General features: G+C 34.0%; 2 protein-coding genes across 3 annotated transcripts in view; both read left to right on the top strand.

Annotated features, from left to right (window-relative positions):
- Nucleotides 1-1857, top strand: part of TRDN (triadin) — a 284355-nt gene extending 282498 nt beyond the window's left edge. For both annotated transcript variants that reach the window (XM_058430587.1, XM_032158166.2), the window contains one exon: nucleotides 1-1857. This exon is cut by the window's left edge and continues 1256 nt beyond it. The gene's annotated coding sequence lies outside the window, so the exon portion shown is untranslated.
- Nucleotides 1858-13056: 11199 nt separating this feature from the next.
- Nucleotides 13057-69311, top strand: LOC131382920 (triadin-like). The gene is made up of 8 exons (XM_058435729.1): nucleotides 13057-13099; nucleotides 13856-13906; nucleotides 19597-19647; nucleotides 35007-35045; nucleotides 59538-59585; nucleotides 63277-63303; nucleotides 63925-63949; nucleotides 69269-69311. Exons 1-8 carry the CDS (start codon nucleotides 13057-13059, stop codon nucleotides 69309-69311), a joined length of 327 nt encoding a protein of 108 aa, XP_058291712.1.
- The last annotated feature ends 2778 nt before the right edge of the window (nucleotides 69312-72089 follow it).

Below are 72089 nucleotides of genomic sequence, written 5' to 3'. Positions count from 1 at the left end.
ACCCTGACTTGCCCATCTGACAAGATGTTGTATAGGGCAAACATGAAAATATATGTGAAAGGATGTGAAAATGTGTAAACTTCTAGATAAGCATATGACATATACTAAGGCATTTTTTCTTATAAAATCAATTTCAACACAGATGACATAAATTATCAAACTACTTTGATTTCATTGAGTTTTACAGCCTTCCCCCTCTAGTATAAAAGTGTTGATTACTCATGACATTCATAGGTTGTTTTCATAGCCACAGTATATCAAAAGAAGATTGACTAGAATATAAAACACCCACACTGATAATAGTACCGAACAGACAATTGATTTGAAAACAGATTGTTTCTTTCTTCTGATCATCACATTGGTGTCAGTTTCGTTAATTCTATAATGTCTCCTCTAGTGGACAAGAGACTGGAAATGGTTTTTAGAGATATGATCTTACTCCTTCAGATGATTTTATAATTTTGTTTACTAAAATCTTCTTTTATCTTATCAAAGTTTAGGCTCTTGGATTGTGTGAAAAAAATGAGGTTCTTTCAATGGCTATTTTTATATTGACTTAGTAAATCATTTCAATTTTAAATATTGTGTGACAATGGCCTCACATTTTTCAACCATAACAATCATAGGAAATAATATATTTGGATATTTTGCATATTTTTATGATAGTATATCTATTACTAATAACTGATATGAAAAATATATATTTTGTGTTTTTAATAAAGTAGTATGAGAAGTAATAAATAATGACATTCTATAAATTTTCTCATATTATTCTAATAGTTATGCATAATGCTTTAAGACATATACTTTGCTTTCTTATGTAGTTTTTAGTTATCTTCAGAAGTATAAATAATCTATTACTAGTTTATAATTCACTGAAATATAGTTAAATCCTCTTTAAATATTTATTTTTATTTGTTTAAACATGTGGACTTTATTTAGAAAAATTGCATGATTTTTGTAACTCTTAATAGAGTTTAAGTACACTTTGTGATCTGACTATAATTGTGCATATTGAATCTCTGGACTTAAATACTTATGGATATTCCAGTATCTCAAAATTAAGTTGAAAATTTTATTACAGAATAATGTAGCGTTCAGTTCTCTTAACAATTAAAAATCACTTCGACAGTCAGTTAAGTAGAAACACGACAAAAACATTTTTAGGAAATTAAATAAAATTTGTCTACTAACCATCAAGAATAAATTTTAACACAGTTAGTAAACATTTTATTAAGTATAAAGTTGGAGCGTGTTGATCATAAACGTATCAGAGTTCACTATAATAAAATATTCGATTTTGCCTTAAATTAAGGAATGTTTCAAAATTCATAAATGGGCTAATTTGTGTCCACTTGAAGAGTTTCTTTCTTTGCTTTTGATGCTATTCTGTAAACAATGGTTCCCTATATAATTGTAATAGTGTTTTACATTGTCACAACACCAGGCAAAACCTAAGTGCTATTGCAAGCTTTGTAAACCTGTCACTGTCCTCATCCACCTGATCAGATTCTTCTCTTCTTTGTGTATGCACTGGTCTTTTTGAAATCTGTGATGTGTACTGATTGTAGATTTATTCCATTCTTTCAAGTGAATGTTAATAATATCTAAGAGTAATGATTTCCCTGAGAAAACTTTATCCATTTGAATATAATGAATGTTCATATTTCTTGGTGTACCAAAGTTATAAAAAAAGACAGAAACAATTTTACATTTAAAATCAATGAAGTAAAACAGAAGATTTAGTTAACACAATTGTATTTAATTATTTGCTTAATATGTATTTATAAAATAACTTATTTGCATATGTTGACTAAGTCATGCTGTTGACCCTCAATAAATGTTAAATTATAATAACAATATTATAGATTCCTGTGAATTCTAAACTTTTTGACAATACTTTGTGCTTTGGTTGTTTAATATTTATTGAGCGCCCACAACTGGCTAGGCGCTGGGGAATGGGTGTGAGGGGCATAGCATGGGCTTCGGAGAGAAGATGGTCTATATGAAGGCAATGCATGAAAACGAGGATACTTTCCTTGTTCATGTTGTTTATATATTTTCAAGAGAACCATTAGCAACTCAGTTCTCCACTCCACTGCCTCACTTACTCACATAATACATTTTACTTCTTCTTACTCTTATTTTACTTAATATTATGAAAACAATTTATTCTTATATTTTATCTCATTAATGGGAAATTACTTTCTAGTCCCTTCTTTTCTAACTCTTTCTTCCCACTCACCCTATTCCTTTAATAAGAGACAGATCTAAATCCTACTTATCACAGCAGAATAATACATACTCAATGGAAGTTCATATTGTTATATTAATTTCTCATAGAGGTCTGCTTTCTGCCATGCAATATTTGATTTATGTGATTCAGACATTGGTAGGATTGCCATTCAACATTAAAGAGAATTTCACCCCAAAAAAATGGGCATGTGTGTCAATTATGTTTGTGAGGGAATAATCAACTTTATATGTCCCTTTGACATTCTAGACAAGATTATATAAAAGAAGTCAGAAATATAATGTTCACCATACGACACAGCAAGAAAACACTTTTTATGAGTTTAAGAAGATTATTGAGCTGCTAGTTTCATTTTTTTATCTATTAATATTTACTTTCACTCCTACTATTATGCTGAAGCCACAGTGGGTTGTATCTCTTTTTCCCTTAAGAATCTTTAATAGAAAGTATATTACAAGCTGCTACATTACAAAGCTGAGTGGTCAGAGCAAAGATTGTTTCCTGAGAAATTTTGTTTCCTTTTTATTTATTTTTTCTTTTATTTACAGATTAGCTTTCCACTAAAGGCCTATTGATGAAAAAAATGAATTGGTATACATTATCTTAAATAAAGTTCCTTATCATCAATTGCTTTTCCAGATTCTGGACTAAATTAATGAAATTTGTTTCATACTCTAAAATTAAATCACAGAAATAATCTGAAACCATCAGCCCTATGTAAAAATGCATTGTTACTGTATTCTCATTGTAAATTAAGTTACACATTTCAGGTCAAGTAATTTTAGTAATGAAAACGAACATTTTATCAATATTCTATACAACATTTACCTGCATCTTAGTGACTATTATTGTCCCAATTTTTATAGACCAGTGATATATTACAAGCTAGTTGTAAGGCAATGCTTTAAAAGTCAAAATTTCACTCAGATCTTGGAATGTCAAAGTAGTAGTTAAAAAGTTTTTCATCATTATGACCTGAAAAGTCTGGGTTTTACTTCACTTGATTTTTATACAGAAAAAAAAGGAAAAATTCTTTCCCAAACAAAGCATCTACATTCTCATTTCAAGCCTTTACATTACATTCCATGGTCAAAAATTCTTAACTTGGAGTTAGCACTTACAACTTTGGTCTTCAAGGAAGAAATAATTGATGATAGCCAGTGGCAATTATAAATGTTAACCTGCTTAAACTATAGAGCACCGAGCTGTCTCGAAATAAAACTTTGGGCTTAGTTTAGCTCTATCAATCATTTGTTCTGTGACTGGGCTACTTATTTGCCTTGCACTGCCTTTTTAAAATAAGCAAATATTATTGTATTAAGCCATCTCTAAAGGACCTTCCATCTCTGATATTGTTCAATTCTCACTTGTAAAACATGTTTTCCATGCTCAAGACATTTCCACATTGCCCCCAATGCTGAAGAACAAGCTGTCTTCTGATTGCAAGTGCAATCAATCAACAGGAAAGTCCAATTTAGATTATAAAATGAAAATATCTTAAAATAGTATTTAAATCTACTAAATGGAATGATAATATTTAAAGTTTTGCTGATATGTTACAGTACACTTAAATTTCAAAAACATCTCAGGAACAAGACATGCTATTGGGTGCCAAATTAAATGACATAAAATGCTTTAAGTAAGGTTGAAAGCATGAGAATTAGTAATAATGGCACACAGGATATAGAAATTATGCCCTTGATACACACACCAAAAAAAAACTATAAAAAATGGAACAGAAGCATATACTGTCTCTGGAGATAGGATAATGTAGATAACAACTGTGTGTGACTGGTGGTTTCTGATTGTTTCTACAACATGGCAATAATGACTTTGTACTGTCAGTCAGTTTTTCAGTACGTATTATATTCTCTTAGCAAAATTTTGCAAATTCATTGGTACAATGGCAGGAAAAATTTGGTTTTAGGATCTTTAAATCCTTATCACTGGAAGCATACATTTCAATTCCTTAGAGGGTACCACAAGTTCCTTTGCTACCAAGCCTCAGTGTGGCTTTCCAGCCGAGGCTCACTGCTTCTACCCCACTTTCTCCATTCAAGAACAACATGAGTTTTCACACTCCATGGTATTCTTATGCTTTTTTTTTTATGTTTTAAATGCCTTTCTAATTCTTCTTTCATTCCATATCTTATCAGTTTTTGAATCCATCACAAATGCCAGTGTTTCTGTGAAGTCTTCTTTCATTTTCTCAGGTCAAGTTTGCCAGTCTTTCTGCTATGCACCCAGAGTTCTGAGCCCTCTATCATCGTATTTAATTTGTCTATGTGGCTGCATCACAACACAGTTCGAACTCCACACAATATTCCTTATTTTTCTAGCTACCAGTAGAAAAGAGACACTCAACAAATATCTATTAAATGTAATATGGTTTATCTTTTAAAACACAAACTCGTGTCCTCCTTTTATAATATTTTCAAGAGAAAGGACTCAAGGGGTCCTGGACTTCTTTATCCACAGGGGAGGCACTCTGTCACTCTGGCAAGCACAACACAAAGAACAGTTTCTGGTTTGTTGAAATGGCATCGGCTTTTATTTTACTCCAACCAAACCCTTTTTGAGAGTCTTGGACCTCAGTTTTCTTTCTGTGTTCATGTCCATCACAAAGATTGCAATACAGTTAATGTGGAAATTTTTTTAAAATTTAATAAAAATCTAAAATATAAAAAATCAAATTCAACAATACATAAAAAGAATTATACATATTCCAGATATGCAAGTCTAGTTTGACATTTGAAAAGTGTTTAAGTAATCAATAACATCAACAGGCTAAAGAAGAAAAAAACACATGACCCTATGAATAGTAATGGTAAAAGCATTTGAGAAAATCTAGCACCCATTGATGGTTAAAAACTCTCAACAAACTAGGAATAGACAGAAAATTCTTAAACTTGGTAAATAATTCTTATAAAAATCCTACAGCTAACATTCTATTTAATGGTGTGAAATTAAAAGCTCTCTCTTGCTGAGGTCAGGAACACGGCAAGGATGTTTGCCTTCACACCCCTTCATCAACATTATACTAAAAGTTTTAGCAAATGCAACAATATAAGAAAAGGAAATAAATGGTATACAAGTTGGGAAAAAAAAATAAAACTGTATTTGTTCAAATATGACTTATTTAAGTAGAAAATTCCAAAAACTTCCTGGAACTAATCACAGAATATATAACAAGGTTTCAGGGCACAAAGTTAATATGCAAAAGTCAGTTACTCTCATATATCAGTAATGAAAAATTTAAATGAACAAGATTAAAAACACAACAATCACATTGGCACCAAAAACATAAACACTTAGGTATATTTTTAAAATTATGTATAAGACCTGTTGGAGGGAAACCACATAAAAGAAATAAACAGAAACTAAATAAATTGAGAGATACTCCATTGATAGAATGACTCAGTATTGTCAAGTTGCCAATTCTTCCTAAATTGAGCTACAGATTTAACACAATTCCAAAAAAATTCTAGCAAATTATCTTGTGGCTATTGACAAACTAATTCTTTTTTTTTTTTTTTTTTTTTTGAGGCGGAGTCTCGCTCTGCCGCCCAGGCTGGAGTGCAGTGGCGCGATCTCGGCTCACTGCAAGCTCCGCCTCCTGGGTTCACGCCATTCTCCTGCCTCAGCCTCTCCGAGTAGCTGGGACTACAGGCGCCCGCCACCACGCCCGGCTAATTTTTTGTATTTTTTAGTAGAGACGGGGTTTCACCGTGGTCTCAATCTCCTGACCTCGTGATCCGCCCGCCTCGGCCTCCCAAAGTGCTGGGATTACAAGCGTGAGCCACCGCGCCCGGCCGACAAACTAATTCTAAAGTTTATATGAAAAGGCAAGAGACCCAGAAGAGCCAACACAGCATTGGAAAATAAGAATTAAGTGGCAAACTGACACTACTGAACTTCACAACTTACTGTAAAAATACAGTAATCAGGACAGTATGATATTAGTGAAAGAATAGACAAATCAATGAAAGAGAATAGAGAACTCAGAAATGCACTCACAAAAATATAATCAGCTGATCTTTGACAAAAGAGAAAAAACAATTTACTGGAGAAAGGATAGACTTTTGAACAAATGGGTGTTGCAACAACTGGACATCCATAAACAAAAATAAAAAAACAAAAACCTTCAAAAATAGACTTTACATCCTCCACAAGAAAATTAACTCAAAGTGGATCATAGACCTAAATGTAAAACATAAAACTATAAAATTCCTGGGAAATAACATAGAAGATTTATGTGTCCTTGGGTTTGACAATGACATTTTAAATAAAACACCAAAGACAAAGTCCATGAAAGAAAAAAATTATAAGTTGGGCTTATAAGATATAAAGATGGGAATAAGCATATGAAAAGATGTTCAACATAACATGTCATTAGATTAAAACAATGAGATACCACTACACACCTATTAGAATAGCTAAAATCCAAAACACTGACAATACAAAATGCTAGGGAGGATGTAGAACAACAGAAACTCTCATTCTTTGCTTTTGGAAATGCAAAAAGACAATTTGGCAGTTTCTTAGAAAACTAACCTTACTCTCACGATGCAATCCAGCAATTATGCTCCTTGGTATTTATCCAAATAAGCTGAAAACTTATGTATATGCAAAAACCTGCACACTAATGTTTATATCAGCTTTATTTGTATTTCCTAAAACTAGGAAGCAACCAAGATGTCCTTCAATAGGTGAACAGATAAATAAATTCTGGTACATTAATACAATGAGATTTTTATTCAGTGTGGAAAATACATGAGCTGTCAAGCCATAAAAATACATAGAAGAACCTTAAATTATATTTCTAAGTGAAATATGCCAATGTGAAGAGTCAACATGTTGTATAATTACAACTGTATGACATTCTGGAAAAGGCAAAACTATGGAGAAAGTTAAAAACTCGGTGGTTACTAGAGTTTGGGGAGAAGAGAAGGGTGAATAGGTGGAGCATAGAGAATTTTTAGGGTAATGAAATTATTCTGAATGAAACTACAATGGCAGATATGTGTCATTATACTTTTGTCAAAATCTATAAGATGTATAAAACTAAGCGTGAACCCTAATGTAAACTATGGGCTTTGATTGATAATGATGTATCAGTATTGCTTCTTGGATGGTAATAAATGTACCACACTCTTGAGGGATACTGATAGTGATGAGTGTGCTTAAAGAGGGTGTATTAGTTTGGGCTGCTATAACAAACTGCCATAGACTGGGTGGCTTATAAACAACAAAACTTTATTTCTCACAGATCTGGAGGCTGGAAGCCTAAAATCAGGCTCCTAGAATGGTGCTGCGCTGTGAGAGCCCTCTTCTGGATTGCAAACTGCTGTCTTTTTGTATCCTGACATGCAGAAAGAGGGCAAGAGAGCTCTCTGGGGTTCCTTTTATTTTTCTAAGGCCGCTAGTTTGATTAATGAGGCTTCCATGCTGATGACCTAATTATCTGCCAGAGGTGCCATACCATAACATTGGGAGTAGGATTTCAACATACGAATTTTGAAGGGACACATTCAGTCTGTTACAGAAAGAATGTACAGGAACTTTGCACTTTCTGGTTAGTTTTGCTGTAATCATAAATCTACTCTAAAAATTAAGGTCTATTAATTTTTTTAAGTGCATGGAAATCTCGAAGAATTAGTCCAGTTCACTAAGTTAATTTTGAAGTATATTTTGAAATTCTATACCATGAGTAGCAGAAAGATATATTAAAAGCCTCCTTTATTTTGATTATGTTAATAATTATTCAGTTAACATTTTTTCTTATATTCAATTATATTTCTTCAATTTTTCAATATATATCATCTTATAAATTAAGTTTCAATTTGAACAGTTACACTATAATGAGAACTATTCTTGAGATCCCACATAAATGTGTTTTAGGACAGGATTTCCATTTTGAAAAGTTCAAAAGACAATATAGAATATAATGAATGACATTGTCATAGAAATAAAGAACGTATTATATTGTAAATGGATGATCAGAGGTTATTATAAAAAACAAATGGGCATAAACGTGTAATATATGTGTGTGAGAGTACTGAACTTTGGAAAGTCACTCAAAATTTCTTAGATAACAAAAAAAATAAAATGCGAGGTAAACATTAGATTTAAATATATGTAATTTTCTTTTTTGTCCAGGAAAACTATCAGGTATTGGCCATTTCATTTTACTTGACACTTTTGCCACACTAAGATTACAGATTGGAAAATGGCTAATCATGAAAGATGTTTATAATGATGATCAGGTTACTGTGTAAAGATTTGACAGTAAGTTTCCTGATAAAATGTGATCAGCACAAAATTTGGCAAATTTGTTAACTCATTCAACAGATAGTTGTGGAATTTCGAGTATGTGTTAGACTACCTAGTCCCTGCTTCAGACATATGCTTTGCAAGGCTGTGGCAGGCTGGCAGTTATGAAGAACGTTGATGTTATTTGGTGATTCAGATATGCACCCTGTTCACTTTTAGGAACAATTTGTGGTGATATCTACTTTATAATCCAGGATGCTCCCAGAGGCATAGTGTAGCAGTTTAACACTAACTTTGTCATCTCATAACCTGGGTTCAAATTTTCCATTCCAATTTGCTAACTGTAACCTTGGGCAAGTTACTTATCTCTTAGCTTCAGATATCACATCTATAAAATTATGGATAATACCTACCTCTTTGGAGACAGGTGAGAAGTTAAAGCAATCTTATGTTAAAACTGCCTAACTACACAAAATAATGCTTTATCATTGTACGTGGATACAGGAATTTCCTGGAGCCCTGCCCTCAAGGAAATTATAGTATTGTAATAAAGTTATTATCTTAATTTAAACATGGAAGCTTTGAGATCTTAAATTGATGTGACTACACTAGAAAAATTTCATGACTAATAAAAGTTTCTTTGAAAAAGTATGCTTTAGTGGTTCAGTAGCCAACCCTGTCCCTAAGATACCCTAGTTCATCTCATCTCCCCAACATTAAAATAGAAGTTAATAGAATGCATATCTAATTTCTTATCAAATAAAGGAGGGCTAATTTTATGTTTTTTTATCTTTACATATTGCTGATCTTTCTGAAAGAGCTAGACAGAGATGAACTAAAGCGCACCCTACTAATTTTGATTAGTAGCCAGATTATTAAGGCGCATAAGGATAAGAATATCAAAGTGTGTATATATGAATACTCCAATGCTTGCAGCCAAGCTACACAGCCTCAAAGCCAAGTAATTATGAAATTGAACCAGAATTTAGTCAAAGGAAAAGGTTATTTAGATTGTTTCAAGAGAAGCCCCTCAGCTAAGGTAATTTGAAGAACTATACTACCATAAGGAAGAGCTTATCAAAAAGACTAGAATACTGACACTACTGCATAAGACTGTTATTTCGCATTCTTATGCCATTCTATATGTCACTGTTTTAACACGCCAATACAGCCCAGCTTGTCTAGAATATACAAGTGTAATTGAAGGAAGCTCTTCAGAGAAGTATTTACAAAGTGTTATATAGTATTTTCTAGTTGATGCTTTTGGAATTCACTTATTCTCCGTCCCCCAAATATGTTAAATATATAACTAAAATTTGAGAGAATAGTCTAATTTCCCTTATTTACAATTTCTTGAGGAATATCTTCCCACAGTCTTCACGTACTGACAATATTGCTCAGATGTCATTCAAGAAAATTTTATATTATGCTTTTTAATTAGGTTGTCCAGTTAGAGATAGAGGATTGCATAGGTTGCAAAATTTTATTCTTTTTAAATAAAACATAAAGACTATGAAATACATAAAAATGAAAGTCCCAAGTTTAAAAAGATAGCAATGTATAGATATAATTCAACTGGAAATGCTGTAAAGATTTTAAAACACCTATTCAGGGAAAAAGTGTAAAATGTTAAAAAACTATGTTTACCGAGTTCTTTAGCCCATAGAATACAGAACAGTTAAATGTATCATTATGACAAAGAGGACGTTAAAGATGGTGTCCTGACCAAGTTATATTTAATTACAAAGTTAATGAACAGTGTCTACAGTAAAATTAGTCTGTTATATCTTTCAGAAGAATTCAAATTTACTGTTACATAAAGCACCAATATATTATTATTTCCTTCATGATAATTATAAACACAATATTTTAAATCATTTAGGCAACTTGAAAATTCTGTCTCTGTATTTACTTATAAATTTTATATGTTGGAGTTTATAGTAGATTGAAAATATTATAAAATATCTTTTCTAAAATATTCTGGATTATCAAAATTGCATTCGAATTAAAATAAAACAGACATTCATGTAAGGGATTCACATATTAACTATTAAAACAATTATGCAATTAATCACTATTAACTTTAGGAACAGTGCAGTATCATATTAGGAAGCAACCACAAGATGTTATGAGACAATTTTATTTTCCTTTTTGATGCTGTGTGATGATGTACATTATAAGTTACACTCTGGGAAATTATCAGATACTGTTGCACTTTCAGATAAAGCTCGCCAGGTGGTTCTTTACAATTATTCTTTCCATCAGAAGAAAAGTCCAAAAAGTTTGGCATGTTGGTATTATTCATTATGTTAGTGAAAAAATATCTCAGATCAGCGAGCATCTTATAACTACAAAAGAGAAAGAGAGAGACAGTTTTTGAAGTTATGTTTCTGAGCACTTCAGTAGAGCAAGCTGGGTAAGAAAGATTAAGAATTTTGAATTTGGTTCTTTACAGAACCAAGGGATCTTAACTGCCTGATAATTTTGTTAGAATCCTTTACACTTTCCAATTTCACTTTCTTATTTTGTTCTAGCTGTGTTCGATGTTGACACCAAGCCAGAAAGCTCCAACAAAATATTTTTATTAACATTCTCATTAAATGTCACTAATGATAAAACTGAATTTATACTTGATCATTCAGAGCAATGAATAATAAATAATAGGCAGATCAATGGTATTAATAATTACTGCTGTTTCCTTTAAACAGATGAATACTTGTAGTTTGGATTCAAAATGTTTATGCTTGTGTCAGGAAAGAACTCTAGGACTGATATCCTCTGTTATAAGACTTTCCATTATTTCAGTCTTTTGTCTTGTCTTTTTCATGAGCCTCTTTTTTCAGAGAATTCTTGTAGAAGGAAAAGGAAACACTATTGCCATATATACCTTTTATATTCTACAGTACAATTAAAAGTAAAAGCTCTTTGCTGTTTATTTTTGGTTAAATATACTCAGGCCCATAACTAAAACTGGAAAATTCCTGGATGCATTGCTATTGAGTATTATTTTCAAAATGAATAGTTTTTATCTCAGATTATTTAAAACTTGACTTCTATAGCTATTTTGATCATAATCTGTATTTTAAATTTTTAAAGGTCTGGCAATAGCACATCAAAATGTATAAAGTTAAGGCCATCACTACCAATATATAAATGATATATCAATACAGACAAATTATATGAGATTGGATTTGAAACATGCTGGTAAAAAGGACAGCTGAGAACACTAGTCTTAGTGTGTGGGTGTGTTTTCACCAGTCACATATTATTAAGAAAATAATTGTTCACTTTCTGGTTTATTTTGCTTTTATATAATTAGTTTACTTAAGTCAAGTCAATCTGCGTGAACAAAGCAAATAAGATTAATTTGGGGCCTTTAAAAAATGCTACTAGTTATATTGATAGTTTTCGTTTATAAGGAATACTGTAGGTTGCTTTGCAGCACCTGTAAGTGATCTGCACTTCACCTGTTTTTTCCAACTGCTTGCTGGACGTTTCCTTTTTGGGAGTCTTGTTGACATATGAAACACAATACATTCAAAACAGAAATAATATCTTCCTCCAAAGACCTCTCCTTTTTACATTTTGTATCTCAGGTGAGGGAAAATTATCCTACTGTAAACCAAGTAAGAACTCTAAGAACAATTATCAGCTTAAAAAACAAGAACAAAAACAAAAAACCCTAATACATGGCCAGACATGGTGGCTCATGCCTGTAATCCCAGCACTTTGGCAGACCGAGGTGGGCAGATCACTTGAGGTCAGGAGTTCGAGACCAGCCTGGCCAGCATGGTGAAAACCTTTCTCTACTAAAAATACAAAAATTAGCCTGGCATGCTGGTGGGTGCCTGTAATCCCAGCTACTTGGGAGGCTGAGGCAGGAGAATCACTTGAACCTGGGATTTCAGTGAGCCGAGATCACACCACTGTACTCCAGCCTGGCAACAAAGCAAGATAAAAGAAAAAAAAAAAAAACCCTAATACATCTACTTACATTTATGCAATTAAAATGGCATTTCCTGGCCAATGAAATTCTGGCCAGTTTATAAGCCTAAACCTAAATGGCATATTCTCAGTGAAAACCTTCCCCAATTTTAAAATTAGAATTAATAAATTCTTTCCCTATTATCTATATAACTTTACTGGAGTACTTATCACAGGGTCAAATATTTTGCTGTTTGTTGGTTAACCACCTTTTCACAACTATTTCTACATACAGGCCATTTCAAAACTTAGTAGTGTGAAACAACAGCTGATTTCATGTTGTTCATCATTTAGTAGGTCAGGACTTCAGGAGGATAAAGAGGCCATTTTCACTTCATTATCTCATGTGATTGCAGTCAGATGTCCAGTTGGGCCGCAGTTATGTAAAATCACTGACTCCTGGATGTGAAGGATGGCTCTCTCAGAGGGCTGGCAGTTGATACTAGCTGTTGGCTGGGAGCTCAGCTGGGGCTGTTAGTTGGACTGTTAGTTGGACTGCCTAGATGTAGCCTCTCCAGCATGGTGGTGTTAATTAGATTACTCACATGGCAGCTGCATTTCCCAAAGCAGGTGTCACTGGATTAGCAGGTGAATACTGCATGACGTTTTGTGATTTAGCCTTGGAAGTCACACAGCATCAGCTCCAGTTCTGTTGGTTGTAAATGGCCTACAGAGCAAAACTGATAGATCTTCCCTGTCCAGGCCTCGTGTTCACTCTCTGTTTCTCTAAAATGTGTCTTTCTTTCCATTTCATGTTTGCAGGTCTAATTTCTTTCCCTCGTCAAGTTCTGCCTCAGTACTACATGCTTTCTTACATCCTTTTACTGAGCCCATTATGCAACTACTGGAGCCAGGACTTATGTGCTTGAGAGGATAGATATAGTGGTTCAAATCCAAGGTCTCCTATTTAAAGACCTTGGAAACTTATTTAATCAATTTATGTGAAAAGTAGAAATAATAACAGAACCTATATACCTAATGGAGTTTTGAGCACTGAATGAGAAAATGGTAGAGAACTTTGCCTGTCACATAGTAAGTAGACAATGTTAGCTGTCAGTCTTGTCATATCTTTCCTCTTCAAAGCCCATATCAGTTTACATGTACCTTTTTATATATATGGCATAGTCTGTACTTGTGATAGAAATTCATGGGCTTATTTTCTATTGTTTACATATTTAGTCCAATGTCTTATAGCCAACATATGCCTGGAGACATCTGTATTGTGAATGTCAACTCAGATGCCCTGTGATCTTTAAGCCTCAGTATACAAAACACGTGAAGAAACTTGCATATTTTTTCTCTCTTATTCCTTGTAACTTTTTCTTCCCATGATCTCTCTTGCAGAAATTAGAAAAGAAAAATCTGGGAAGACTTCTTCAGTTCTGAAAGATAAAGGTAACAGAATTAATTTAATATAATATTACAAATTTATTAGGAAATATATATTATTGAGAACACAGTACATTAGCAGCATCCCCTTTGCAAATATGTAAACCAGAACTGCAGAGGTCACATGCATATTTTTTAAAAACTTGTATTTATTTATTTATCCCTAAAATTATTTCTTCTCACTATTACCTAGAAAGTGCTCTGATTACAATTCCCAAAAAGAAAAGAAAGAAAAATTAAAAAAGGATTTTTTTTAAAGAAAAAGGTAAAAAATATAGAAGGGAAGTAAAGAATATTAAGAAGCACTTGTCCCCAAATTCTCTGATTCTCTCCTTTCTATTCCTAAAATATATATTTAGTGTATAATATATCCCAAGCACTTGGTAAACATTGGAGATGATGATGACAACAAAAGTGGTAAAACTACAAATAGGAAGTAAGATTTGGTAATTAGAACTCTGCATTCTGATACTTTCAAATGCTCTGAGGCATATTCTGCCCGCTTTAGTCTTGTCACACTCTATATTGCTATGAAAAAGCATGAAATTCTTAATTAAATTTTGTAACTTCCATCTCCTGAATGGACTAACTGCCTTTCCTCTTTGCCTATGTAAATATTTAACCTGATCTTAAGAATAATGTCCACATAAAGCATTAAGCCTTCTCTACCTATTTCAGCCTTCATTGAGTCCCCTCTCTTCTGAATGAACACACTTGTAATATTTATAATTTATTCTATGGTACATATATGTGTGTTATATATATGTACTATAATATATAATTTATTATATAAATGTGTGTAATATATGTATATATAATAAATTAACTAAAATTCATCTATTTAAACCTCAGGGTCTGATATTATTCACCTTAATTTTTTGTGTGGACTGATCAGTGCCATATTCAATAATTATTTATTCTGTATCTAATATGTAGTAATTAATTCAGATACTAGACACGAAGGATGCAAGAAAAGCATAGACTATAATCTCTGAGAAGTTACGGTATTAATAACATAATTAAAATTATGACAATCATAAAGGAGGTATATAGGATGCTATGAGAGGGTGTAATAGGAGATTTTGATCAATTTTGTGTGACCAGGAAGATTTTCCTGAAGAAATAATATGAAATGTAAATGAGAAGGTGACGAGTTAGCCTGGTAAAGGTGTGGGAATTGTTTGGAGGAAGTCCAAAAGTGGTGCATCTACTCTTTGCCAGGCACCTTGATACCTACTTTACATATTTGTTTCAGCAAAAGGTGCTAGCTGCCTCAATATTTATGAACAAGGAATGTGAGGTCTAGCAATATAAGTTACTCAGTGTCACACAGTGGGTAATAGGGAAAGGTAAGAGTCAAAGTCATCTCTGTCCCACTTTAAATTCCATTTTTTCATTTTAACACAGACACTGCTTGCATCTGAGAATAGGGGTCTTATATTTGTATTCATAAAAGCACTTTTGCTTTGAGTGTAGACCTTATAAAAACAAAAAAAATCTATTTGGCATAGATGCATTGGACATACACTGTGAAAAATAGTCTTAGTCCTTTTGCTATTGGAGTAACTACACTGAATTCTCACAGATGGGCTTAATCTATTTTTCTTTAGTGATTACCTGTATTTTGCGACAGTTCCATTCCCAGCCTCCACTCTCATGTAATATGAAAATCAATAAAAACAGCGTCCTTGATTTTGTGAAAACCAAAATTGTCATGAAAACATACTATCAGGAAACGATATACATATATAATTTGCAGTTCACAATTTGTAAGATCTAAATATTTTTTTCTTCCATTGTCATATGGAAGACATTTGGGGGGTATTAATGTCTTTATTGTAGTCTGCACTTATGTCACAGGAATATTTGAATCACATGTTATTGTTCACTATGAAAGCAGCTCAAAAGAAACGTTGGGGCTTAACTCCAAAGCTACACTTTGGGCAATGATAATTATCAAAACTTTTAACTATTACTTAAAATCTTCACATGTACCAAAGTTTAAACTAGTTGGAAGAATAATTGTTAAAATCTGTCCTGGAAAACTTTATCTGGAGGAAATAAATCCGCACTGACCACTTCATTAAGTAGGCTCTTGTAATTTCTAATATTGTTGCAATTGTATATTTTATATCATCCTAAATCAATAATTGCATGCTGCAAACCTTATATACATAATTTTCCAGTGATTGAAAATTCTAGAGAAAATAGTAGATAATTTTACAATTGACAATCCTTACTGAAAAGTTTTTGCTCAATGTAAAGTTATCTACTATTTTCTCTAAAATTTCAATCACTAGAAAATTATGTATATAAAGGTTTGCAGCATATGATTATTGATTTAGGATGACATAAATATATCTACTTTTTAATTCAAACTGCATTAATGCCCCCAAAATGCCTTTGTTATATATGTCGAATATTGTTTTAGAAGAATTTAATTTTTTCTGAATATAATTTATCATTACTAAGTATCAAAGACAAAATTTTAATATTACTTATAAGATTTTAGGGACTTCAAAAGCCTCTGCAGTGTTATTGTTTTTGGAGAGTCTCTTTGAAGCCTGCTGCTAAGCTGTGGCAGAATCAGAATGCAGCAATTTCACTTGCTAAAAATTCACTTATCTTATTAGAGTTGTATTTTGTCAGCTACTTCTATTAAACCTCTAAGAGATTACCCACATATGCCTGTTACTCATACATTCCACCTGCATGTGTACATCCAAATTCGTTTTAAAATGATGCTTCAAGTTTAAAACCAGCATTATTACAAGGAAATCATTTGGAGCCACATTTATCAGAGTTGTGATAACCATGAGTCACTTGGGCATTCAGAGATACATTATTAGGCTTTTGCCTTTATGTAAGGACATATAGAGAGTTCTAGGGATGACCGTTGCAAAGAAAAAAAAAAAAAAAAAACAGGAGAATGATATGTCTTGCTAACTTTTGTTGCTGGTTCAGTTATTGACTTTCCTGGACCAGTGGACTCACTTAAGCCTTTTCAACACACCCACAGGGGCATAGTCCTGCTTTTGAGGTCTTGACCATCCAGAAAACAGAAAATCCTGTTAGTGACCCATGATATTGGTTATCTTCCTTGTGGCATTCAACCCTATCCCAGATAACTTGTTTCTAACTCCTGGTCTGACATATCTGAGTATGAAGATTCACCTACGGACTGAGAAACAGCAAACTAAATCCAAAGAGGCAACACAGTAGTTAAGTAATTTCTCCTCCTTTGAGAACAAAATAATAGCACTTTTAGATTTCTCTGTTATTGGAGTAATGCAAGTGGACATCAGAATTATTGGCTAGTTTTGTGCCCCACGTCTGTGTATGTTTGGATATAATGGCGGAGGAATCTTGACAGAACTATCCTCTTTTACTGATGCTCAGGACCATGCAACTTATGACCCCTCAACTTCCATTTGCCCTCAACATGTTTTTCTTGGCCATTTCCACTCAACAATTCAAAGCTAGAATTAAGGTTGGGATAAGTTGTCTGAAGACTTCGAAACTCCTCCCCAACCATGCTGTACTTCATCATGGATACTAACCCAGTTCCTCATTACCTTTGTCTGTGGGGGTAGTGTAAGGCAGTGGCAAATCTGAAACCATTTTCCTATCCCTTAGGGAATTATTTTTCCATAACAATGTTCTTCCTCAATAATTTTGACAGAGTGCCACTTTATATCCCAGCACCATTAAACACTTTATAGGCCCTGATAATCAAGAACCATAAGTCATCCTATAGGCTTTTGGACAAACACAAAGAAACTACTATATTTTTAAAAATGTTTTCCAATATTCTGCTTTTGACAAACAAGGTAGATAAGCCGAAAAGTGGCTTAAGAGTTGACTCAAACCACTGATGTATCTCTCCTTCCTAATGCAGAAGTGCGGGGTTTGCATGTAATACTCTCTTTTTTGTCAGATTTAATATCCTCCTCACTTCCTTGGGTAGTTAGAGATTCCTCAGAGAAGTCTGAGGACTTCCTAAATTGGGACAAAAGCCCCTGAGGACAAAGCAGATGCTGAGAATAAATGATCTGTAGGAAAGTCAGTGCAAGTGATGACTCAGCCTAGGAACCAAAGGCATCTTGCCAGTAGCAAACTTGGAAATAGAAATCACTTTTATTTTCTGAGATCGTTCTCCAAAGCTTACGGTATTGGGTTTACAATCTTTGAATGTCCTATAAAAGTGTATCTGTTATTCCACCCTTTCCTTCTCTCTCCACTAAAATCAATGTAGTTCTGTGGGCTCTCATTCTAGGTCCTGTATTTTATAACTACTAAACCCTCACACAAACATACACACTCACACATTTAGATCAACATGCTGTATCTTGAATTCTGAGATTCGAAGCATTGCACTCTCCCGCCCCACTGGGAGTCTGTTTCCACCACCACTTCTCATTTCACAACACATTAATCCTTTTGGCTTAGCCAGGAAGTGCAAGAGCAGTAAATTACCCCCATCAGCTTGAAAAACAGTTAATGAAGCTTTCCAGTGTGTTTGTTCAATTCATGGCTCTTGATTTCATCTTCATATGCTGAAGTATAGAAAAAAATAGCCCTATTTATACATAGCACCATAAATAGCAACATGGGCATTTATTTGTCACCAAAGACATTAAACAAATTCTACATGCTTATGGATATCTAAAGCTACAGCTTACCCGACAAGAAAATTTTGCTTTGAAAGATACAGTTCTTTTAATAAAACCTCAAAATCAATTCTTAATACATGCAAAACTATCTGGACTCAGTTAATTCTAGGCGATTACTAGAGTGGCATCTCCATTTACAGGCACTATCATCATAGTTCCTGTATTTTCACCCAAAAAATATGGTGGGAATAGAAAAAGGGACTGAAAGGATAGATCTCTTTCTTTCCCTTGTAATTGCATTAAAAGTCATTTTCATCCATAAAATATATATTAAGCGTTAATGTTGCAGAGGAAGCATAAAATGTGTTTATGTTTTATTTTTTATTAGGCTGTTAAATATAATGATGTTCAAAACATTGCCCATATATGCGTCTGGAGCCCATGATATGGTCTGAATCACATTGAAGATGTGTTTGGAAGGTGGTAGAATAAGTAAAGTTTTATTTGAGTTACTTCGACCAAGGCCTTCATTTTGAAGACTTTAAAAGTTTATAGGTAAAATTGTCTCCTAGCTGAAATTGTCTCTCAAATTTTATTTTAGTCTCATTCTCAAGTTTAACTTGAGTCTGAAGACCAAAACACCACTACATACATGATATGTGCAGGATTTTCTATTTGGTTGTTTATTTTTTTGACAAAATGTGGGCTAAAAGAAATAAACTAGCTTTGTGCTGATTAAACAGTTTTGGAAGACTTCTGCATGCTGAAGTCATGTGATTTTTAAAAATTACAGATAAATAAGGTCCTATCCATCCAAATACTCATTCTCTTAAATAAACAAGTAGATTATAATTTGTTGAACAACTTATGTTTGTGCTAAGGAAAAATGATCAGTTTATGGCTTATTGTATTCTATACTGTAGTTTCTTTGTCCCTATATGAGTAAAATCATTTTTAAAGTGCATTATAAAATTTCCACTTACTTTCAGCTCACTGATACTTTCAGCTTACTGACTTCATTATATAGGTATCTGAAAATCTCTTTGTCTTGGCTTCAAATAATTGTCCGATGTTTCCTTTCAGAACCTATTAAAGGGAAAGAAGAGAAAGTTCCAGCTTCCCTGAAGGAAAAAGGTAATATTATACAATGAAATGTGAAGCCACATTGATCTGCCTTTTGCATATTAAGTTATTTGCAACAAAGTAATGAATCATTTCATTTTCAGGCTCTCAAAACCATAGCTTTAATTTGCCTTCATATGTTTTTAAGCAAAAGAAAAAAGATTTATATTCCATCATTAAATTATAAATTGCACTATGAAACAAAAAATGAAAGTGTAGCTGCATCAGAAATACTGCAAAAATTTTAAAAAGTCTTATGCTATTTTGATTCCATGCCTCTGTAGTGAAATGGAGGAATCTACATTTTATAAATATCCAAAAGGGAATCTTAGGAATAGCCATGAAAACCAAAGATTTAAGATAAAATGAAATAGTAAAAATTACTCAGTGAAATATTTTGATTCTGTAAGTTCATATATAATAGAATCCTAAACATATTGTATAGCTAGGAGGAACTTAGAAACTGTAGTCCAATCCTTTTGTCTTACAGACAAATGAAACCCAAATAGTCAAGACCTTTTTCAAAGTTGTGGTTTGTAGTGGAGACAGCATTAGAACTTCAGTCTCCTAAATCAAGCACTGTCCTTTTTCTAATGTGCCATGTTGCATCTCTAGCCTTTCCATTGTGATAGGCTTGAAGTAAGATGGATTCTGATATGCCATACATCAAATTATGTCCCCTAAAACACAAATAAACTTGCCAAATTCAACGTAAAACATTAAATTTCTAACTAATCCAAGTATATTCTGTGGGCATGGCATTGTGCTCAGAGTTGTCTAATATTTCCTGGTGTCAAAGTAAACATTAAAAATTTTCCATTGTGCCCATATTAATGAGTCACTGAAATTATGAAAACCATGTAATATACTTACTATTGTGAATGTTAGAAGAAGAGCCTGTTTCCCTGTAAAATATTGACCACACTTAGTAGAGGGACTTAGCTGTGCAACTTTCATCTTGCTGGGATTTTTTTATTGATAAGAGAAGGATTTCTGGTGAGCTTACATAAGCATGGATTGGATTTGGAAGTGGTATGGAGATTAGCGGGAGAGGAAAGTTGACAGAAAGATCAGTAAGAGGAATGAAGAATGTATGGAGAGCCCCCATTAGTGAGTGTAGCAATGTATAAAACTATAGCCTTAGGTCATACTTTCCTAATTTTGCAATTAATGTTAAAATAAACATAATTGTTATTTAATGAAATGTAAGAACACAACATGATTTTTTTTCTCAGCCCCATATGTGTCTAATTAAAAAAAAATTAAAGCAACATAGCTTCAAACCTATTAAGGAACTTATGCCTTCTTTTAGAAATGTGTTATTATAACTAAAACTTTCTTTTCATCAGCTTTTATGATAGTTACTTTATTGCTGTACACTATTTTGTTATTTTGACATAATATGTAAATTAGTATATTTTGCCTTGCAAGAAGATTCATATGTGTTATGTTAAATGTCAAACAGGCAGATAAATCATGCTACATTTTAGTATTCAAAGTTTAAGTTAATTGAGAAAGGTAAGAAAAATATCCTGGACTTACCGAAACATTAATTCATCTTAAATAAATTCTAGGTTTCTTTAACATGATCTTACTGTTGGTTGACTTGGATATAACAATGTAAGTTGAAATGGTTAGATACCATTAAGTAATTTAATCACATAATGATACTATATTTCTTTTGCCAATATAAGGTGGAAATATTTTTTAAAGGTGCAGACAGGAATATTATATATATATATCTATATTTTTATTTTAAAAGTTTAGTTTTTGTTTATTTTAGTCTCTGATGTCTGGAAATATATTCTCAAGAATCTTCTTCTACTCTTCCAAGTATCTCCTTTCCATAATCCCATATCAGGTGGTTGGATCTAGCACCAGCCGTTTCATTGTTAGAGATATTAGTGATGGTGACATGGGCAACATATATCATGCTGAAGAAGATGCATTAGCTAAACCCTCAGTTTTACATCATTGTACCATTTTCTTCCTAATTTTTATTAAGGACTATGACTGGACAATGGTTTGTACAAAAAGACAATTAAATGTAATCACCAGAATAATTATTTTAAATCTCATTTTATTATTATTATTATTATTATTTTAGAAATTGAACCCTTAAATTACTGTCAGGATTTTAATTAGTCTTTTATTTTTCCCATTTAGAGTAACAGTGATCTCTCCTAGATATTTGCCAGAATATTAATGGTGCTTTAAAACTTTATGCATTGAAATTCTTCTTCTTTTTTGTTCCAAACAACCAGCCAAAATTCAGACCTGTGATGCTGAATGTGAATGACAACTCCTGGAGATTTTATCAGCAAAGTGTAATCATATCATGCAAAGTGACTTTAACTTTCACCTATAGGAGGTGTTGTCTCATTAGGCTTTCTTTCATTAAAGGGGATCACTACCATCTCACACATATTGGAACAGTCACATCTCAAATAAATCTTTAGTAACAGGAATTAACCTTAAAAGAAAGTTTTTTAGGTTAAAGTTTTAACACTTCTTTTAGTAATTAGAGAGCTCCTTAAAAGGTTTCATTAAAGGAGCATCAGACATAATATGACAATATCATGCACAATTAAATGAGAAATTAATCTATTATGTGTTAATCCCATAATATTTAAATAGCCACAGCATATTCTTCTTTGAGTAAAGGTAGAACCATGTTCGAATTTATGCTCTTAAATCTGGTTATGCACTAAACTCTCCTATTGAATTAAAATAAAAATGTTGTTCAGGACTCATGACAAAAGATTCTGATTCAGTAATCATGTAGTGGAGACAAGGACTCTGGCTTTTTAACTCTCATTTTCCAGGAAAACGGAAGTGCATTTTCAAGATTTGAAGGCTCTTCTCTTCTTTAGTCCTTAAAATGAAAGATAAATTATAGATGGATAAATTTTAAAAGCCATAACCATATGCAATCAAAAGGGAAACATTTAACTGGTTGAAAAACAGAGTGAAAACAAGGTAGTAAGCCAGAAAGAAGCTGTAGGGGTTCTGGGATCTGGATCCTTAAACAGAATTGTTGACCAGGATCACATAAGGCAATAACGTTCATTGGAATAAGCAGGGATTTTACACGAGTCTCAATGCAATTAACCAGGTACTGAAGTGGAACCTCCATTCAAGAAAAGAAGGTGAAAAACAGTTGCTGTAAATAGTTCTCTGGTGCTACAGTTAATAAGAAAGTGCATACCCAGGAAAGTGGAGAAAATAAACTCAGCCCCTCATCTAGGACCTGAAGAAAGTCATGTATTGGAATAGGGACTTACTTGTTCAGGAATATCCCTACTAACATTATGAGGCAAGTTTTGGAGCCATCAAAGTGTACTTGGGACTAGAGGCCCAGTGAAAGATTGGTGCCAGAGGAAGGAATCACACAATTGCAATTCATAGGAAAAAAAAGAAACAAAAACGGCAACGACCACAATAATACAGTTCTCAGGCTGAAATACAACCCGAAATTCCAAATCATATGAAAAAAATTAATAATTAGGTTTTCAGGTGGTGTTGGTGTTGGTTGGGGGTGTGTGGTCATTTGGGGCGGCCTCTGCCATCTTCAGTACGTGGTTCCAAGTTCTGCTTATGCATTGGCATTGCAGCCAGCACAAAGGAGGAGAAAGTGTGAGGGCATGAGTGCCAGGTGGCATGCATCAGTCCCATCCCCTTGCCAGCAGGGAAGATTTAGGTTCCTGATAAATTTAACTGCAAGGAATTCTGGGTGAGAGAAGGAATGAAGAATAAGTTGTGTTGGCTAGTCAGGGTTTTCTGCCATTATATGCCTTTCTATATGTTTCAAGATTATTATAACAGTATGGAGAAAATATGGAAAATATGGAGTGATTTAGACTAGGTTGATAATATGGTTTATGGGAGAGATACAAGCATTTTAAAATGATTTTGACTAAACAAAACAACGCAAAAATCAATGTGCATGAATATGAGTAATATGATCACATATATGCATTTATATAGCATTACAACTTATACAAATGTACTTATGTTTAAATATTAAATATAAAACACACTAAAAATGTCATCTTGATATCAACATTGTATCAGATATAGTACCAATGGAGAAAAGGTATAAGAATTGAAAAGGGATAATCAAAGTTGTTGTATTTGCAGAAAAGTCGTCTTCATAAATATTCCAAATTTACCCACAAACAAAATATTATTATGAATAAGAGAAATTAGCAAAACTTCTGGATACAAGATCATCCTGTGAAAATTAATGTTTAGCATTCCTAAACATAAGTGATGAATAATTCAAAAATTTATTAGTTCACGGTACCCTATTCACAATGGAAACAAACTCTGTTACAAAGAATAAATGTATGTAAATATTGATGACATTTTCATGTAAAAATAATGAAAAAAATTTTGAAATCCATTTTTAAAGGCTTGAATAAGTGAAGTAATATTTCCTTTTCCTATCTGGAAGTGATCATTTCCCTCTAAAGTAATGTGTAGATTCATATAAAAAAAAAATCAACGATATTTTTAGAGTGGAAAAAAAGTTTTCTTAAATGTCTTTAAACTTGAAAGGACAAAAATAAGAATATATTTTTTGAAAAATAATAAGGTGGAATTGCCTGACCAAATATAGTTATTTTTTATAGAATTGCTTTAATTAAAACGATATGGAAATAGTACGGGTATAGGAACGCACACTGAGAGAATGTAACAGCAAGCCCGGAAATGAAGCCCTAAATGTAGGAAAATACATTGGATGACAGATGTATCATTGAGAAAATAAATGGTAAACCACACTTGCTTCTCATGTAAGAAAACGTTTAAATTCCACTCTCATATTTGCGCAAAAAGAAATTTAAGACATCTTCAAGACTTGATGCTAGAAGACAAACTTCAAACATTCAGGAAAATAGAGGAGAATATATATATAGCTTTCGGTTACAGTAGAATTTCTTAAGACACAAAGAGAGCAAATCCAGAAGAGGAAGATTAGCCACACATTGGAAAAATATATTGCAATGCATATAATGAACAAAGAAAAATAACTGATACTTTAAAAATCTGCAGACTTTATTTTTAAAAGGAAAGCAAGCACTTGAAATTTAAAATTTGCCACTTTTTATTTATTTTAAAAATAGCTAATTGAGCAAATGACCAAATAATAAATTTATGATCACTGAAAAATGTGGGTGATATTTGTAATCAGTACTTCTTGGTTAATTTGTAATGTGGACCAACAATTTATTTCTATGACACAGTTCAATTCAAATAGATGATAGAGAAACAATAGCTGAAATCTATCTAAACTACATAAAGTTTTTTATAGGACATTTATGTAAACCAAACATTAATAGTAGGTGTATGTCTATAAGAAAATTTGGGTGACATTAATAGAAATATTAATATATCAGAATTCAATGTCATGGACCTGATAATATTTTAAAAAGTAGAAATACATTTCAAAATTGTTTCAACGTGTTAGAAGCCAGATTAAATCAAAATGAGATGCTACACTAAGGTGAGATGGGACTTTGAGATGGGATACTTTTAGAAAAGGACATGCTTAGAATATAAGACTATAAATCTGTTTTACACCATGCTGAATTTGAGGTATTTTTAGGGCATTCTAGTAAAAATTTAGAGCTGGAAGCTGGCTATTTGGGTGTGAGCATCAGAAAAAATATTTGGGTTAGAGATACACTTGTGAACCTGTATTCTGAATTTGAACATGTGGGCATGCCATGCACGGATGAGATTTCTTATGGAAAGAGCCAAGAGTAAGAGAAATAGTGTTAGTAGAGAATAAAGTTAAGTCTCAAAATTGAGGAACCCTAAACCTTCTTCTTAACATGAGTACAACCAACAAACTTGAAGTCCAATACTAGTAATCACTCTCTCTGCTATTTGTTTTACAGAAATTGGTAATTTTGCATGTTCAGTTGTTACTAGTTTTTGTGTCTCATTGCAAAGGTCCAATGTTGGTTCTATAAGCACTATTTTAATATTGATTAATCCAGATACAAACCTGCAGGGGAAAGCTCAATGATTTATTGAAGGAGTATGTGTTGTGTAGTCTGCTTTTATAAGAAAGAATCAAGACAGTTGGGGTCTCAGAGACTTATCCCAAAAGGCACTGTTCAGAATAAGTTGATTCAACATATGCCATAGTAAACTTAACCAATGTTTTTGTCTTGCTACATCTAGAGACCATAAATAATTCCAGTGTCCAGTGATTAACATAAAAAGGTTGAGTTTTGTCCCCAAAATTCCAGTTTTAAAGTTATTTAGTGTTCTGATTCTGTTTAAACTGATATAACAGGGATTTATTTTGTCTTTTGAAACTGATAACTCTAAGAAGATTCAATTAATCTATATATTTTATTCACTACTCTAAATTTTTTAAATGTTCCAATAGTATTGCAATTCACATGTGTCGTCTTCACTCATGTCATTGTCCTCCTCTACAAAATATTAGAACTTGCAGTAAAATATTTTCATAGTCTAATACTGGGTCTAGAATATTTGGTTTAGCAATCAACATTAGTATTTTAATTTTTCCGTACTTTTTCTGAGTTTTTTGGTGCCTAGTCTCTAATATAAATTCTTAGCACAATTTAATTCTGCTCTGAAGTATTTTAAGGAGAAATATTACAACTATCATGTTAACAGTGAAGAAATTGATACCCAAAGATTAAATGATTTTCCAAGATTTTTATGCTGAATTAGCTACTTAGTATCAAACATAATAACCACTAAAAATAATCTTATTTTTCTCTTTTTCAATATTGGAATATATTAGCAAAACTTATCCTAACACATAGTCAAAATTTTTGTCTTTGTAGTAATTTTATTGTGTTTGCTAGGAATGGAGGAAGGTTACAGATAATCTGTTGATTAATAAAAAAAGACCAATCAGGATTCTAAAGAATAAAATCTTAGAAGATGCCTTTAAAATCCATGATTACTCATTTTCTGAAGAATTGTTAAAGTGAAAGTTGGATCCATAACAGTAGCACTTTCACTTTAAGCATCAATTTACAGCCTAACACATTTCTTGTTATGTCCATTGTGCCAAAATGCCAAGTTGATAGGATGGAAAGAGGTCGTGTATTATTTTCAAAAATAGTTGAGGGGGCCAGGATTTTCTCTGCAAGCGTTAGCTTTACAAAAGTATTGTAGCCAAGCACTGAGAATTTTTATTTTCTTCATCCAAAATGTTAATATACAGCAACATGTGTACAGCTGTATGTAGATGAAATACATGTGCAACTCTAAGTGTAGAGCTCCAATATTCCTTCCTTGGTATTTTTTAAATATCAGCCCTCAATCAAAAGGCAGAATTGAATGAAAGAATGGGTCACTATCTCACTGCAACCCCTCTTATCACTCCAAGCTATTTTGTGCATATGTTCTAATATGCTTCTCTCCTTGAAGGGTTTTGATTTTGTTTTTGTTTTTGTTTTTTGTTTTTAAGAGATGAGGACTTGCTATGTTGCTCAGGCTGGCCTCAAACTCCTGGGCTCAAGAGCTCCTGCTGCCTCAGCCTCCTGAGTACCTGGAATTATAAACATGCACCACACACCTGGCTTCTGTCCATTAACATTTTTAAAAATATATTATTTCTACTGTAAGTCATCTATTATTTTTACATTTTTGAACAAGATATAAGATGATTCATACTTAAACCTATGACATTTTATCTACTTAATTGATTATTCTTACTTCAAATTCAAGAAAATCGATACTGGTACCCAAAAAAACAAGCAAGAGTCTAGTGACTTCCCCTCAGTAAAGGAAAACTAAGGAATGCCTGCTTATTTACCTTGGTAAGCGGCTTTTGCACAACTTTCTGAACTCATTGAATGGTTTAAAGTCAGCAGACTCATTAGTTGAAATATTTCCAACTCACCATCTGCCATCTTCAAATAACATCACAGGGCCTGGTTCTGACAATTTCTGCAGGACCTACAAATGCACGCAGCCACCTCCAATTATATCTTACCTATTTTAAATGCACACTCTTCACATTGGGAAGCTTCAGGGAAGGAAAGAATAATGAGGCGCATATAAGTAGGCATAAAAGAAAGAACAGATAAAAGCAGAGTGACACTATCAGAAGTATGGTACATTGCATTTAGCATATACAAAAGACAAAAGACCATGAAAATGAAATGATGACAGAATAAGGCAGGGACAATGTATGCATTCTGTGCTGAAAAGAGAGAATGCCCTGTGGCCCATTTTATGTTTTTAATGTCCACTCAGCAAAGTTTTTCTGTAAGCATCAAACTCCTTTGGGAATTTTGTCAAGGAAGGATTGCAGAATCAGGACTTAGGCATAAAGCATTGAGTCATGACTTAAGCGCCTGCATTACAAACTGGAGCCATTTTAGAACTACACCTACAGAAACTTATCAACCATAATTGTTTTTTTTCTGTTGTTGACTTAATGGGTCTGAGAGGTGTGTGAGAGAGACAGAGACAGACATAGAGAGACCGAGAACATGTGTGTGTGGAGGTATGCTTGTGTGTATGCCTATGTGTTATGGAAGAAGCAGTGATGTCAGTAGTTTGAGGTTCTTGCTTCCTGAAATAACTAACAATAAACAAATTAGTTCATGTAGCCACTCTGAATAATTTTATCAGACAGACAAATTAAATATAAATATCTGAAGATAATGTGCACCAGGGTTCAACGTCTGGTGGGTCACTTCTAATGTGCTTTTCCGTACATGTAAGGGTTTTGGATAGTGAGACAGGGATTCTGCTTCATATTTTGGTTTAAACACCCTAAAAATGAAGTTAGCATTTTGATTTTCCTGTCATTTTGAAACAGCATTTTAATTTTGTTATATATCCATAACAATTTTTGAGTGTTCACATAATGTTCTGTGGCTATTCTAGGCAGTGAGGCTCCAAAGACGAAAAGACATATTCCCTGTCCTCAAAGATACCACAAGACAGTGAAAAAAGGTGGGACAGGCCAAGCGCGGTGGCTTATGCCTGTAATCCCAGCACTTTGGGAGGCTGAGGCAGGTGGATCATGAGGTCAGGAGATCGAGACCATCCTGACTAACACGGTGAAACCCCATCTCTACTAAAAATACAAAAATTAGCTGGGCGTGGTGGCGGGCACCTGTAGTCCCAGCTGCTGGGGAGGCTGAGGCAAGAGAATGGCATGAACCCAGGAGGCGGAGGTTGCAGTGAGCCGAGATTGCGCCACTGCACTCCAGCCTGGGCGACAGAGTAAGAATCCATCTCAAGAATAATAATAATAAAAAAAAATTTTTAAAAGCTGGGACAGGGGAAAAGCGAAGTGTTTGCCAATGCTCCCTTCAATTAGGCAGGCCAAATTTTCATCCAATCAATGGAGATCTGTTATTTCAATATTAGTACTTGAATACTCAGGAAATATTTGTTAAATTATTCAGTCTAATTCTAGCCACAAATTCCTGAGATAAGTATAATGTTCCCATTTCAAAAGATAAGCAAATGGAAATTTGGAGTTTCAGAGACCACATATTAGATTATTTGGTTAAAAAGGAAATAAATTTCAAACTGAGGAATTGTTTGCTTGGTTAGCTTTTGCCTGTTTGTTTTTCTTCAACTGCAGTGGCAAAAAGGATCTCTGCAACTCCTTAACATGAATGAGGTTGAACTATCACTTGAGAATATCACCACTTTGCTTCTTTATTATGCATGGAAGGATTCCTCAATTCATGAGCAAAGATGATACTAATTCAGAAAGATAATCAGGGAAAATGGGAGCATAGAGAATGCATGAAGTGTCAAGACCATATGGATGTGGCTAAATAAGAGAAACGAAAATGTTAAACAGTCAGTAAAATATTGAAATAAAGAAATGTACAGCCAGATAAGATGAAAAGCTATGTATAGCAGATGCTGGGTGTTGGTTCGCTGTGTGACCTCACCCAAAGTTAGAACAATTTCTTCTTTTGGCAATCTATGAACTGAAGAAGTTCAAAGTCAAACTCAAAGGCAGTGAAGTCTTGTCTTTTTCACAGTTATATTTATCTGGACCACAAAGCATTGTGTCTGCAGTAGAAGAAATCAGATACCATCTAGTATAGCAGACTGAATCTTTGCAAAATAAGCATTCCTCTTAAGACTTATTTAGGGAGGCTTATCCCATATCTGAAACATTGAAGTCAAGCTATTTGGAGTGACAGTATTTCTATATTCCATGCAATACTTCCTCATGTAGAAAACAGAATGTGGAAGAGTGTGAGTGTGTGTGTGTGCAGGCACACGCACACTGCATCACATTTTCTTTTAAATAATATAGTTAGGACCACAACAAAGTTGTGAAATTGTGTGTCTTTGTGTGCAGTAGTGGTAATAGTAGTAATCGCAAGTAGTAGTAGTAGTAGTAGCAGGTTTTCATCAAAGTCCAAATATTCAGGAGATCCTGAATTAAAAAAGGTCCAAATGATGGAAAAGCCATGGGTTTGGAATAAATGTATGAATGTTGCTTATAACAAATAAAATGTTTTTTATTTTAAAATACATATTGTATTTAAAATTGTGTTAGAAAAGTGCGAGAAAAGTAGCTTAAAATATCAGTGAAATGATTGACATCCACTGTTTGCTTTGTACCTGGCACCATTCTAAGTACTTCACGTGTAGTGTTTAATTTTCACAGCAATCCTGTTTTCATTAATGTGAAAATGGAAGCACTGAGAGTTACTTGCCCAGGTCACACAGTTGCCTGATGTGGATCCAGAACTGATGTCTGGCAGTCTGATTTTAGACCTATGTCCTTAGCCACCATGTTTTCCAGACCCCCTCATACTGAAACTCACCTATGGTTGACCAGCGACAACACTGCTAATGTTCCTTTATGTATTTTACAGGAGTAGGTTTTGTGACCTGCTTTTAAATATAACATCTTCCCATGTCATTAAATATTGAATACTACTCCAGGAGTGTGTGAGAGAGTTACTCATTTTCTATCAATGCTCAGACTGCTTAGTTTTACCAGCTCAGTGTAGGAAACTATATAATACAATTCATGATTTAAAGACTGGCTTGAAAAAATAGAAACCTCTGTGACTATATTGTATATGTTAATTATAATCCTAATGACTATTAATAGTTTGTGTAGATAATACAACATAGATAATATAGACACACTTCTTATAAGAAGTAGAATGTGGTGTGCTATGTAGTTTTTATGTATTAAATGCTTCAAAACTTTTAATTCTATCTGTAGCAACTTTAGTTACAGAAGTGTGTTTTAAGTGCTTAAAACTTTGAAAACAGAATTTGAATCCCAGTTTTGCCACTTACTAGGGAGTATGTATTTAAACATATTATTAAGTCTCGGTATTGCTATCTGTAAATTGAGTCTAATAATAACATTTACCACATAGGAGTGGTATGTAAGGATTATGTAATTTGTCATTTTTTTCAACAAATATTTGTTGATCTCTCTTCTGTTCAAAGAACAGTCTAAGCATTATCATGTATTAGGGAAGATAAAAATTCATTGCAGGACTCATGAAGTTTATATGCTATTGGGGTTAGAGAGCTAATAAACAAATGGATATTTACTATTATATAAATAAAATATAGATAACATATATAATACACTTACCTTAGAGACTACCATGTGGCAAATGCAAAGTGTCATTGGTGCAAAATAATCATTATTATTATTTTATTTTATTGCACATGTAAGATATCTATGTGCTAAAGAAACAACTGTGATAATAACAAAATAAAGTGAGAAAAAAATCAATGATATTTAGCTTTTGCCTTGCAAAGTACTTAAAATAGAGGCATTCTGAAAAGAATGCAGATTCTTGGGATTTATATATTGAATAAATTTATTTCTTTTCATTTTATGAAGACAAAGCAGAGACTCCTAAACAAGAGTTTGTCTCCACTGCTGCCCTTCTGACTTAAGCACTTGCATGCTGAAGTTTTGGTCTGCTTATTCTACTTGAAAACACTATTGATGACACTGAAAAATCACTAATGAAGCTCTCTTCCCCATGCCCATCAGCAATTTACGTTTCACAAATGAAATCAACAGCCTGGAAAAGTCAGTGCTGCATAGGAAATGGCAGGCTGCCTGCCTCAACAACTTAGCATGGGGACTTTTTGGTTCCATATTTCCCCAGTGCTTGTACGTGTAGCCCAAAACGAAGGGCTTCAGTGGCAAATGTTTATAGAAATTAGATATTTTATTATTATACAATAATAATTGTGGTAGAAAACAATTAAACAGTGAAGGCGGAATGAAAAATAAATGCTCGCCTGCTGTCTCTCTGGCCTCCCAGTCCCAACGGCCAGTATCAACTAACAACTGTCCTTAGTTTCCTGAAGCATCTCATTATAACTTTTTATTAAGCTTCATATATAAAGTTTATATATATACACACATATGTAAATATATATATATAGTTGTTTTTATATGGCTTGAAATAAATCCTAATTAGAAACTGTAATCTCATATGGCTCAAAAAATACTTGATTGTCAGTAGAAATACCATCTACAAAATGAGTGCACTGAGTTCTTAAAAATCAAGTAACCTAATAAAAGAGCTGCCCAACTTAGAAAATCCGTTGCCAATTTCTCACATATCAATTTCTGCCTTGAATGTTCAAGGGCGAAGTCCCAATTCTGTTTAAAAAAAAAAAAAGAAAATTACTTTGAAAGATCATGCAATTTAAGTTTTTGGGCATAATTTAAAAATAGCTAAGCTCTTTATATACATCACTCCTAACTCTCAATCAATTTTACATTATTTTCTCCATTTTAGCAATGACAGAATAAAGACTTGAGGTTTTAAGTAATGCCCAAGGTCACAAAACTCAGGAAATGAGCTTGCTTTTAAAGTCAGATTATAGAACTCAAAAACTGACTCTTTGTACACCAAAAGAACTTGTCCTAAGGTCATCTTTAGCATTACTGTTCACATAACACTAAAGCCAGTAGTTCTGTTCTAGTAAGAGGGCCCACAGGCACACGTTGGATAGTACCTTTTCATAAGAGTGCTTACAAAATTCTGTGTTGGTTCTGGTTGTATTGTACCCATAGTTGGTAAAAATATTCTCCACAATTTTTATTTTTTCCAAAAGATCGTTTGACAAACATTAAGGCTGAGAAGATTTCATTTCAAGATTACAATAACAATGTGACTGACAGGAGTGAGAGCCATGTGCAGAGTGGGAAGCAAGGCTGTTTCAAATAGATACCTATTATTGATGAGCAAAATGCTAATGAACTGTGTCCTAGGAAGAAAAGATTTGAATTTGTGGGAATTTGTTTCTAAGAAATCCAAATATTCAAATTAGCCATACTTTGGAAACAGAACTAAGAAGGAGACCAAGATCATTCTATCCAGACCTTGGGATATGACCCGGGTGAAGGGAAATAAGTTGGGAAAATGGAATCTTGGTTCTGCCACTTAGCAGCTGAATGAGGTTCCGCAAACTAACTTCTGTAAGCTTCAGTCACTTCATCTACCAAATGGGGATTAAAATAGCACGTACTTCATAAAATAATGGAATAACACAAGTTAACAATTGACCAGCACTTGAGCCATACGTACTCCAGAAAAAATAATTCTCATTACTAGAATTATGCTAATTTGCTTGAAAGCTTAAACTGTACTGTTGACCTAGCATAGATTCAATAAAGACAGAACTATTAGAGAAAAAAAAAAGTTGTTTCCTTTCCAGTGAAGCCAAAATCTCATCAGAACTCACCATCAAAAGAGAGAATTGTGTTATTGTAGATTAAGTAATTAGATAGGAATTAACTTTAGCCTAAACTGACTGAGACAAAACATAGCACCAGGAAACTCAATAATTGAAGGTATCATTGAGTTATTGGAGGCCATATTTGCTATCGTTGGACACATAAAGACATCACTTATTTTTTTTAAGTTTCTAAAATAAAATATAAATGCAACAGCTATGTGACATTGAATTTTTATCTCTAGTTCTAGAGGCATAAGATGAATCAATTTCTTCTAGGATTTCAGATACCCAACAGGGAGCCTTTAGTCTTTCTATATATCCATTTATTTCACTCATTCATTCCTTCAGCAATATTCGTTGATCATATACCACATGTCAGATATTTCACCCAGTGCTGATATTTGAGTAATAAACAAAACACAGTTCATGCACTAATGGAGCTTAAAATCTAAAGAGTGGTTACAGATAATAACAAAATTTTCTATAATACTGTGGCACATAGAAAACATTAAAATAGGGTGTATCTACCAAGCTAAGTGAATGTGTCACAAAAGGGGAGAAATATGTGCCAAAGAGTGTCAGAGTGCATTGATAGCACCAATGCTACTTTTTACAGAATGTGCATTCAAGTATTATAGGAAGTAGGGTGTAAAAGTCTATGATATTCTTTATTATATAAAATTCTGCAGTTAAATTAGTTTTTTAAGTTATAACTACAGAAAATTATACACTGCTAGACTAAAACCCAAATATAGCTGGTAGCATTATCCCTTATACATAGTTTGTGCTTAGTAGGTATTCCAACTATGAGGTCAGTTTTTCTGCTGTTTGAAGGGAGGAAAACTATACTGTACCAGGACTCTTCCATTCATCAAAAGAAGACTCTCCACCAAGAACAGATAACTATAAAGCCTAAGCAAAGTTGGTTAAATAAAAGAATAGACTGGCAACATGAAAATATAGTCAACTATCTGATTGATTAGGGTTGTGCTATGAATATTACTTGAATAGTTTTAAAAAGCTATGAATTTATTCTATATTGGTGTTTTTGGAATGCAGAATTTCTGGACAAAAGACATTGTCCTAGGACAATAAGAAAACAAGATACTTTATTTCACTGATTGTTTATATTATTATATTAAATTTAAGTAAAATTGATTTACTTTATAAAATTAATACTAATAGAAATACCAGGAAAACAATAATTATATTAACCACCAGGTGGAGCCCCATGAATTAAATGTATAGTAATCAAAAACAAAATTGCTTAAGTTGGTCAAATTAGGAAAATCTATGACATTTTTCTTCTGAGCAATTTCTATTAATTTTTTAATTTGCAATATTTAGAGAATGCATGAATTATAAGTCCTGACTTTTGTTAAAGACAAGAAGTCAAATTACTTGATTAACATGAAACTTTTTTGCAAACTAGATTTTAAAATCAAAGTATTTTTGCTTAAGTTACTTTATAATTTACCAAAGATACATATTCCATTAATATTTTGATAATAGTATATAAGTATAATTGAAATTGAAAACACACAAGAAAAATCAGTGAAGCCTACCTATTAATCCACTTTGTACTGACTATTTTTCAAATGTTATTTTTTTCCCTTTTGTTTATACGTGTTTATGTGTACGTTTTACCCCAGAACCTGAAACTAAAAAAGATGAAAAGATGTCCAAAGCAGGTAAGGATATTTTGTAAGATTTACATACAAGGAGATGTTCTGTTTGGTTGGAAGAAAGCTAGTTTCACAATCATGGCTGGTTAAAATATTTAGACATCCAAAACATTAAAAAAATACTGATGCTGCGTGCCATATATTTTACAAGTAATAAGCAATAAAACTAAATGTATGCTAAAGTTAACAAAAATTCCTTGCTTTCTGGTAGCAGATTTTGGGTAAGTTTATCAAAGCACTAGAACCATTAGCACATACACGGCTCTTTGTTTATTTACTGGGCAATTGAACACTGTTTATGAAATGCTAAGAGGGCACCTTAAATGTCAGAGGCTCCATACAGAGTGTAGCAAATGCCTAAAATTTATTATTATCATGGATTGAGTTTTATGAACCTGTATTTACCAACTTTCAACCATTTTGATCTCCAAAAAGGAGTCCCACATGGTTCAACCTAACAGATTAAACACTTTTCTTTCCCACAATTAAATGTGCAAATATTTTATGGAGAAGTAATCCATTGACCTGTTGGCCATTGATCTGAAAGTTGAAATACTTTCAAAATAGACTTTCTAAAAACAGGTTTTGTAAGGGAAGAAGTCAAGAGATTAGCTAGGCGCTCAAGGTGAGTGATGAAGGTTGAGTGGATGAATATCATAGAATAGGGGAAAATGTAGAAAAGGAAGACACTAAATCCTAAGGAAAATTTCAATTATAGTCTTTCTATGGCTTATCCTAATTCAAGTATTTTATATCTTTATAAGGAGATTTATATGTTTATATGTATCCAAAAGAAAGTTTTATATATATATATACATATATATATATATATATATATCTGTATAGTGAAAGTGATACTACATAAAAGCAGACATCCATGCTCTTGGTCTAAAAATTTTTGCATATATTCATTTGCACAAATTTTAGTCTATAAGCAATTGTTGTAATTCACCCTTCTATATGTATGTTAAATATTAAATTATTAAAGTCACTTAAGAGCACTGCCATCTGATCAAAATAAATTGTTTAAGTTGTTTTCTTATTTTTAGTGAATGAGCATGCCCATTTAAAGTAAATTTGATATAATTTTAAAACATGCATTCTTTGGAAGATCAATGAGAAGTTGAACAATTTTAAACTGCAGAAAAAAGCATAATAGAGATAAAATGGTATATTGAGTGTTTGCATCAAAAGTTACAATTAAACTTTAGATATATCTTCAGAAAAGAAAAAACTGCATACAAAAAATTGCTTTATTATTGTTAGCACTTTTACTGGGGCAGTGAAAACTCACTAATCAGATAAAAGGTGCATTATGTTGTCCTTTCCTGTTTGCATAACATTGTATTTTATGCTTTATTTTACTGATGATATATAATAGAAAAAGTAACATGCACTAACAATTTCCTATTATTAGTTTACATCAAGTATTTATGTCTATTTTATTATTATTACTTAAATTTTATTTTAAGTTCAGGTGTACATGTGCAGGATGTGCAGGTTTGCTACATGGGCAAACGTGTGTCATGGGGGTTTGTTGTACCAATTATTTCATCACCCAGGTATTAAGCCTAATATCCATTAGTTACTTTTTCTGATCCTCTGCCTCCTCCCACCCTCCACCCTCCAATTGGCCCCAATGTGTGTTATTCTCCTTTATGTGTTCATAGGTTCCCATGATTTAGCTCCCACTTATAAGTGAGAACATGCGGTATTTGGTTTTCTGTCCTCGTATTAGTTTCCTAAGGATAATGGCCCCCCGTTCCATCCATGTCACTGCAAAGGACATGATCTTGTTCTTTTTCATAACTGCATAGTATTCCATTGTGTATATGTACCACATTTTATTTATCCAGTCTATCATTGATGGGCATTTGGCTTGATTCTATGTCTTTGCTATTGTGGATAGTGCTGCAGTGAACATATGTGTGCATGTGTCTTTATAACAGAAGGATTTATATTCCTCTGGGTATATACCCAGTAATGAGATTGCTGTGTTAAATGGTATGCCACACTGGTCTTTGATGAATCGCCACACTGTTTTCCACAATGGTTGAACTAATTTACACTCCCACCGACACTGTATACACGTTCCTTTTTCTCCACAACCTCATCAGCATCTGTTATTTTTAGACTTTAATAATAGCTATTCTTGCTGGTGTGAGATGGTCTCATTGGGGTTTTGATTTGCATTTCTCTAATAATCAGTGATATTAAGCTTAAGCCTTTTTTTCATATGCTTATTGGCTGCATGTATGTCTTCTATTGAAAAGTGTCTGTTCATGTCCTTTGCCCACTTTTTAATGAGGTTGTTTGTTTGTTTCTTGTAAATTTGTTTAAGTTCAATACAGATGCTGGATGTTAGACCTGTGTCAGACACATAGTTTGCAAAAATTTTCTTCCATTCTGTAGTTTGTCTGTTTACTCTGTTGATAGTTTATTTTGCTGTGCAAAAGCTCGTTGGTTTAATTAGATCCCATTTGTCAATTTTTACTTTTGTTGCAATTGCTTTTGGCACCCTCATCGTGAAATCTTTGCCAGTGCCTGTGTCCTCAATGATATTGCCTCTGTTGTCTTCCAGGCTTTTTATAGTTTTAAGTTTTACATTTAAGTATTTAATCCATCTTGAGATAATTTTTGTATATGGTCTAAAGAAGGGGTCCAGATTCAATTTTCTGCATATGGCTAGCCAGTTATCCCAGCATCATTTATTGAATAGGGAATCCTGTCAGTTTTGTCAAAGATCAGATAGTTGTAGGTGTGGAGTCTTATTTCTGGGTTCTCTAATCTGTTCTATTGGTCTATACGTCTGTTCTTGTACTCCGGTGCACAGCTCCCAGAGGAAGGGCTGCCGTCTTTGCCGTTTTGCGTTCTTCACTGGTGATACCTCCAGGTACTGGAAAATTTGAGGTGACTAGGGATTGGAGTGGATACCCAGCAAACTACAGAAGCCCTATGGAAAGGAAGCCAGATTTTTAAAAGAAAAAGAAAAACAAACAAACAGACAAAAATCTCCATTCAAAGGTCAGCAACCTCAAAGATTGAAGGTAAATAAGCCCACAAAGATAAGAAAGAATCAGTTCAAGAACGCTGAAAACTCAAAAAGTCAGAGTACCATCTTCCCTTAAAATGACTATATCACCTCTCCAGCAAGTGATCAGAACTGAGCAGAGTCTGAGATGGCTGAAATGACAGAAGTAGACTTCAGAATGTGGATAAAATTAATCTTCACTAAGCTGAAGGAGCACATTCTAATGCAATGCAAGGAAGCTGAAAATTATGATAAAACATTGTAGGAGCTGACAGACAAAATAGCTAGTATAGAGAATAATATAAGTGACCTGATAGAGTTGAAAAACACAATACAGAATCTAAAAATGCAATCACAAGTATTAATAGCAGAATAGACCAAGCGGAGGAAAGCATATGTCTATTTTTATATGATATTTGTTTTTAATTTCCTATTATGAAAGATAAATCAGCATTAAGGCATCTTTTATTATAAAATATGATCAATCAACAACTTATTCAAAACATATATTATGCTAATGTCACTACCATATGTCCAGAGTTGTGCTTAGTAATATAAAATTTACAAACAAGTGGTAAGATATTATTTCCATTCTCAAAGAGTGTAATCAGGGACATAGACATGAGCTATCAAAAGATGGCTACAAGGAAGTGATATTAGTGAAGAGTTCCCTAGGAAGTTAGAGAGAGGAGCCATTCCTATAGCCATTCCTAAGTAGCAGTAAGTGAAAAGTTAATGGAGGTAATATATTTAAGCTAGAAATTCAGGAATATACACTTGACTCTTGAACAATGTGGTAGTTAGATGCATTATCCCCCATGCAGTTGAAAATCCAGATGTAACTTTTGACTTATCCAAAACTTAACTACTAATAGCCTCCTCTTAACTAGAAGCCTTCCTGGTAATATAAACTAGATGCACAACTATTTGATATGTTATATGTATGATATGCTGTATTCCTACAACAAAGTGAACTAGAGAAGATAAAATATTATTTAAAATATCATAAGAAAGATAAAATGTATTTACTATTCATCAAGTGGAAGTGCATCATCATAAAGGTCTTCATCCACGTCTTCATGTTGAGTAGGCTGAGGAGGAGGAGGAAAAGGACGGGTTGTTCTTGCTCTGTCAGGAGTGGCAGAAGTCGAAGAGGTGGAATAAATGCAAATGGGTCAGAAGTGTAACTTTACAGAATGCATGGTAATTTCTGTCTAACTTTTTTGCTTTTTCATTTCTCCAAAAGTGTTTCTAGATAGTACCAATCCTTCTTCCAGCATTTACTTTACTGAAGCAATGCTTCATGTAAGGGTCCATGTTGTAAAATAAGTTAAAGCAATCTTGAGTAACTGGAACCCCTCTGTCAGATTCTCTAATGCCAATGTGTTTCTGGTACTGCTTCTTACAAATCTGCTACCTCTTTGTCTGGTACTCATTCAGAAGTACTCATCTTCATTAAATTATCTTCTATTAATTCCTCTGGCATGGTGTGTATTAGTGGTTTAATTTCTCCAAGTCCTGAATGTTGAAATCCTTCACCTCCCGCCTTTTTTGCCATATCTACTGTCTATTTCATGATTTTTTTTATTGACTCTGTCATACATCCTGTGAAGTCATGCACAACATCTAAATACAGTTTCCTCCAACAGAAACATTCTGATTCAAGCTTGATGGCTTTCATGGCTTTTTCCTCTAACAAAGATGACATCTTCAATAATACAATTCTTCCAGACGTTCATGATGTCCTCTCTGTCAAATGTTTCTTCTATAGCAGACAATCCTTTCCATAAAGAACCATGTTTAACGACCCTTAAAAGTTCTTATGGCCTACTGATCTAGAGACTGAATTAGAGACTTTTTGTTTGGGGGCAAGTAGACCACTTCAACACCTTTGGTGTAGAACTCAAGAGAGTTGTGGGTGGCCAATGGCATTATTCAATTATTAAGAGAATGTTAAAAGGCAACCGTTTACTGGCAAGGTACTTCCTGACTGCAGGGACAAAGCCTTGATGGAGCCACTCCATAAAAATGTTTCTGATATGGCTTGGCTCTGTATCCCCAGCCAAATCTCATCTCAAATTGTAATCCCCATAATCCTCATGTGTTGAGGGACAGACTGCGAGGGAGGTGATTGGATCATGGGGGCAATTTCCCCCATGCTATTCTCATGATAGTAAGTTCTCATGAGATCCGGTGGTTTTATAAGTGCCTGGCAGTTCTTTTTTCACACTTGCTCTCTCTTGTCTGCTGCCACGTAAAATGTTCCCGCTTCCCTTTCTGCCATGATTGTAAGTTTCCTGAGGTCTCCCTAGTCATGTGAACTATGAGTCAACTAAACCTCTTTTCTTTATAAAATTACCCAGTCTTGGGTATTTATTTTAGCGGTATGAAACAGACTAATACAGGTTCTTATTGTCCAGGTCTTCTTGTACAACCAAAAGATTTGAAGCTGGTGTTTATGTTTTCCCTTCAGGGCTTCAGGGTTAACATATTTCTAGATAAGATCAGTTCTGGTCATAAACCCAACTGCATTTGCACAGAACAGTAGAGTTAACTTGTCCCTTCCTGCTTTAAATTCTGGGGCTCAATTCTCTGTCTTACTAATGAATGTCCTTTGTGGTAGTATTTTTTTCCAAAATGGGTCACTTTCCTTTACATTAAAAACCTGTTCAGGCAGAAATCCTTTCTTCTCAATGATTTTCTTAATGGTGTCTGAGAACTTTTCTGCTGCCTTCTCTTGGTTGGCTGAACCTTCTTCTCCTATTGTTGTAACATTTAAAAAAAAGCCAAATCTCTTTCTAAAATTATCAAACCATCCATTGCTGCTATTAAATTCCCCAGCTTTACATCCTTCACCTTTCTTTTTCTTTAAGTTGTCGTATAATGATTTCATTTTTTCTTCAATTATGATAGCGTCTATAGGAACAACTTTCTTATAGCAATCCTGCACCCACATAAAAGCTACATTATCAAAATGAGATTAAAAAAGTATTTTGCAATAAGTACAAGGTTTTCACTCCTGCTGGTGTAGCTGCAATGAAGATTTCACAAGTTTCCTTTTCTTTTTGAATAATTATCCTTATGCTGGATTTATATATCTTGAAATGGTGGACAACCACAGCTGCAGACCTCAATCTACAGTACCTATCAAGCAATTCAAATTTTTCCAGTAATGTTATGACTTTTTATGCTTCTTTGGAGCATTTCCAGCATCACTAGTGGCACTTCATATTGGTCCCATCGTTTTAGTCAAGGTTTATGGTATTGCACTAAAAATGATAAATAAGAACTACAAAATATCACCTTTTACTGAAATATGCAATTTACTGGACAGATGAACTGCTCATGCAGAGATTAATGTCACACAGCATTTTAAGCAGATACCCACAAAACTTCAGTTCATCACAACAGTAGCAAGAGAGGCTACAAAATCACTATAGTAGTACAGTATGTACTATAGTTAATTTTATGCAGTTATCATTTAATACTGCATCTTTACATTTGTTTACCTTTCTCTTGACTGTGCATGGCACCTTGTATGATCTGGAAGTGTTTATAGTGGAAGTTTAGACAACTTTTATCTTTTTATAATTGATTTATATATTTGTATATTTTATGGTAACAAATGACAAAACATACTAGTACCTACATATATTTTATGCAGTTATGATATACCTCTTTTTTTATATTTTTACACAACACAGTTCATGTGTGTTTTTTCAAATTGTTGCAAATCTCCCCCAAAATTTTCAACGTATTTATTGAAAAAAAAAAAAAAACTATGTATAAGTGAACCTGCCCAGTTCAAACCTGTGTTGTTCAAGAGTCAACTGTGTAAGAGCAGCTGAGATAAGGAAATTACTATAAAGTGTGATGGAAACAGTGTTGGCTTTATACTAGTGATACATGAATTTGGCTCCCTTTGCCCCTTGTTCAGGGGTGTAACTTTACTTAAATTACTTAATGTTTCTGAACATTAATTTTCTTATCTATTGAGTGAAGCTCATCATACTCACCTAGCATATTTGTTACATGAAACAGAAGTGATGCTTTCTACTTGGTACAGTTTCAGTATGGTAGCTATATTTAGGAGCTAGCCTAGAGACGGGAATGAGCACAGCATTGGTGGGAGAGGTGAGGAGAAGACTAAGGACATTCCAGGAGTCACGTGGCTAGCAGAAGATGGCAAAGTTGCAGTAGTAGGATACAGCCATAAGAAGATGGCTCTTTAAATCCAGGAATGGGGGCTTAGAAGACTAAAGAGAAATTTGGATTCTTGAGGCCATAATTGAGAAGAAGGTGGAATTGCTAGTCATAATGGCATGCAGAGTGAAATTCTATAGAAATAAATTAGAATCGGGAGTTTGAACCAAAATCTTTTATAACAATCTAGGTATTATAAAATAAAAGTAGGAGCAACATAAAGGTGGCATAAAGAGAAAGTAATGACCTTGGAATATTTACATTAAATTAATTAACATTGATTACTTTCAAAATTATTTAGAGCCATGACTAATGTTCAATAAATTATTTTTTAAGTTTTAAAAAATCACTCATCTTTGAAACCTATTGAAAACTACTAATGACATTTTGTTACATATTCCTTCAGGCCTGTGAGTACTTATACGTTAAAAAGACAATCATTCTCTCTGTACTGTGTTATAATGGCTTTTGTAATCATCAGACTGTTTCATATGAAAATAATAGATGTTGATGACATTAGTTCTGCATAACTACAAGGTCTGAAGCATGAGAGGATGGAGGTGATTAACTAGAAGTTGCAAAGGGAATTCAAGTGGGGTGAGTGTTTGTGGAGACTCTACATAGAGATTTTCTATAGACACTTGTAATTTGGGAACATTCACTTTGAATCCTCAGGCTGGGTTTTGTATTTATGAGGTGAGAGGTTCAGAGTAGAAGACAAAGGAAAGAGAGTTCTTCAAACCCGAGAAAAAGGAATACTTATACGTTGTTGATGGGAATGTAAATTACCTCAGACACGGTGGAAACTAGTTTAGAAATTTCTCAAAGAACTTGAAACAGAACTACCATTCAATCCAGCAATGTAATTACTGGGTATTTATCCAAAAGCATTCTACCAAAAAAAAAAAAAAAAACCCACACACACGTGCACTCATATGTTCATCACAGCACTACTCACAATAGCAAAGACATGGAATCAAGCTAGGTGCCCATCCATGGTGGATTGGATAAAGAAAATATGGTACATCTACATGATGGAATACTATGCAGCTATAAAAAGAATAAAATCATGTCCTTTGAAGCAAAATTGATGCAGCTGGAGGTCGTTATCCTAAGCGAATCAGTGCAGGAACAGAAAAGCAAATACTGCAAGTTCTCAGTTATAAGTGGGAGCTAAACATTAGATACTTATGGACATAAAGATGGCAAAAATAGACACTTGGGACTACTAGAGACGGGAGAGAGAGAGGGGACAAAGGGTTGAGAAACTATTGGGTGATATGCTCACTACCTTGGTGATGGGATCATGTGTACCCCAAACCACAGTATCACACTACATACCCAGGTAACAACCCTGCACATGTACCCTTTAAATCTAAAATAAAAGTTGAAATTATTTTTTTTAAATGAGCATAAGAAAAAAGAAAAGAACTGAGAACAACTTCTTGGAAAAGCAAAATAACTAGTGAAGAGAAAAAAGGTGTTACCAGAAAGATCAGGGACTACAGTGTGCCAGCCTCCCAAAGTGGAGACACTTTCAGGAAAAAGTGGGAATGTCAGGAGTCAGTATCAATATCTCAGAAAGGTCATGGTGGTAAGATGAGTGAGACAAAGCCAATACATATGACCAAAAACCCTGTCATCCTGTGAATGTTTGGAGAGCATTTTCAGTAGAGTGGTGGAAACAGAAATGAGTTTATAGGAATTAAAAACATGTATCAATCATAAGTGAAGAAAATGCACAAACTACTTTTGTGAGGAGTTTGTTGTCAAAGGGAGGCCAAAAATGATATTCTTGTATGTAGAATCAAAGAAATATTTTTACTGTCTTCATGTTTATGATAGGGTGAAGTATTCCATGAAGAGGAGGAGCAAGGAACCAACACAGAGAGATATTAATTAAGAAAGAACTGTCCCAGATATAAGAAGTGTTGGAATACATGCTCTAGGTGGAGGAAATTTTTTTAATTAAGAGGAAGAAAAAATTTCCCCAGAGTTTTATGGGAATAATGGAAAGATAAATTAAATTAAAGCTGAGTATTTATGAAGAAGTACTGCTTGGTAATCTTTTCTTCTAAATCCTCTTCCATAAAGGTGACCAATAACATATTTGTTGCCAAATCCGGAGGATGGTTTTCTTGCTTATTATGACCCCTCAGCAATATTAGACAATGTTTTCCACCTCTTATTTCTCAGAAAAAGAAAAAATCCTTTCTTTGGCAAAGCTAAATCATTTAACCTACAACTGTTAAAAATAAAACAACAAAAAATGACTATGCTTTTAAATACTGGAGCAATAGTATAACAATTATTTATTTTTAGCATAGCATATTGTTGGACACTAAATTTATTTTTTTTTCTTTACCCCTTTATAAAAATTGTGGCAAACATGACATGCATTTGAAGTAAAAATAAAGATATGAAGACAAATTTCTAAATTTCATGTTTTATTTGGGAAGAAAGAATAGCAATTCATGGCATACCTGCAGACTAGGTGGTCGTTGATTATGTCTAAAGAACAAAGACAAGATTAGAGGATTTATTAAGAAAGGAGAAATTTTATGTATTGCTTTTCGAGAAAGTTTAGCCAGCTCCCATTGGTGAGTGACAGAGGTGGACAAAATTAGTCCTAGAGTTGCAGCATGTTATCTCAGAAGCTATAGATAAAACTGGTTTCAGGTTACAACAAGCAATTCCAGCAGTCAAGTATGTGCGGAGAATTATATTCTTGGAGCCCTGTGTTGTGCCCTGAGTGTTTTCTCCCCCTGGCTTTTCTAGACTTTGTTTTAGTTGAGTATGACAAGAATGACCCAATTTAGATTATCAGCTTTCACATTTCCCCCCTTTTGATCAACATCCTTATCTGAAAGCATCACTAATCAATCATTTTACAGTTAGGCTTAATTGTCCCTTGGTGCCAAGATGAACCTGTCCCAGTTGTCTCTGTCCCATGTCTGGGGAAATGTTTAGGGTCATTAGAGACTTAGGCCACATTTAAGTAACAAATGGGCCAGAAATAAAAATGTTCTCAGGGAAGATTTGGCTGGAGCCCAGCATCAAATTCCATTTTATCTGTCCCTAGGCAGACATCATCAATCATCTTGAGGTATTGAACTAATATTATCCTGTTGGAAGAGTTGGCTTTACAAAGATTAGACAGGCAATAGGAGCAAAGCTTAAAAATTATCATACAAAAAACAATCAGTAAACATATAATAAATTCAGTTCGAATAATAGTTTGAAAGCTTAAACCTAATTCTGAAGGTAACCAACAAAACATGTCTAAAAGTCTAGACGTAGTCTGGTGAGACTTGTTATAGCCACTGAGTAGTAGTTTATAACTGGGTTGAATTAAAGCAGAGAATACCAACTTTACCAAAAGGATTACCAGTACAATTTGAACAAAAAGTTGTGACAGGGATATTGTCAGAGCTGCTCACAATATGGATTAAAAGGATTTCTTAGGTCAAGATATGTCAAGTTACCAACAGAAGCTACTGACTGAAATTTTAATTATGCCATTATCTAGTCAAATGAAAAAGGCAGCCTTGAGGGGTGTAAGAGTCTCATAATAATATGGAATCTTGTTCCAACATCTCAAGAAAAGTTGTTTCATGTGGAAAACAGCAACTTTTTGTCCTAGTTTGTAGTTCGAATGTCTTTGGTCATGGCATCAGGCGGTTTTGTGAACTTTCTGTTTCATATACCAGACATGAGAATTGTTCTTTAGAACTTGCCTAGCATTACCTTATAGGGCTTTAAGGAGAGAACAGTTCTCATTTTACCACGTTTTATGGAAGAAAGTTGAATTGGAGGAACCTAGAATAATTTAAGACCTAGTCTAGCCTATAGATAGATAGCAATAACTCAAAAATGATATATAGAGTTACAATGTAATAACAGGTGTATTATAGCTTTTCTTTGTAAACATATTTTTAATTGATCATATAGAAACCCTGGATTTAAAAACTCTTGAAGCTAGGAAACCAAACCAAGGCAGACTTTAGAGTTTACTTATTGCCTTAAGGTTCCTGGGTATTCCAGGAAATGACAGTTTTTATTTACTTATTGTAAGAGTGAGAACTCTTGAAGTCAGGAATTTTGGACATATTTTAAAATGTGACATTTTAATCGAAGCCTTGGCACCTTGGTAGTATAAGCAATGTTTTCAATTGTATTTTGCTGTAAAGAGAGAGCAGATTTTATTGGACTTTTGTAAATAACCATATTGCCATAAAAATATTTGCAAATAGTTTTTAAATTTTTGGAGAAATTAAATAAGAAGAAAAATGTTTTTATCTTTGTTTACATAACTATATTTTACGAAATTGCTTAAGAAAGACTTTTTTTGAAATCTGGAAAGCAAAGCATTTAAGTAAAGGACCAATAATATTTTAAATAACAGTCATAAAAACATCATCTTTACCAGTTATTTAATGTTATATAATCAGCTTATTTTTCAGCTTAATCTCTATTAGCAGTTTCATGGATCCATCAGTTTCTTTATGGACAATTTTATTTGGTCCATTGATTTAAAATTATCAGAAACCTGTGTTTAATGCTGTGCACCGAAAACACAGTTTTTTGTCAAACAATCTTCAAATAAAGTAAATAAGTTAACACAAGAGAAAAAATATGTTTATAAAAAAAAACTTGCATAAGTAATATGCAATCATTTATCTTACTTTTATATTAAGAAAATTAGGCCGGGCGCGGTGGCTCATGCCTTTAATCCCAGCACTTTGGGAGGCCGAGGCTGGCAGATCATGAGGTCAGGAGATCCAGACCATCCTGGCCAACATGGTGAAACCGCGTCTCTACTAAAATACAAAAAAATTAGCCGGGTTTGGTGCAGCATGCCTGTAGTCCCAGCTACTTGGGAGGCTGAGGCAGGGGAATCCCTTGAACCAAGGAGGCGGAGGTTGCAGTGAGCCAAGATCGCACCACTGCACTCCAGTCTGGCAACAGAGCAAGACTCTGTCTCAAAAAAGAAAAAAGAAAGAAAGAAAGAAAAGAAAAGAAAATTAATATTCATATACAAAATTTTCACAGTTCTGTAACTGCATTTCTAACTGTTAATCAACTTCTTTATATGGTTATTCTGTCTGCAAAACACTTCCTTAAAATTGAACTCAACATCTCTTCCATTTTCTTTTTTCTTTTGTTCCTTATCTCATGGAAGTCATGACTTGCCTTTCAGTTACATTGGCTTAAACTTCTGAGTCATTTACAACTCTTCTTTCTGTTTCAGAACCCAGCATCCAAGTAGGCACGAAGTTATGTGTCTCCCAAATTTATTCTCTCCATTTTTTTATTCTTCTGGTTAAAATCTGTTTTTTTCTGATTCTTATTATCTCTTCCCTGAATAAATATACAAACTCATTAACTTATTATCTTGTTTACATTTTCTCTTTAAAGATCTACCACAAGCCTATGCTACTTATCTTTAAAAAATGGACATCTGTAGGGAACAGTGCTAGGTTACTGTCATTCATTGTCATTATATTATACTGCCCTCTACATATTTATTTCCATAGTTTCTACTTGTCTAATCCACCACAACCGTCACCAGAAGCCCACATAGACATTTAAAAACCATTACCAGTTCTGTGAATTTTTCTCTTCTCAATGTCTTTTGAATCTTCCCCTTTCACTCAATCCCTCACTAAAAACATCCTATTTATTCATCTTACCTCGAATTTCATCAACAAACTATCCCACCTGCCGGTGACTTCCTAGCGGTAAACATGTCTTTATCCTTGGTCTGTTTGCACGTTTTCTTCTAATGTATCATGTGGTATTCATGTCGTTTGTTGCATAGATTTCTTCTAACCTCGTGTCTTAGCTCCTATATTATCTGTTCTGTGAGTTATGTCTTCAATTTCTAAGGCAGAAAAAAATCTTTCAAAAGCCACTATAGCCACAGCAGGTCCAACAACATTATCTTTATGGAAAGGAAATCATTGGTTAATAATTTTTTTAAAATCTGTTTTTGACATGTTTCTTGACTTTATGATATATACCACATGCAGAGGCAGTGTTCTGTGTGTAAAAGATCAATGAAGACAGAAAGATGTAGAGGAAGGAGCTCTAGGACAATTGATATGGAGTGGTTTACATCATCATTTAACTTGTAAGTAATTTGACATCATGATTTAACTTCAAAGTCTCAGCTTCTTTAAAATGGAATTACTGACAGTATATTCCATGCCAATCTATCAAATTTATTGTAAAAATTTAGCAATGTAATGCATATCTAGATGTGACATAATGAAAATGTCTAAAAAAACTATAAACATATAAAATATATCAATAAAGTAAGTGAAAAATATAAGAGGTTACAATCTATACAGTTACTATTTAAAGTGTGATCCAAAGAACAACATCAGCATCACCTAGCTGCTTGTTAGAAATATAGAATCTTAGGGCCCATCAAGAACTGATGAATAAGAACTCGCATTTTAACAAGATTCCTAAGTCATTTATATGCACATTAAAATTTGAGATGCCTTGTTCAAAAATTTATAGACATTCAGTACTGCCCTTATCTCCCAGAAAGAAAAACAGCAAGCTTCTCTCTTGCCACAAACTTGGCTAATTCAAAATGGATGTGTTTGGTCCTATTTTTGTTGACGTTTCAGTGTTTTATTCACTTATTCCATTATCCCTATCTGTTGAATGACTATGCACCAAGCTACTGTATGATTGCTTGCTAACAGTGAGGTCTCCGCCATTCCTGAGCACTGGTTGGCATCATCCACCCACTCACTTGATGGGTGATTTCTGGACTTTGGTCATCCTAAAAATGACTAAAAAAGACAACTGTTCGTTTATTCTGACACTGAATATGCAAAGGATCACTGGCTTACCTGTGTGTTTATTTGAGCTTAAAAGAAATAAATAAACCCATATTTAGCTAGAAAAACATGTATATCAAGGGTAAACTGCCTTTATATTTTACCAATTGGCTAAAAATTTTACATAATGGGTGAATGACTTACTCAAAGAAAAACAGTATGCATTGATACTCATCAGTCACCAGAGTCTCTTTGGCTCATATCACTTAAGAAACTTCTAATTGATTATTTAGTTTATACCTGTCATCAGTAGAATAAATATAATATCTATTTAAAAGTTACCATAGTGATCCTGCAAGAGAAACATATATATATATAATATAATATGTAGAATTATACATATTATATGTAAAATTGAATTTTTATCATGCATTAGGCTTTGCTAGCCTTTAAGGATGTGTAGGTGAATAATCTAAACACTCAAGAAATGTATCAGTGCAAAGATCATTAAACGGTTAATATCTGTGATGACTGATAAGAAATACTACATAAATATACACGCAGACCCCCATATGAATTTTTCATTGATGAGTTGGCAGTTGAATCAGTATTTCTATCATTGACAAAATGGTTTACTGAATAACCGCCGGATATTTTCATTCATATATATATATATATATATAATATATATATATATATATATACACACACACACACACACACACACATAAATATATATATGTACTGGGAGGTTGGTTTATTACAAGAAAACTTACAATAAATTGAGAAAGTTCTAATGGTTTTAACCATGTTAGTTCAAGGACATTTATTGAGTACTTACTAAGCCAGATCTTGGAAAATTTAAAAATAACGAATATTGGCGGAGCAATCAATCAATTAATTAAGAGAATTCATTTATATACATGTATAAATTGATTTCATAATGTAAAATCATAAATTGACATTAGGTTTCATTATTTTGCCCAAGCTATAGGCAGGGAAGTGGACTCGCAAAGATCAATTGGATGTTCAGCTTACAAAGTTGTTAGATGACCTGGCTTCTTTCAACTTATCTTTTTTTTTTTTTTTTTTTTTTTGAGACGGAGTCTTTCGCTTTCGCCCAGGCTGGAGTGCAGTGGCGCAATCTCGGCTCACTGCAAGCTCCGCCTCCCGGGTTCAGGCCATTCTCCTGCCTCAGCCTCTCCGAGTAGCTGGGACTACAGGCGCCCGCCACCATGCCCGGCTAATTTTTTGTATTTTTTTAGTAGAGACGGGGTTTCACCGTGGTCTCGATCTCCTGACCTTGTGATCCGCCCGCCTCGGCCTCCCAAAGTGCTGGGATTACAAGCGTGAGCCACCGCGATCAACTTATCAATGACCTTACTCACATGGCCAACTTGATTTCAAGGACATGAGAGAAAGATTTACAGTGTCATAGATAGTTATCTTTTACTTCAATTTAACCTTTAAAGCAGTGTTATATTCCTCTTGTCAACATATCCTCCATATTATTTCGCTACAAAACATAGAACTTGAAAAATACCACTACGATTCTATTCTCAATATAAACAGAGATGAATGGGGTAGGAGGAAAGGGGGGAAATTTGGAATTGTGGGCTATTTTGAATTGGAAACCTAAAGTAAAGCTAAGATAATAAACGTAGATGCTATCAGAACAATAGACTCTATATTCCTTAGAGCAGAAATTTTTGTAGGTTCATTTCATGTATTTCTTGTGCTAGGAACAGTTCCTGGCACACAGTAAGAGCTCAGTTAATGTCTCTGAATGATCAAGTGCAATAAGATATGTAAGTTATGTAGTAAAATGGACCTGGAAGCCTGTTTCTTAATTCTTTAAAAGGGGAAACTGACTTCGTGGACATAATGGTAAGATATTTCTTTTAAAATGCTTATTGGTTCTGGACACAAAATAAACATCTAATATTTTAGTTATATATTATACTAATAAGTACATGAGACAACTTTCTAGAATTAAATGTTGCTACATCTTTCAAAATCTGAATAGAACACTATTATTGGCCATTTAGCTTACAAAACTAAAATTAATTTTTATTTCATGTGACTTGAGTGCTATGGTCTTGAATATTCTTCTGATTGAATTTATCTTCAGGAGCTTAGAAGAACTATTTCTTAGCCAATTTAATAGTCAATCAAGTGTAGTCTCATTAATAGCTTCTGAAGCAGTCTATGACAGGTACAATTTTTCTCAGCTGATTTAAAATCTCAGAGAAATTCATTCTCTGTGGATCCTCAGGAAATATACACATCCTCTCTTCCAAAAGAAAAAAGACAGAAGGATGATAACTTCATTAAAATTACTAAAGATTACTTATGCATATCCTGTAAACAAAGTGTTATTGACCACTATTCAGATAATCTTGTTAATCTTCAATTGTCTGTATTTTAGACTCCTCCAAAAGCCATAATTTGAACTTTTTGAGCTTTATGTTCTTGCTTATGTACTTCATGGGAATTTAAAAATAATGTTCTTTTCTTTCTTTTCAAAAATAAATTACTGAAAATCTTCCTTCCCAATTTCAACCCAAACTAAACTTTAACTCAGGAAGGTGGCAGTAATGAAATTTAAACTGCATGTTTTAGAGTGGTACAAGCCATTCACTAGAGAAGTCCTTATTACTTACCACATAGGAAGCAGATGCTGTGGTTCTTCTAAATTAAAAGAAAAACTTGGAAGCTTTTTAAACACTTGACTGTTAAGACATCAACTGTATTAGAAAGGATTCTGTTTCTAAGCTAATTTGTAAGTTCCTCTGATAGAATGTTCAGAAATTTAGAAGAAACAAGTTTTCTCCATGTGAACATATTGCTTAGTTTATATCTTCTTTGCTTTTCTAAAATATTAGTTTTTCATTATTTGAACCTATTCTCAATCTCCTTTTTTCATTCTCTCATCCAACCATGCTTATATACTATTTTTAATGCTCAATGTATTAACTAGTTTTTAAAACAATGCTCTTAGCTCATTTTTTTTCTATTTTCCCATTTAGTGGATTAATATAATAGAATTTATGTATGAATAATTTTCTCAAGTCTATCATGAAGTGCTTCACATTGGTGAGATACTTAAAAGAGGCTTGATACTTAGTAATTAAATTATATTCCAGAGGAAGGTGTTTCAGAAGCCTCTTGTGGGCACCTGTATGACGTCTTCCCTTTGCTTTTACTTGCTGCTCAAATTTGACACTCAATAACCCAAAACATCTTAAGAAAGAAAAATAGGACTATTTATTTGAGTGTAGTGGGCAAGTAAAGACATAATAACTACCCATCTCTTCTATTCTCATTTCCTTGGTTTCAGAACAAAATATTCTCAAGCCCAGGTGCTGATATGGATGTGACAAATAGCAAACCTGAGAGAAATAATGGTTCCTTTAAGGTCCATGCTTGACTACCTTAGCCATGTCCATCAAGATTCAGACATTTTACTGTGCTTTCCTTCTCACAAACCCTTCACCCCCTTCCTATGCCCTAACCAATATCCTGACATTCTAAACAAGAATAGGATCTCCCAGGTCTTACATCATAGTAGGGGCCCATTTCTTATTGTCTCATTTTTTTCCCCAAGACCCACCTAAAGGATCAGGATATGATGGGGAGGTGATTAGGATGACAGAGTTTAATAAATCTTAACAATTAAAGCATGCTGTGCAAGAGGGTACTAATCAATAGAAAATTATCTCCAATGCATTTTCTATTCCAGACCAAAACTATCCAATAGTCACACCTAAACATGGCATAATTTTCTCCATTTGTTAGGTGAAGTAATTATAACCAACATTAATGATAAATCTCATATATAAACTTATACATGTTTTGTTTTCACATATCCCAAAGCTAGATGACCATGATATAATTTTTGAAAAATCTCCTATGCGGAGAGAAAAAGTAGTATTTCCTTTAATGATATGTTTCAGTAAAGGGTTGCAGAGTAATTCTCTTTTTTGCAACACCTTCCCCAATATTTTAGCAGTATTTTGATGAATTGTTAGCAGAAGTGTATTTGGAGTGTAAATTTCTCAATAAATAAATTCCCCATTTTATATGGTGTTGTCACTCGTTTATTAAAGACAATTATGGTTTATCATGTGTGACAATGTGCAAGTGCTAAGAATACAAAGATGATAGCTGCAGTCCCCTGCCTAGTGAAATTCTTACTTTATCTGGGGAGACAAATGAGTAAATGATTACAGATTACTGCAATTACAATGTAAAGGGATGGTGACTTACATAAGATGTTGAGAGTACAAATTATCTCTAACCCTTGGTGGAAGGAGGTCAGGAAAGTCTTCCAGAGAAAGATGAAGAGTGAGCTGAGTCTTAGTAAATGGGCATGGTATGGTGAAATGTAGCAAAAAAGAGAAAGGACATCTGAAAAGGAAAAATGATATATTTGAGGCTATAATGAAGGCAGAAATGGAGGAAGAAATAAACAAGTGGGGTCATACTCGAGATATCTTTACAAAATAGAATCAACAGGACTCTATGGACAATAGAGATGGCTAGTTTCATTATTAGAACCTAGTCTCAATTGCTTGTTTTTCTTTCGTTTAACTAACCATGCTTATGTACTATTTGTAATGCTCAATATATTATCTGGTTTTTAAAACAATGCTCTTAGCTCAAATTGTTTTTTTTGTTTTTCAAGTTCATGGATTAATGTAATGTTTATGTATAAAAATATTTTTCAAGCCTGCGATGAAGTTATTCACACTTGTGAGTATGGAGAGGAATCTTAGAAGACTTCTAACCTTCTGGTTGGAAGAGTAGGTGAAGTATGGTATCATTTACTAATATAGGAAACGTGAGGATGACGAAATAGTATATCATGAATTCAATTTTGGATTTAAGTTTGAATTTCCTGAGGTATATGCACTTTGTTTCAGAAGGTTAGATATGTGACTCAGTAGTGGGAAAGGTCCATTTATCCCTTGATATTCTATTCTTCTCCATATTTTCAAGAGAAATTTGTGATGTCTGGAATGGATATGCCCTTTGCATGGCCTTTGAAGGAAATATACCTAGCATTACATTTCAACCAAATCTTACTTCTGTGGCTATGATCAGAATTAAACTCATCCATAAGAATTCAGTTTCAATTGATAGGTAAACCTGATTGGCAAAAACTTCTTGGGAGACTGAAGTGCTTAGCACGTACTAAATGTTTACTGAATGAATGCTTGGATAATTAAATAATCATTGTATAAGGTCAGTATTATACAAAGATCCACATTACAAAAAAAAACTTCCAAGTAGTGTTTCTGATTAATCATATCTACTTCTCTACTGGTTCTCTATTAACTTCCTCTAATCTTTCATGCTCGATCATGGTGCAAACAAAAATTTGCTACTAAACAGTCTCTTCAACATCACTTTAATCACCTTTGAACATCAAGAGGCAGAACCCAAAGGGTTTCTCACTACTCATTTGAGGCAAAATATGAGATAACTGTCTGAGATGAAAAGTGAGAACAGAATGGTCAACAGTAAGATGCTTGAATAACAACTAAAAATATTTCATAGAAATTATTGTAGTGCAGCCTCAAAAAAAACTTTAAAAATAATGGGTGCTTAGAAAACTTAGCATAATATATAGCCAATGCATACCAACTAGGATGAAAAAGTCGTATCAACCACAGACCCTGTTACAGATAATCTTGTTTAAAGAACTTTCCAAACACTCTCTTATCTTGCCCATTATTGCTGCTTTTAAAAATAAAAAACACCATAAATAATATTTCTACTTCTTATCTATCAGGTCATTTTTCTATCTATCCTGACATGAAGCAAAATTTTTTCCAGAAATTTGTTATAATTGTCAGAGACAATTCTTGCTTACCAAATGGCTTTTAAAAGACCAAAGGGAAATTTTCAAAGCATTTTCCATTTCTTTCCCTGATATTCAGCATTGTGTAAATAATATTAACACACATCATTATCTATGAAATCCCTAAAAACATATTTCCAAAATGAGATACCTAAAACCATATTATTTTATTCAATTAACTTTTTACAGCACATTTGATTAATGAAACTGCCTTTATATGAGAATACCTCTATAAGTAAGGAAGAAAAAAGAACATTTGTTAACTCTAATTCATATATAGCTCAGAAGGCATTTTCTCTGAGAGTCTTATATTATATTTTATATATTTAACATTTATATTTCCATTTTAATCTTGATAATTAAAAGTTTCGTGAATCTCAGAAAACGTGTCTCCGAATAATAATGACTTCAAGTAAAATGTAATAAAATTTCTAAACTGATTGAAGCATCCCATTAAAGTCCTTATGATATTTTCTTGCATCCCCCTAATGGTTTTCTTATTGAATATATGTGGTAGAAAGTTTAGATATTAATCTTCAAGTCAATTTAAATGGTAAAATGCCTGTCGGATTGTTCTTTCTGGCTAAGATGTATATCTACAGCAGAGTCAACCTCTGCTCTGTTCTAAGTAGTGGTAGGCATAGATATATCTGCATCAGAATCACTGGTCTTAAAAACAAGATTTGTTAATACGCCCTTAAAGTTAAACATGCTCCCACAGCAGAAAATCTATCAGGAGTTGAGTAAATAGATTTCTTAAAGAGCAGTAAACCCAGGAGAAAATAATGCTGCAACATTTCAGGTTGATTTTTATCTGAACTGCATTTCCCCATTAAGCAATTTACTCTTGAGATTTAAATTAATAAAATTTTAAAAGTTTTAATTTGCCATTCATTCATCTTTTTTTTTTCTGTTTAAGACACCGTCTTACTCCATCACCCAGGCTGGAATGCAGTGGCACCATCTCGTTTCACTGCAACCTCCACCTCCTGGGTTCAAGTGATTCTCGTGTCTCAGTCTCCTGAGTAGCTGGGATTATAGGCATATGCCACTACACTCGGCTAATTTTTTGTATTTTTAGTATAGATGGAGTTTCGCTATGTTGGCCAGGTTGGTCTCAAACTCCTGGTCTCGAGTGATCCACCTGCCTCGGTCTTCCAAAGCGCTGGGATTACAGGCATGAGCTACCACGTTAATTGATAAATAATAATCGTGTATATATATGAGGTACAATGTGATGTTCTGATTTATGGATGCATTGTAGAAAGAGTCAATCAACTTAATTAAGATACCTATCACCTCACCAATTTTTCATTGTTTTGTAATAAGAATATAAAAAATATTTTCTTTTGGCAATTTTAAAATATATAATACATTATAGATGCAGGGCAGGTGAGCCCCAAAGTGAAGCTTAGCCTGCAAGTGTTCTTGGCTTTGCCCAGGAAAGAATTCAAGGGCAAGCCAGAGGTACATAAAAATAGCCTTATTGAAAAGGCAGCATTACAGCTCTGGGGATGTTAAACTCTGTGACTGCTCCTGCAGAGCAGGGCTAGTCCATAGGCAGAGAGTAGCATCTCAGGGCAGTTTTGTAGTCATATTTATACCCACTTTTAATTGCATGCATATTAAGGAGCAGTCTATGAAGAAATTTCTAGGGGAGGAGTAGTCATCACTGAGTCACATGGAAAGGGGCAGTAACTCCTGGGTGTTGTCATGGCAAGGGTTAATTGACATGGCACACTGGTGGGCATGTCTGATTGAAAGCTGCTTTTGCCCTGGCCCTGTTTTAGCTAGTCCTCAATCTGGTCCAGTGTCTGAACTCTGCCTCTGGAGTCAAGTCCTGCCTCCTTCCTCATTTCCTGCCCCCTCAAAGATTAGATACTCCTCCTTAATCTTAAGTGGACTGCAGAAGGGTGAGATTCATTTTCTGTAACTGCTTCTTGCTGAGTTTATGGGAGTAGGCCCTGCCTAGCACTGGAGGAGTAAAAATCTCTAGATACCTACTGTAAGGGGCCCAGAAGCAGGACACTTCCATTCTCCAGGTCAGTAGATGGAATTGGTGGAAGCCTTGTGCCAGCACTGTTTTTACTTGGAATCGTGGTAATCTAAAACAGGGGTCCCAAAAACAGGGATTTCCAACCCCCAGGCCATTGACTGTTATTAGTCTGTGGCCTGTTAGGCCTGCACAGAAGGATGTGAGCAGTGAGCAAGCCAGTGAGCATTATTGTCTGATCTATACTTCCTGTTAGATTAACAGCAGCATTAAATCTCATAGGAGTGCAAACCCTATTGTTAACTGCATGTGCAAGGGATCTACGTTGCATGCTCCTTATGAGAATCTAATGCCTGATCATCTGAGGCGGAACAGTTTCATCCTGAAACCATCCCCCCTATCCACACCCCCCACCCCAGGCTGTGGAAAAATTGTCTTCCATGAAACCAGTCCCTGGTGTCAAAAAGGTTGGGGACCACTGATGTTGAAGACACAAACTTTACTAGGAGGTTAAATAAGCAAGTGCCAATATTAGTAACAAGATAGCAACCAAGTTCCTAGGAGAGGTAAAAACCAGGTAAGACTTGGGAAGGCATTTTGGATAGTTGGCCAGATATAGCTGGGGTCAGTGCCCTGGTTATATCTATGTAACCAGGTAGCTTTCTCACAGACCTTTTGAATGTTACTCTCAACTTGTCTACAGTTGTTAATATATGTGCAGCATGTTTTATTATTAACTTTACCAAATCCACTGTGTACAGCTGGTAAATAATCCAACACCAGTCTATTATCAAAAACTACACTTGCCAAAGGGTCTAAGGACACTTGAATTCCCTTTAATGCCTGACCTGTGTTGGTGACTAAGGTTTCTAGGGTTTGAATCAAGCTCCTTAGGATTGACTTATGGTAGACAAAGCCTCCCCAGGGTGCTGCTAGTCCTATCACTGCCTTGATTCCTGTCAGAATCAACCCTATTGCTAGCTTACTTCTGGTATTCTTGGGTCTTATGAAATAATAGACAGTGACCCCTGGGGGAACAACGCTGGCCAATGTACATTCACCTCTGTTCCAAGTTTTTGATGTACAGAGGAAAGCTACTCCTAAGACAACAGGTGACTCCCTAGGGAGTTCCTAAAGGTTACAGTGTTTGACTTCTTCCGTTCATGACCAGAAACAAAAATGAGCCTGGAGGGGGCACAAACAGAAGCCCTACAGGGTGTGATGTTTATCCTTTGCTTCCAAGTTGGGTCTATAGATATATATTTTCCCGGTTCCAATGGGGGTGGCCGGACAATCTTTATTTTTCAGAAGGGGGGTACAAATACCTTTCCAGACTAGGCAGTGATTTTTCCCTTGTATGTTGTGATCTGGAAGAATGCACCATATATGGTCTCCTAACTTACAAGTGGAATCCCATTTACCTTACTGCAGCCTTGGGAACTTGCCAACTATAGTTGAATCAAAGAATCACAGGGAAACTTCTGCTGTTGTGTCATTAACACAACAGTAGGTGCAAATGATAGACTCATTTGTGCACTGGAGATATAGATACACAATTTTTCAGGTCCAAGTAACAGTGGCAGGAGGATTCAGGTATAATCCATTAAGTGGGAAGAGTTCTATTTATCAAGTAAGGGTTTGAATATTTCAGCATCACCATGGTTAGTGAGGTCTGGGGTAAAAACCAGGTGAGATGTCGGAAGTGAGACTTGTAGTGAGTGATTTTCCAGGTAAGCCATAAGATAGACCTCTCTAGCCTGGGAATGTTGATGACAAATCCAGCAACTGTGAAGATGATTTCCTGATGCAATAATTGTTGAAATATCTACTATAGAGTTATGTTCCCACCCATACTGGATCACAGTAACTAGGAGAGCAAACAGGATGAACAGTGACATCGTGATTCAGCTAGGCCTTAACATGGCCTTTATGCCCAACAAAGACAAAAGAGATGTTTCCTAAGAGATTGGCTAAAGTGATACAAAAGAAGTATTACAATCAGGAAGAAGAGAAAAATTTTAGCTCGCATTCCCACCCGCAGCATCATGTTACCACTTCTGGCTGAGACGTTGATTCTTGAAATAGCAGAGGTCCCCCAAAGGTTCACAGATGTAGGTGGTGGTGTCCCCTTTTTGTACCTGTGACTCATAAGACATAGGTTAATCCTGGACAGATGTACTCAGCTAGGTATTCCCTGAAGTTTAACAGCAGAGGGGGTACTCAGTGACACCTGATAAGGGCCCTTCCATTTTGGTTGCAGTTGATCTTCAGGGGATTCTTCTTTCCAAGTTTTAGCAAAAGTAAGTCTCCTGGTTAACCAGGGGAGCTATCTTTCCTTTCTGAAGAAGGGTAATATTTTATTTTTGTAGTGGAGAGCATTTTGAACCTGACCTAAATTCCAAAAGGGAGAAGTGAAGTTTGTATAGCCTTTATTGACATTATTCAATAATGACTGCAGAGCTAGGATTGTTAACAGGCTAAACTATATAGACAAAGATGATACGAAGATTTCAGAATATTTTTTCTCTATGGGCACATTTGCTAAAATCTGCTAGCTGTTTTTCTAGCTTCTAAATATCTAAAAAGATTTTCTTTTTATTATTTTCAGAACAAGACATAGTGAAACCAGAAAAGACTGTTTCTCATGGTAAACCAGGTATTTTGCAGGTGGTATTTGTAGTCTCAAATAACCTCTCAATGCTCTAATTTTAGCAGAAGGAAGAGTTTAGAGTCAAGTCTAAAGTTATTTGGGACTATTCATGTCTTAACAGGACTAATTTCCTCATTTGATCTAATAATAAAGCAGTTTCTGTGATATAATTAAGCAAATTATGAATTTTGTGAATAAATTCATGAAAGTTGAGTTTCTTACTTGTATTTGGAAAGTTTACTTTTTTCTACTTTTACAACGAAAATTCTAAATCACACATAATATATAGGCTTTAGGGCACTCTTGATTGGTTTTTGATATATTTATCTTATATTGTAGAGGTAGTTATAGAGTTTAATATAAATATAACACAGAAAGTTTCTTTATGAATGAATTAATATAGTAATTTGACAAATACCTGTTAAAACATGTTAAATCTATTTACAGACATGTAAAGATCAGAAAGATTATTAAATGATATTATTTCACTATTGATCACTGTTAATCATCTTAGGAAGAAATTTGGTATAAAAGAGATTAGACTTATAGAGCGTATATATAGAACTTATATATATAGAACTATATGTAGTTCATTGTAGACCTCTGACTATTGAAAAACATATCAATTCTGAAGCTGAGCCTGTAGATGCATACTCCCATCCTCCAGTCTCTGCCTCTGTTGTCACACGGTATTCTCTCTGTGTGTCTTCATATTACATTCCCTCTATGTTTGTCCATCTCTGTATCTCTTTTCTTCTTTTGATCATAACGCTAGTCATGTTGGATTAGGGCCCAGGCTAATGATCTCATCTTAACTTAATTATAACTGCAAAATCTATTTCCACACAAGGCACATTCATAAGGTACTGGGCATCTGGACTTCCACATTTATTCTGGGAGACAGAAGTCACCTTCTAACAGGTAGATAGTATAAAGAGAAAGCAGAATAACTAGAGAGATGTTATGTGAATGCTGAAGAGATTGATATAGGACATGGCATGTGGAAAACTAACTCTGAAAACCAAATTTTATAATTGGACAGCTTTGTGGGAATAGGCAGTTGTCCTGTATTTATCACAACTTAGTTTTATAAATAGCAGAACTATTAAGGCAACATTTTCTTAATCTGGTTGGGCTTTAAGAGCACAACTGAACACACTTATTTCCACACAATTGTACGTGTGTTTTAGGGTTTTTTGGTGTTTCCATTCATGTTTCTTAGAGGATTGTGTCAATACTTGTGTTAGATTCTCAGAAAGAAATATGACTATGTATTATCCTTTCCAATACCACTGGAGAGAATCTCTATAACCTTGATTTTATCCTTACGTTTAGCCAGAGCACATAGCTATGTCCCTAAATCACATTTACTGGGCCAAAAGTGACTTTCCTCTTATTGAACTGTGCTTTGTATTGTATCTCTGGTGCATGTTAAGAGCAGTAGGTGGAGTTCTATAAAAGCCATTACACATTTAGGGTAAAAATATTGCTGAGGCTGTTATTTACATTATACAGCCTTTTGTTCTGAGAACCCAGGAAACAAATTTATCTCAGTTATCATTACCAGTGATTACTCTGCTTCTCTTAAACAAAGTAAGTATTTACATCTCAAGAACACTGTAAATGGTTTAACATTTGTGCGTTTTGTTTTCACCTGAATATCAGAAAGATGAGAGATAAATTTGCAACCCAAGTCAAAGAAACTATACAGTAACTGTAACATGTATTTTGTGTTCTAATACAATTCCTAAATTTATATACTTTTCTACATTCATTTTTTGCTCAATTTCTCAATTTTTACCTTGTTTTACTTATTTATCTAATGAACAAAAAAAGAATGAGAGCCTATCTTATCACCATGTATTAGGAATTGCACCAATTCCCTGCATTCAGTGATAGATACACAAGACCTCTGTCCTCAGATATTTCACAATGTAGAAGAGAAGGCATTCACTTAAGTTGATACGTGCAATAGATTATGATTAACATAATGATAAAGAGATCTACCAAGTAATATTAGCACATAAAGGGAGTAAACAATTCCACTGCATCAGAAAAAGGCTTCTGAGAAAGAGACAGCTAAGCTAGGCCTTAAGCAGAGGTTAGTCAAAAAAAAAAAGAAAGAAAGAAAGAAAAGAAAAGAAGAGGAACGAAAAGAAAATAGTGAGGGGACTAAACTCTGATGATGAAAAAAGTCAAAGAACGTCTAGATAGACACTATATGTGGATAGGAAGATTCGAAATTATGAAGGTGTTAGTTCTTCCCAAATTGACCTATAGAGTCAATGCAATTATGGAAAATTCCCAGAAAATTATTTTGTGTGTGTTGACAAACTGAATATAAAGTTTATGTGGAATGGAAAAAGATCCAGAATAGCGAACATGGTACTGAGGACAAAGTTGGAAGATTGACACTATTGAATTTCAAGGCTTAAAAGCTTTAGAATTCTTTCCATTTTTTCTTTCCTTGGCCTCAAGTAGTTTCTTTGTGTGTATATGCTGTTCAGTGCTCTTCTGATGACTTAATGGCACCTTCCACACATCTCCAGAACTCCCTTCCTCTTCTCTGCTGCTCTCTACTCTACCTTACTCTGATCTGTGATCACTGACTGCTTTGGCCTTTCCAGACTCCCAGCTCCATCTTACAAGCTCCATGATTTGCCTAGGCTGAGTTGCTAGGCAACTCATTGCTGCATTAAGGCCTTGTAACTTTCTCCAAGCACTAAACGGAAGCAATCACAGAGTACATCTCATTTGTTTCCCATCACTAAAGTATCACTGTTCTTTGCTGTCTGATGTTCAGTATCTTTAAAACCATTGTTTTATATGTTTTGTCTGTTTTCCTTAATTTCCAGTATGAAGAGTAATTAGACCCCTGTTATGTTATCTTTGCTAAAAGAAAAAGTCACTAGGACAGTTTTGAAATTAAAAGAAGGCAGTATTAATATTTATCCCATTACAGTAGAGCATACATAGTATGTTTACCTTCCCCAAAAGCCAAGTGAACAGGAATTTAAAAAGAAAGGGAAAGTGATCAATATGGTTGAATGTGTTCATTAGTCTTGGAAAGTAATGGGAAATTGGTGACCAGAGAGACTAATACATAGAATGGTGGAGCTAGAAACTAGATTATAGTGAATTAATGATGAAGTGGGAGTGAGAAGTAGAAAAAACAAGTAAAGATGATATTCCTTAAAAAGTTGAGTTGAACAGTGATGGACAGGCACTAGATGGCATTTGTAAGAAAACAGAATCAGAGAAAAATGTTGACTATTCAAATATTGGTTGATGCAAAACAGAGAGAAAATTAAAACTGACTATGAATAGAGCAGAGGCTGACAAAATGGCCCACAGACTGGCCACTAGTTTTTATAAAGTTTTATTGGAACACACTCATATTTATTTACATTATTATCTATGGCTACTTCTATATTCACACAAATGAAGAATTGTGAGAGACCATATGTCCTAAAACCTGAAAATATATGCTATCTGACTGTTACAGAAAAAGTTTGCCGATCTTGCACTAAAGAACTTAGCCATAAGTTACACATTCTATAGAATTTTGACAAAAAAGGATAGGTGGGGTCTATATTGTTTGATTTTTATTTTCAAATATATAATATCATATTTAATAATGTCAATTTAATAAGAATTGTATGACTCAGCCTTTAATAATTTTTTTACTTTTTTCTAGGCAAAGAAGTCAAGCCTAAACCTCCACGTATGTTATACGCATGCTCCATAAACAAATACGTACATATGTACATACATACATAAAACAAATCTTAAATGCATGCTGTTATTTATCTTGATTTCATTACCAAAATTTTCCTTTATCCTTTATTCACTGGAAGTATCTTTCCTTACCTTGTCATTAAAAATCTCAGCTCACATTTCCATTATTTTCTCAAAAAAAATTTTTTTGAGGCAGAGTCTCACTCTGTTGCCCAGGCAGTGGGCAGTGGTGTGATCTCTGCTCACTGCAACCTCTGCCTACCAGGCTCAAGTGATTCTTGTGGCTCAGCCTCCCCAGTAGCTGGGATTACAGGCACGCACCAACACACCCGGCTGGCCTCCCAAAGTGCTAAGATTATAGGCATGAGCCACCATGCCTGGCCCTCAAAATATTTCTTATTGGGATAAATAGTGAGGAATCTTGTTAAGTACTAGTTTGCCACAATCATAAGAATATGGTTAATATGACATTAACTTTTCAAAGTTAATATGAGATTGAAACCAATGAATAACATAGAAAATAATTATATAAAAATAAATATGCATGAGTACAGGAAATGAATATCTTTCTATAATCATTGTTACTAATGTTCATCTATATTTTTAGAACTACAAGGAAAAAAAGAAGAGAAGCCAGGTATGTATATATTTTATTTATAGACATATATGCTTTCCAAGTTTAGAATAAATAGCACAATCTCTTTGCAAATGTCATGTCCTAGTACAAATATTATATCAAATTTTATCCTTGACCAACTTAAAAAAAAACTAACAAAATATATATTTATCTATGCTACCCATTTCTAGAAAAAACTCTATTTGCATAGGTGAAATCTCTGAGAAATTTACATGGTTCAGAAGAAGTAACTGAGTAATTGAATTGATTTCATAAAGCCAAAATTTTCTCTGATTATTGTAGGACACAGACATCCAATCAGCAAAACATCTGCTCTCATCCTTCTCTCTTTTGAGGCTTCTGAGTCAGATGAACATTTCTGAAGGCTACAGTAGGCAGTAGAAACTTTTTCAAAAGAACACTCAACTGTCTGGTTCTGAACACAGTTAAAATTTTGTTTAATGTTTCATAATTGTGTTATTGTTGTAGGGCTACTGTAGTAAAATTCCACAAACTTGGTGGCTTAAAACAACAGAAATTTATTCTCTCACAGTTCTAGAGAGTAGAAGTCCAAAATGAAGGTGTCACAAGGGACATGCTTTCCATGAAATCTGTAGGGAGGAATCCTTCCTTGCATCTTCTGGTGTTTTCCAGCAATCCTTGGTGTTCCTTGGCTTGTAGATGCATCACTTTCAATCTCTGCCTCCATCATCACATGGAAACCTTCTCCCTTTGTGTCTCTAGCTCTGTAAACCCTTCTCCTCTAATAAGTACACCAGTCATATTGGATTAAGTACCTACCCTACTGCCCTATGACCACATCTTAACTAATTACATCTGCAATAACCCTATTTACAACAAGGTCATATTTTAAGGTACTGGAGGATAGGATGTAAGCATACCTTTTGGAGAGACACAATTAAATCCATAACAGTCCATTCTCTGGCTGGCCCAAAATTTATGTCCTCCATAGGTGCAAAATATGTTCACCCCATCCCAACATTTTTAAAAGTCCTAATCATTCTAGCATGGTTCTAAGTCCAAAATTTCATCTAAATATCAATCAATAGTTCCAAATCTCATTATTTAAATCATCTAAATCAATTATATATGAAACTTGGAGTATGATTCTTCCTGCAGCAAAATTCCTCTTCTCTTTTTGAACCTGTGAAAACATGAAACAAATTATTTACTCACAAAATAAAATGATGAGATAGGTATAGGATGGACATTCCCATTTTAAAGGGAAGAAATTGCAATAAAATAAAAAGATGTCCTGGGTCCTAAGAAAATCCAAAACCTAGCGTATTTGAAAGCCTGAGAATATTCTCTCTGGCTCAGTGTTCTGTACTCTGGGCCTGGTGGAACAGTGGCCCTGCCCTCTTAGCTCAGTGAGCCGACAGCCCTGCCTTCTCTGCCACAGGAGGTCCCATCAACCCAGGCGTTTGAATTCCTGGCTCTTCTCTTGGAGTCATTATCCCTTCATTTTATCATGTCTCCATCCCTTTTTGTCCAGGCTGGCATTGTTTTTGCTTCTTTAAAATTATTAAAAACCTGACTAGTGTCACATTCAATTCATGGGGTGTCTAAGCCATTAGATAAGAGGGTCCTCCACAGATATTTCCTGGATAACCACATCTCTATTTCTGTCTTCCGCTGAAGTGGCTCCATGAGTCATACATCTAATCTCTTTAGCAAAAGTTTGTCCAACCACATCCTTGGCCCTGTCTCCATGGCACACTGTCTAGATAGGCTGAGAATTTTTCAAATCAGTAAGTGCCAGTTCTTATTTGATTAACAGTTTCTTCTTCAATTTATGTGTATCTTTCATTTCACATTTTATTATAAACAACAAGGAGAAATCAGTCTGCACCTTCCATACTTTGCTTGAAAACGTTCTTAGCTAAATTTTTAAGTATTCATTTACTATTTCCATCTTCCACCTAACAGAAGAACACAATTAAGCTAAGTTTTTTGCCACTTTATAACAAATATTACCTTTCCTTTAGTGGCCAATAACATGTTCCTCATTTTCTTGAGACCTCGTCTTTAAAATTCATATTTCTAGCAACATTCTACTTCTGCTTACAATAATATATATCTATGTGATTTGAATGTGTTTTCTCAAAATGTATGTGTTACCTGTGTAATTAAATAGTATTGAGAGCTGGAGCCTTGAAGAGGTGATTAGGCCATGAGAGCTCCTGTTTTGTGAATGGGAACAAGGCCCCTATAAAAGAGGCTCCATGCAGTGTTCAGCTAGCCTGCTGTCTTCCCCTTTTGGCTTTGCCCTGTAAGGACACAGCATTCCTTCTCTCTGAAGGACACAGTAGCAAGGCACTATCTCCAAACCAGAGACCAAACCTGCTAATACCTTAATCCCAAACTTCATGGTCTCTAGAAGTATAAGAAATACATTTCTGTTCTATGTAAATTACCCAGTCTGTGATATTCTATTATAACAGCACAAAATGGACTAAGTCAGAAATGTGTCATTTAAAATGACAAGAGCTTTCTCTATAGCTCTCTTGAATTCTTTCTGAGCCCTCATCAGAATAACCTTTAAAGTCAATATTTCTGCCAATAGTCTCTTCAAAGCAATCTAGGCTTTCTATATTAAGTGTCTCAAAATTATTCTAGCCTCTACCCATTACCCAATTTCAAAACCACTTTAACACGTATAGGTATTTGTTTCAGCAGCACCTATGTTCCTAAACCAAAATTGATTAGTTTCCTTGGATGGCTACAATAAAATATCACAAATTGTGTTGCTTAAAACTATATAAATGTTTCTCTCTCACAATTTTGGAGGTTAAAAGTCCAAAATCAAGGTGTTGACAAAGCAACACTTCTTTTTAAACCCATAGAGGAGAATATTTGTTTGCTTCTCCTAGCTTCTGGTGTTTTCTGGCAATCCTCGGTATTTCTTGGTGTGAAGATATATGACTTCAGTCTCTGCCTCTATTATCGCATGGCCGTCTTCTCTCTTTGTGTCTCTCTCTTTGTGTCTCTTCTCCTCTTCTTATAAGGACCAATAGTCATATTGGATTAAAAACCTACCCTTCTCTAGCATGACCTCGTCTTACCTTAACGAATTACATCAGTAGCAACCCTATTTCCAAATAAGGTTACATTCTGAGGTACTGGGGGTTAGGACTCAACAGATTGTTTGGGAGAACACATGTGACCCATAACACTATTTGTCTCAATTCCTAAATCATGTAAGTACCCAATTAGATCTATTTCAAAGAGTCTCTTCCAACTCTTGTTGTTAAAATAATTTATCTTATGTTGACTTTGGAACTATTTACTGCAATAATCATCTTAGAAAAAAGTAGAAAACTTAGATTTAAAAATATTAGCTATAGCAACAACTTGACAGACAAGTGCAAAGCATGTTTCTGTTTCGTGTTTAATAGTCCATCATTGGCAAACCAGCGTAAAACTGGAATAAATTTTAGTTAAATTTTTTTTTTTTTGAGACGGAGTCTCGCTCTGTCACCTAAGCTGGAGTGCAGTGGCATGATCTCAGCTCACTGAAATCTCTGCCTCCTGGGTTCAAGCAATTCTCCTGCCTCATCCTCCCAATTATGATAACCAAATAAATTTATTTCTAAAAATTAATTTGTATTCTAGTTTATTTTTTCAGGTTTTAAATTTTCTGCATTTTCTCTCCCTCAGAGCCCCAAATTAAAAAAGAAGCAAAACCAGGTAACATGAGCTTTATTTTATATAGATTCAGAGTTGACATTACCTTTATTTTATTAAGTACTAAAAGAGGCTTACATCTCACTAGGGAGACATGCACAGAGCCTCCAAGTTCCTCATTATTTTGTCAACTCCGTTGCTCAACATGATTTTATAGCACTGGATTAGGTGAGAATGGGAATATTCCCTAGACAAAAACACCTAGAAAATGGCCTTAAATAAATCTCAACAGACTCTAGGTTTCTGGAGACATTTCTAAGGTTTTTATGAAATTAATAATCATCATGTTTAACTTATGGCTTTATTTCCGTAATTCTGGTGGCTTTGTTTTCATAATTTTGAAGTATTTCGAGTAATATACCAGAATTATAAAATCATAAAGTTATAGACTATTGTGGTTTGAAGGGAATGAGAGCAAGAATTTATTAAGCATCTGTTGTGAACTAAGGACTAGCATAGGATTTTTACTTTCATCATATCATTATGAGAAACAGACAGCATGGCAATTATTACCTATACTCAATATCTGAAGAAGCAGTTCAATAGATCAAGTTCAGAAAATAAGTTATTATTCCAGGATTTTCAAATTAATCAATGTTAAAGCTAGGGGTCTGCCCCATGTCTGATTTGCACCAAACCCTGGGTACTCCCATTAAGAGATTGTCCCTAAAATGCTATCATTTTATTAGAAGGTAGCATTGACCTAAAAAAAGGGTGACCTTTCCAAGTCTACATTGTTATTTAGTGTTTAAGTCATACCTCTGGTACCAACTAGCTATTGACCTGAGGCAAGTTCAAAAAAACCCTCAGGCTCTATGGTAGCTATTTCTTTATTATAAAAGATTACTTAGCAAGATTCTTCAATATCAATAAATCAAGAATAGAAATCTAGACACATATTCAATAGTACCTCATCCCCTGAATTCTCACCAGTACTTACCTGGCAACTGATCATAAGCTTGAATATAGTTGCTCTTGTGATATATTTACAATATATTAAGGCTTGTAATAGCCTTGTTACATTACAGATATTATTATGATTTATTATTTATTTATTTTCCTGATGATATTTATCTGCTGTAGGTGGATATGTTTTACCAGATAAAAGCATTTTGTATTTTTGCCGGTTTTACTTTTCTTTAACCAGAAACCCAATACTATTTAAAGCTAGTTATGCCTAGTTCTATTTACAATAACCGGTTATATTTGTTATTGTTAAATACTCCATTTTGCAGGTAATTTAATCTAATATGTTATTCATTTATTTTTAGCTATATCTGAAAAAGTGCAAATACACAGTATGTATATTAATTTTATCTTTTATGCTTATATAGAGTTTTTACAAAAAAAATTTGAAATATTTTCAAAATCATGTATTTTCAATCTGTGCTTTTATGTTTACGCTTTATCACAGCCTGTGTTTTGAAAACTGTAATTTCAAAAATTTTGTAAATAAGAATTCTTGGCATACTGTTTTCATGAACTAAAACCTTTAAGTTTTACATAGAAACAAGGATGATATGAAGATTTCAGAATATTTTTTCTCTATGGGCACATTTGCTAAAATCTGCTAGCTCTTTTCCCAGCTTCTAAATATCTAAAAAAATTTTCTTTTTATTATTTTCAGAACAAGACGTAGTGAAACCAGAAAAGACTGTTTCTCATGGTAAACCAGGTATTTTGCAGTTGGTATTTGTAGTCTCAAATAACCTCTCACTGCTCTAATTTTAGCAGAAGGAAGAGTTTAGAGTCAAGTCTAAAGTTATTTGGGACAATTCATGTCTTAAGTCGTAAGCTTCTAGACCATCTCCAATTTTAGTCATCTTCAGAATATTTTTTTTGTACTGAGAATTTAACCAGTGAGATGTAACTAGACAACTAGTCTTCCCTTCCCGTCAGAGAGTTAGCTTTGCACAAAAACCATAGTCACCCAGCACTTAGATGAGTGGGCTCTATACTTTCTGTTTTATTCTGATTTGGGCAAGGCATTCTGAGCAAACTTGTAATCCAGATTGGCTTATTCAAATATGATCATTTTAGACTCTCCAAGTCCCAAAAATGCTGAAGAAATCAACATTTCTCCATGCTTCTTTTCCTGACTCTTTCTTTTCTTCACCCTTCCTTCCCTTTCTTATTTTCTTTTTATTCCTGGTCTTGAATTTTGTAGAAAGTAGAAGTAAGCTAATGTGTTCTGCTTGTAAAAAAAAAGATACATAATTTATCAAAACGAGATTATGAATTAATTTTTATTTAAGAATAAAAACAAGTTTTTATTTCAGCTAATTAAATATGAATTTAATTTTGAGGCTACCCAAGCCCCAATTATTCTATAGAATATTATTTTTCATTCCAGGCTGAAATATGTACCCAATGTTGTGAATATAGTTAGGCCAGAATCTTTGAAAAGTGAAAAACATATTTTCTCTAAACAAATCTTAGGAAATCCTTTGCTTATTTTATAAATGGTGCTTTAGAAAATCTGTATACAATGGGTTTTAGTCTGTTTGATTTGTTTTGCATATGCCTTTAAAAAACTATGATACACCAACAACAGAAAACATAGGAATAAGGAAAGCAGGGCTGGAGTGTGGAGAGGTGAGAAGAGCTGTCTGTATTGACAAAAGCAGAACCTTAGAAACAACTTTCAGAAGGCCTCATTAAATGAAACACTGTTATTTTCTTATGTCCCAAATATTAGCCAATTTGAGGTGAAATAAAGAGAAGTGACAGACTTTAGTCTCTGAGTGTGCATCAAATGCATTGTCTTGTAGGAACAACTGTTTTACTTCAGTTACACCATCATGCTCTTTAAATTCTGTTATCCAGTGAAACTTTCTACTTAGGATATTTGATCAGTTGATTCATACCCAGTGTGAAATGCTTGAGAAGTTTAATTTCGTATAGTATCAGGGCAATAATCTCTTTACTTTGACCCAAACATCTTTGACTATGAAAAATCACTGAGAACAGAGGACATCACACAAATACATCAACTTTGTTCTTCCCCAGCTTCACACTGTAAGAAATTTGGGTTCTCCACCTATTCCTGGGTTCCCAGGGAGATATTGGTACAAGAAGATCAAAAATTGCTCCTTCCTATTCTAATTTAATAATAGTAAGGCAACATATATTTTATAAAGCAGTACCTCTGGGCAGATAAGTACACTGAAATACAGTGAAGGCAAAAAATAGGGTTCATACTGGCACGTTAGGGAACAATTTAAGTTAGGAAAACTTCTATAGCAAGATAGCTGCAAAGGACATTTCAGCTGGACAGATTTTCTTTGTGCTTTCATCCAATTTGAATAGATGTTTTTGCTGTTTTATTGAGACAACAAGTTTTTCTTGGCATTGGCACTATTTCAAAAGAATACAAAAATCATGGTTGAAATATGTCACTGATGTATTCAAATTTCCTACTTGTGTTAACATTTTTTCCTATCACAGAAGAAAAAGTTCTCAAGCAGGTAAAAGCTGTCACAATAGAAAAAACAGGTAAATAAGGTATTTTATATCTTTTTTCTATGTCTCACTATATGTTATGTGATGCATGCATATGTGTGCATGCAGACACACACACACACACCCCTTCACTGAAGTGTGTAGGCTTTTAGTACCATAACTTCTAACTTTCTGAATTCTTGTGAACAACTAAAAATATGTTCAATATAATTTTTATTAAAAAATAATAACTAGAGTAGCATAACTTTAAGTGTGATTGACCTAAGCTTATGTGTAATTCATGAGAAAATCTATATAATGCATTGATTACCAAGTATACTTAGGTGTTTAATCTTATTTTTAAACCACATTTCCTCAAATCTTAAAATTACAGAAGTCTGAAAGTTTCTGCTATTTATAAATTAGCTGGAATAATTTACTTTCATGAAAGCTCCATAGAGAGGGATATGGTTACATAACTTTAAAGTCTGCCTTAAAGAATGATCAGCAGAACATAAAATATTAAACTAAAAACACTCCATCTCTCATTGGTTCATATGAAAAAGAAAAGACACATACTCTTACAATTCAGAAGTTTTTCCTATAAGGAAAAAGAAAACTTATGAGTCTTGAAATCAATTCACATCTGAGTCACTAAACTTCCTCTATTTGATTCCAAGACAGAAATCCTACCCACCTCAGCCATTAAGAGAATCCCATCTCTTACTAATAATCATTCCAAAAGAAAAACTCTGTGAAACATGTTTTTCTCCTGAGATAATCAGATAATAAGGATTTAAATAGTTTCTTGGAGGAAAAAATACAATAGAATTCAGGAGAGATCTAATTATTTATAGAAATTATAGACTAGTTTATCAGTAGAAAGAAAGAAATCTCATCAGGCCATTTTCACATTACTTCATATGACCATTATACTTTATTCCAACCACTGCCTAAGTTTATAATTTTAGTAAATGTTCCTTTAATTTGCCTAAGGTATTAATATG

Source organism: Hylobates moloch, unplaced genomic scaffold, assembly GCF_009828535.3.
Source record: "Hylobates moloch isolate HMO894 unplaced genomic scaffold, HMol_V3 SCAFFOLD_2, whole genome shotgun sequence".
Taxonomy (NCBI): domain Eukaryota; kingdom Metazoa; phylum Chordata; class Mammalia; order Primates; family Hylobatidae; genus Hylobates; species Hylobates moloch.
This window is presented reverse-complemented; position numbering and strand designations above follow the sequence as displayed.

Bases quoted from the DNA above. Each gene is read 5' to 3' on its own strand.
- LOC131382920 (XM_058435729.1), top strand. From the start codon at position 13,057: ATGGCAGCTGCATTTCCCAAAGCAGGTGTCACTGGATTAGCAG. The intron at 13,100-13,855 runs GTGAATACTGCA...TCTCTCTTGCAG, and splicing joins AGGTGTCACTGGATTAGCAG to AAATTAGAAAAGAAAAATCT. The intron at 59,586-63,276 runs GTATTTTGCAGG...ACTTTTTTCTAG, and splicing joins TGTTTCTCATGGTAAACCAG to GCAAAGAAGTCAAGCCTAAA.